Source organism: Gobius niger (assembly GCF_951799975.1).
Source record: "Gobius niger genome assembly, chromosome: 10".
Taxonomy (NCBI): domain Eukaryota; kingdom Metazoa; phylum Chordata; class Actinopteri; order Gobiiformes; family Gobiidae; genus Gobius; species Gobius niger.
Genome location: NC_136861.1, coordinates 26,015,430 through 26,083,057, shown reverse-complemented (window position 1 = coordinate 26,083,057; position 67,628 = coordinate 26,015,430). Strand labels below are relative to the sequence as shown.

At 42.7% G+C, this 67,628-nt stretch overlaps 4 protein-coding genes and 1 long non-coding RNA gene across 6 annotated transcripts; 3 read left to right on the top strand and 2 right to left on the bottom strand.

Moving 5' to 3' along the window:
- The first annotated feature begins 12,430 nt into the window (after positions 1 to 12,430).
- LOC306969351 lies at positions 12,431 to 16,977 on the top strand. Of its 2 annotated transcripts, XR_013793312.1 has the most exons (5): positions 12,431 to 12,803; positions 13,848 to 14,306; positions 14,398 to 14,500; positions 15,118 to 15,321; positions 16,581 to 16,977. It is a non-coding gene; the product is annotated as an uncharacterized lncRNA (long non-coding RNA). The 2 variants fall into 2 exon arrangements; XR_013793311.1 differs by lacking the exon at positions 13,848 to 14,306.
- A 2,672-nt stretch (positions 16,978 to 19,649) lies between these two features.
- LOC306968731 (mucolipin-1-like) lies at positions 19,650 to 25,903 on the bottom strand. The gene is made up of 13 exons (XM_079564214.1): positions 25,698 to 25,903; positions 24,855 to 25,087; positions 24,153 to 24,314; positions 23,812 to 23,968; positions 23,276 to 23,357; positions 23,080 to 23,176; positions 22,657 to 22,756; positions 22,480 to 22,586; positions 21,680 to 21,829; positions 21,499 to 21,600; positions 21,307 to 21,429; positions 20,184 to 20,390; positions 19,650 to 19,891 (listed from the first exon to the last, which is right to left on the bottom strand). Exons 1-13 carry the CDS (start codon positions 25,744 to 25,746, stop codon positions 19,757 to 19,759), a joined length of 1,704 nt encoding a protein of 567 aa, XP_079420340.1. The 5' UTR covers positions 25,747 to 25,903; the 3' UTR covers positions 19,650 to 19,756.
- An 899-nt stretch (positions 25,904 to 26,802) lies between these two features.
- On the bottom strand, positions 26,803 to 29,059 carry trappc5 (trafficking protein particle complex subunit 5). The gene is made up of 3 exons (XM_079563884.1): positions 28,971 to 29,059; positions 28,117 to 28,392; positions 26,803 to 27,239 (listed from the first exon to the last, which is right to left on the bottom strand). The coding sequence occupies exons 2-3, from the start codon at positions 28,384 to 28,386 to the stop codon at positions 26,943 to 26,945; spliced, it is 567 nt and encodes a 188-aa protein (XP_079420010.1). The 5' UTR covers positions 28,387 to 28,392; positions 28,971 to 29,059; the 3' UTR covers positions 26,803 to 26,942.
- Positions 29,060 to 30,178: 1,119 nt separating this feature from the next.
- Positions 30,179 to 34,816, top strand: pglyrp6 (peptidoglycan recognition protein 6). Its single transcript, XM_079563883.1, has 5 exons — positions 30,179 to 30,578; positions 31,531 to 32,340; positions 33,482 to 33,692; positions 34,353 to 34,647; positions 34,779 to 34,816. The coding sequence occupies exons 1-5, from the start codon at positions 30,515 to 30,517 to the stop codon at positions 34,791 to 34,793; spliced, it is 1,395 nt and encodes a 464-aa protein (XP_079420009.1). The 5' UTR covers positions 30,179 to 30,514; the 3' UTR covers positions 34,794 to 34,816.
- Positions 34,817 to 35,927: 1,111 nt separating this feature from the next.
- wizb (WIZ zinc finger b) lies at positions 35,928 to 58,521 on the top strand (the record flags this gene model as incomplete). The annotated part of the gene is made up of 17 exons (XM_079565247.1): positions 35,928 to 36,259; positions 37,894 to 38,082; positions 38,268 to 38,427; positions 40,497 to 40,572; positions 41,032 to 41,162; positions 41,634 to 42,911; positions 43,316 to 43,750; positions 44,837 to 45,196; positions 47,589 to 47,699; positions 48,935 to 49,483; positions 50,800 to 51,225; positions 51,432 to 51,935; positions 52,025 to 52,582; positions 52,797 to 53,017; positions 54,458 to 54,707; positions 55,467 to 55,644; positions 58,128 to 58,521. Exons 2-17 carry the CDS (start codon positions 37,966 to 37,968, stop codon positions 58,519 to 58,521), a joined length of 5,748 nt encoding a protein of 1,915 aa, XP_079421373.1. The 5' UTR covers positions 35,928 to 36,259; positions 37,894 to 37,965.
- Between the last annotated feature and the right edge of the window lie 9,107 nt (positions 58,522 to 67,628).

The window sequence follows — 67,628 nt, the reverse complement described above, 5'->3', positions numbered from 1 at the left end:
TCATTTCCATTGTGGGTCACGGAACCAAAAAGTGGGTCGCGGGACCATTTTAACTTGTTGACCGTTTTTGATAGTCATACCGTCAACGCAGAGCTCAAGAAAACTCCGATCTGTGTGCGCTTTTATATTATGCAATAACTTGAACATGCAAGAGTGAAACAAAAGACAACTCCAGTCCAGGTAAGAGAAGCTCCCCAAAAATATTCAGCAAACTTTTCTGTCTCTTAAAAAGCCTGCAGAGTTTGTTAAGTGGGTCAGGCAAATACACCCAAATCCAAGGAAACCAAAACAAAGCCAAGAGCATCTGCATATACAATAGACTTGCGCACAAGAGCACGCGGGGCTATATAAAAGGCCTTTGAAACACGAGCCGTTTTTGCGTCGATATTAGACAACTGTATCACATCCTGCTCCCTCAGCTGTTTTTCAAATGAGAAAAAAAGTTTGCCGGGAAGGGGCGGTGGAGCAGCAGGAAGTAGGCTCGTCAAAGTTTACAAACAGCGAGAGGAGCTACTGTGTTAAAGCGGCGTGTCCACTCGGGCTGACCCAAAGGAAGAGGGTTGGCCTGTGCGGAGCATGGGAACAGCACGACCACTGACGGGGGGAAAAAAAAACACAGTCTTAAAAATGAGCTCATGCGTTGGTCAGAAACCCGCATTACACCGGTCATCTGAGTTTCCACTGAGCTCAACTCGCGACTCCCTGCGCCCATTTAGGAACAGGCCGTGCATCATCCTCACCCCGGGAGCTTCTCGGAAACAGTTCCAGTTAGCGTTTTGTCTGATTCAGTCTTCCTTTACTCATCTTCTAAATGGAGTCTTAGTGTTTTCTCTGTGTATAGTTCCATTCCTCTGTCCTCTGTTTTGCTTTGCGCAGATGGCCGGAGCAGCTGAACTAGGGCCAGAGGGAGGAAGAGAGAGAGAGAGAGGAAAACAGAATCGAAAACAGCGCATTGAAGACAGGGATAAACAGCGAGAGCAACAGGCTATTACCCAAAAAACATCTCAGAGGATCAGTTAAAGATGGTGGTAACTTTGTTTTTATGCTGAAGGAGGTCTGAGTAGGGTTTGGAGTCACTGAGGATTCAAACAAGAATTATGGTGCAAATTAGATGTTATAAGTTTGGTTCATTATAACTTATCAAAGCTCAGAAAGCTACAAACAATGTGCTTGACTTTTGCTTTTATAGAAACAGACTTGGCCATCGGTACTGCCATTACGTTGCCATATTTGACACATTATTTCTTTCCATAGAATAGTTTACACTACATGACGTCACTGCTGCTGCTACTACTCATGACAAATACGCTAAATGCACCAAGGCAGACCCGCTCCAAACTTTTTAAAGCTACTTGACCAAGCAGTGAACCTGAAAGTATACTCTGCTTCCAATCACTGGGCCCGCTGACTTTATTAATCAGCCTCTTCTTCCCGAACAGAGCTGAAGCAGAGGCCAGACTGCCCATTTGAGAGCACATAGCTAATGCTGCTGCTGAGCATGTGAGGAAGCGGTGATAAATCCTCCCAGGGCCACAGCCAGAGGAGCATTTCTCTCTCCAGACAGCTGTGAGATTGCGCTTCTCTCCCTGGCTCTGCCGCTCACTCGGGCGGTCGCATGCGTCATTAGGAGGACCATCAGTCAGCAGGCAGACGGGGCATACTGCTGCTGGTTATCTTCTGAGCTAACGGTGCAGAAGCTTTTTATACATTTACGTTTACGAGCAAAATGCTGAACTTCATTCAGAGACTTTATTCTTCAAGATTAAATAAAGTAGAGAGAATAACGGTTTTCAATATTGTATTTTCCATTAAACCTAAACACAGCGGAAAATCAAGACTTTCGACTTGAACTTTTATAGCACTCCAGTGTTTTTGCTACCGAGACCGATACTGGGTTTTCAGTATCTGCCGATATCCGATATTTGCCAATACCAAGAGACTTTCTTAAAAGTGACTTTCTCTGAGTGAAAAATGTAATTGACTCTTCTCCATTATAAGATCATTAAAGTCAATTTATTATTTATAATTTCAGATATCTATTGATAAACTAATGGATTAATATTTAACAAGGATCACCAGACTTTTCTACACTAGTTATCCTTGGTTATATGACAGGCTTTAGGTTACATTAATATAAAAAAAACTCACATGAAGCGATGTGATCATTACAAATATGTTAGATCAGTTATTTCTTAAACTAAAATACAATCACTTGGCTTCAGCAGTGGTTATTTTATTGTATTAGGCTTCTTTAGGTATTTCTATCATAGTTTCTGACCCAGCCTTGATTAGTTTTTGTTAGCTTTAGCATGCTATTGCTAGCGCGGCATTTTGCACGGTGATCAAAAATACATTTGTGGAGGATAAAACTAAATCAGCAGTTGAATTCTCCAGGTTCTTAGCCTTGAAATGATATATAGCATGTCCATAATTACTTATGGACATGCGGTAAAAGTTGTGTTGTTAAGGCGTTGAGGCCAAAACTGGTATCGTTCAGTATAGGATATTTGTAGCCGATACCCGATGTCATCATTTTTCCAGTATTGGCTCGGTGCATCCCTAGTTTTAGGTTTTGTCAGATGGAAAACCTCATTGATTTTGCGGTAAATTGTGGCTTGTGTGTTGCCTATTGTGTCACTATAAGGTCAAATGCACACAATTAACTTCATTTTCTCACATTAAAAGTTGCATATGCACCTTTAAAGTACCAACAAAATAAATGTTTTTCATAAGTAATATAAATGGTGCAGGGACTTGGAGGTGTAATACATCTAAACAAAACCTAAAGATATCATGCCTCATTACAAATGTGTACAAACACCAAGCTCCATTACATGCAACAATGACAATGGTTTCAGTATCAAACCTCCAGCTCTCCTCTTCAGTCGTTCAATTACACACTTGACCCCAGAGCAGCGCAGTGGTCTAGCCCTCGCCGAGGCAAACGCGGCGGATTAAACGTTTTGTTGGTTCATTGGCACCTTAACTAAAGCTGCTGAATAGGTGTTACGCGGCTCATAGGGCTCGCAATAGGATTACACTACTTTACACTACATCATATTACTTCACTTCCCTCCTGCCCCACAGCTGTCAGCTGCGCTCACATGAATCCTGCAAACATGACGTGAATCAAAAAAAGTGAAATGATTAGCGCTGGAAGCTAGCGTCTAACACCCAGAGAAAATCCAGAACGCTTTTAGGAAATCCTCTCGACATCGGTGGGGCTGACCAGCTGGCTTCAATGCATTTGAGGTCACTGTTGACCCTCACAAAATGCCTTCACGACCAAGACATATTTCACAGTGTTAAAAGTGTGAAATTCTCTCGATTTGTTGCGATTTGGATGGGTTTATTTGGAAGGCGAATATGGTAATGATGTCATCCGATGTCCAAAAATGTAGCCAAGTCACATGCTGGCAGATTACAGAAAGAATCAACCCACTTCGAATTCTCCTCAAGCCTCAATGGTGAGCTAAACAGAAGCTCGGACCACAGGAAACCCACACGTACGTCTAGATACAAAGAGAGAGTTAAGCAGTGTTTACATTCTTTCAAAGAATATTTGTCCACTGCGTCATATGCATGGGCTGATCAAAGCTGCTGTGTGTCTGTGCACTCAAATACCCTTTGCCAATTATTTATGCGACAGCGTAACTTTTCGAGACCAATTTTAAAAACTAGGTATATGGGATTTGTCATCAATCAATCAATTTCACCTTCACACCAGCAAACAACGCAAACTGTCATGCAACACAACCGAATCATTTAGATGTTGAGTCACATGTTGTTCTTTCATGGCTGCTCTATAATTCACAAAGCAACAGCATATTCAACAAGAAATACTCTTTATAATTGAAAATATTTGCAAAAAGGTTTGGCCTTAGGATAAGAGACAACATGCAGAATTACATTGCATGACATGTTAATATGGAGGCCAAAAATCTGATCATAATCTGATTTCTGGAGTTCTCAGATTACTGCCGTGGCATGTACACAGCATAATCTGATACATATTATCTGATCATATAATCTGATTTCGTTCTGATCTTTCGCATGTGCATAAACTAACCAGGAAAATACAGCAAAGAGGCCAAACAAATGTTAAGACTTTTTTTTTGATGAAAAAAAAAAAAAAAAAAAAATACAAATGTTATACATGAAATAAATCTCTAATTTGTTTTTGGAAAGAGTGTGATTTCAATAGTCAAGGGATTCAGGGACTACACTTAATATTACTCCTTCATCAGTGTAGTGAGTTCAAGTCCCAGCTATTTTATTCTCTGATTTCCTAAGAGAATGAAAACACATCAGATCGGATTATTGGGTTATCTGATTTCTCCAGTCATCTGATGTTTCTGACCATGTAAACGTAACAACTGCTAGATCGATGTTTTATTCAAAAACACTGCCAATAGTCTCATAAATCCTGCTTTAACAAGAGCTCTCTCTGGCTGTTACTGCCACACTTAGGCTGTAAGGTAATGATGGCCAACTCGGCAAGGTGAGCTCCTCCTTCCAGGCATCATCCCTCCTAATTCCCGCAGTGGGATGTAAACAAAACGTGTACTGCCTGCGAGCAACTGAGGCGCACCAAAGTTAGTTGAATACAATTAACAACTGGAAGGCCTCAAGCCGCACGCGCAAATCTGAGCTTTCTGTCTAGACACAAATGCTGCCATCTTGAATAATCAGGTCATCAGCATATTTAACACAAACAGGCACAATGACCCCTTTTTGTATAATGTACTACATTGTTGTCCACAGATGAGGCTGTCATTTCAAACAAAAGAAAAACACAGTATTAGGAGTTAGAGAAATGCCTTCTTTGAGTTGGTGGCGTTTGGTGTTTTGGGTTGAATCTTAAAATCATTAATTTGTCATCGAGCTTAATGTTCCTAATATTGGTTCTTCTTGTGGGCAGATGTCTCGTATTAGCAGTCCCACTTTGAAAGAAGACAATATTTCCTCCATCAACACACCAACTCATCCCAGAGCCTCAATTGTGCATCACTGTGGCACAACTGTCCGCTCCACACATACGCTTTATGTGAGGCCTCTTCTGTCCTCGGGCCCTACTCTAAATAGTCGTCAAAGGGAGGGATTGTGGGGGAAGGAAGCGTCGGGCATGGCGGGGGGGCAGGGCGGAGGGGTTTAGGCGGCAGAAGAAGATATGCGAGAGAAAGTGAGCTTTTGAGGCTCAAGTAACCCTCCGTCAAGGCTGCCATTAACCCGGAGAAGCTTGAAGGAATTACCGCAGACATTGCTAATGCTGCCGTAAGAGGATAGAGGGTTTGAGCGAGGACGTGTGGGAAGGAGCGGGATGACGCATGGGCCGGGGTCCGCATGTGAAGGCGCTTTTAACGAGCATTGGGTGACCCCTGACCCTGTAATTAGTCTGCTTTTATCTTCACCAAAAGGCAAACACAACATGTCGCGGTGTGGGTTGACTGGCACCGCTCACAGATTAGAAAAGTTCATAAGTACACTATGATCAAGAAGGAGGAGCAATTTGAAATGGGCATGGGAGCACACTGAGATTTGTGACAGGGCTGTTGCAACTACTACAGCGACTTGTCAACAATTAATATGATCTACAACAAGTGCAATAACCGATTAACTGTTTTCTAATTGGGCTTGCAAACTTTTGAGAAATATAAGATAAGATAAGATGGTACTTTATTGATCTCACAGATGGAGAAATTGCATAAATATATATATAATAGTGGCAGCAGCAGCCCAGGGTGCATATAATACAAAGCCTATCATGTTTGGATCGTCAGGAGCAATATTTTACTCCGGTGTTGTATGTGTCATGATTCGGTATGTTGCTGCTGTTGGTCAAATGCAACAGCCCAATGTTATCCTGTGGGCAATGTGCTAGAGAGGATCTTTGCAGAAACGATTTGCACCTTAGGCATGTGTTATTATTATTTTTGTGATGAGGAAGTGATGTAACTATTGTAAGGTTACTGACACACAGGTTTCTGATATCATTCAAGCACTCACCTCGTCACAATATGGCTGGGTTTCATGTGACACAACCAACCTTTCCATTAATGATATAATGCATGTATTCATTTTCAAAACTGTTCATCAACGTATATAAAAAAAAAATCCCCACTGTTATAATAGTTTTAGCAGAGAGCAGGCCTTTGGGACATGAATTGATACCAAAGTTATGGTTTCCTCCCATCTGCGAAAGGGACATCCCAGTATGATCCAATCCGAAAATGGAAAGAGACAGAGGAGCGCTGGGGTGATGAACAAACTCTCCATAAAGTCCCGTGGGGCAGCTCCACTGCTGCTGTGAGCTACTCTCTGCTAATCACAGAGTACATCCCCCAGACACCTCTAACCTCTGAGCTGCACACAAATAAACTGCAAACAAAGAATCCTGCTCCCTGTGGACTGTGGGAGGGCCCGGGAGAGCGAGGAGCCAAGGGAAAGGCAGGAGAGTGAAGAGGCTTCCAAAAAGACAAGATGTGAGTTCATAGTACAAACTCATCAGTTGAAACAAGACATAACAAATGAAGCCTAAAGCAGCCAAAAATAGAATCACAAAATTAACCTCTCATCTTCTCACCTGTCATTGTACTTAAAGAAACAGTTAGTGAGTTATCCTACCTGCTGATCGTGAATAAACTCTGTAACTGTCCAAGGTAGAGCCATTCCAGTCGATTGATTTCCAATGGGTGCGTGTCCATTGTGATGCTCAGTAAGAGTGTGGGGACAAAGGCCTCACACGGAGGAAGGAACTTTATCTTTGTGCTTCCTTCAGTCGACTTAGCTCACATAAGACCAGCAGCAGCAGATTGAGAGGCAGACACCTGGCCCTCTAAGCTACAATACAATGAGCAAGACTAACACTGCTCCTTATTTACCAAGGAAAACAATCAGAAAAAACCCTTCCTGCTGCACAATTACAGATAAATCTGTTGTCTGTAGCGCTATAACAACACACATTCATTTTAAGTAATGCCAAATGAATTCCTTTGCCCCAGTTTGGAGCAGTGCTTCCACGCTCATTCCCCCCCCTGCCCTTTCTTTCTCACATGCCATCGGCACTCAACACATATAGTAAACAATGCGGCTTTCCCATGGTGCATCTTGTCTCAGCAAAACATGGCCCCCTGGGGATGAGCAGATTAACACATGACAGAGCCGGTTAACACTGGACAAAGATATAAACTTGTACTGTCTATGAGGCCTGTGTCTCAAATGTTGCCCCCAAAACGGAACCAAGATCAACTCTACTACTAAAGCCACAGCATGTACTACGGTAATGATCCACCAATGCCAATATCAATCAAAACACCAACACAAGTTTTCTACTCATAAAATGTATTAACTCTATAGGCCCTGTAAGTCTTCATTTTTTATCCAATGAAAAGAGGAAGTGAGTAAAACAGTTAGTTGTGTGGTCGAAACCCACTTCTAACGGTCTTTTTACATTTCTAACATCCCACTTCTTTGCAGGGATTAGTTTATATTTCACAACTTTCATGGAGCTTTACCTTACTTCACCGTAGTCTAGCCTTTCGAGTTTGCAATCAATAAAGATGCACATTTAGATTTCTCACAGACATTAAATGGTGAGGTTCAAACTCAATCACTCGTTGATCCACTTTGCATTATCAAGTCTTTGATGATAGGAGCTGCTTCCTATCATCTGCGCAACAGAGCAAATGATCATGGTCCCTGTAGACACTGCCAAATAAGTGGTCCTCTTAGAAGCCTGGACCTGTTGCCCCCCTCCGCAGCACACTCAGCCCCCCCTCCGCAATGGGACGTCCAGCAGAGCTACTGCACCGGGGCTCATTGATCGTGAGGGGGAAAGTGTGGAGTCAGGAGAGCGCCCCACAGATGGGCAGTAGGAAGTGCATTAGCGAGCAGGCGTCCCTCTGATGCTGTTAGCTCTGTCCCCTGGAGACAACACAGAGCTGGGGACAGGCCTTTATGAGAGAGGGGTGGAGGGAGGGGGCAGGAAGTCAGTTTGACAAAAACTTCTACAAATTTCCCCCTAGCCTTGTGCATTTGTAAATAATAAAATCCACAAAATATTGCAGTAGGTTGTTGATATAGACACGCTTGACGAATGATGATGTGTCCGAAACAAATTGAATGAGCCTGAGAGATTCAAAACTCCAACAACAGAACTTCACGTCCCCCGAAAAACTATTACACCTCAGTAATTACCCATGGGTATACAAAAACGGTTTCCTGTAATGAACTAAAAATGTTGACCTAGCTATAAGGGGAGCAGAAACTAGGCCTGATTTGTCACTGTAAGAAATTCTGGAGCGGCTCCATAATGGGCCGCCCGCCTGTGAAGCGGCTCCTCTGCGCTGGGGGTAAATCAGATGAGGCGCCGGGACCAGCTGGTGGCTTGGATCAATGACACAAGACGACGGAGAGCAGACGAGAGAGATGCATGGGCAGGGCAGTACCTCGGCATCTGGACAGGGGCACCGCACACCCCTGAGCGGCCGAGGCACTCTGTGGATTTCAACCGGGACACGGTGTACAAGTGGAACGAGTGTCTGTAAGAGGATTATGGCCTTCTGTTTGAAGTGGAGCAAGGCACGTTCCAGATGGAATGTGATCCACGGAAAGACAGGCAGGTCCACAACCCGGCGACAGCTAATGACAGCGCTCGGGGTCAGAGGACCTCGTGCGCATCCATCCAAAGACTGTTGTTAACTCTTTTTCACACTGGGGACTTCCTACCGTCCTATGGCTGTCCTGAGAGGCTTGTTCACGAAAAATCACAGAGCGAAGAAAGCATCCTATTGTGATCTTTCTGATAAGTGTTATAATTAGATTTTAGAAGCTAAATACTACAGTCTTTGTGATTTGGCAACTGCAACTAGGACTTTACAATATGAGGGAAAAATGCAATAACCATAACGACTTTAATAACTGTCTTGAATATTGTGTTTGACATGGATTTTGCATCCACTAAAATCACAAAAACAATAACTTCCCTCTGTCCCGCAGTCGTCCCTCCCGATTCCCGAGAGGCTCATGTTTGTTAAAAGACAAGACAAAGAAACTGGAGAATGTGACACACCAAATATTGTGTGTCGTCTAGAGCTTACACTCTGGCACCGTGTCCATAATCAGTCACTCACGCTTCCATATCGTTTGACAAGACCATGCCAACACATTACTGTTAATGTGCCACTCCGCTATGCACACGCTGTTAAGTTAAAGGAACAGGATGATTGAATTAAAATGCATTTGTCCGAGTATGCGTGCATAATGGGGCAAAAAAGACTGATCCAAGCGTAGAGAAGATAGAGTCATTGATTTATAGGTTACAGAAGATCGAGGTCTACAAAGATAAATGAACTGATTGGCCTAAAGCAAACAATCAAAGATGAACTATTGGGCAACTATGTGATTAAAAGCATGAAGGTGCATCTAACTCGGCTTCACACATCTAAGCCACTGCCAACAACCTACTCAAGCGCGACGAATCATTTTTAATCAATCAACAGGCAGCACAACAAACGCTCAGTGGCATTTAAGATTTGACTCGAGGCCTAGCAACAGGGAAGCATTTTCTACCATCCTGCCTCCCACTGGTGGAATTCAAACAGCCAAATTACAAATTGCTGCAGCTGCCGGCCGATCCGGGCTCAGAACCTTGTGGCCAACTGCGTGGACGGACAACTGTGGCAACACCGAGTTAGCAGCTATCTGCCCCGGCCACAGACAGCAGAGTTTATCTGTACTTGACGCTTTGTTATGCTGATTCACTGTAGCTGTCTGCGGTCGAAACAAAAGTAATCATTCCTCCAGCAGGGACGGAAGTAAGGCCAAACATGCAGATATTCCATGAACCACAGACTGCGCTGTTCACTGGGGCTAGATTAAGTTTTTTTCTGTACCAATACTTACTTTAACGTTATATGGTTTACAGCATCCAGTACCTGAATAGTACTTTTTGCGACCTATGCTGTTGCTTGTCTGCTTTACCTGCTGCAACTACTTGATATCCTACTAAAACTATGCTACTAATATGCCAGTCTCATTATGAGCCTGGTAACAAAATACTTGACACACTTTCTAAACGATATTCTTTCCCCTTTTACCAGAGCAAACAGAGTGTTTTGCAAGGGACCAAGAAAAACACTCGAGTGAAATATCCTACAACTACTACCCTCCTATAGGGGGGTTGTTGTAGTTTTAATTTCTGATAAAAATAAAGTTGGGGTCACGAGTTCAAGTAGAGAAAACTCCAATGACCCGAGGCGGTGGCTTGTCCTTGTCACAGTGGAGATGTTGGGAATCGGGGTATTCAAAATGAGTCATGCACCCACCCTGAAAAGCCGCCCTCAGGCTAGGAGCAGGCTGACACACACGTCTATTAATGCAACAATCGTCTCTCACAAGGAGTGGGTCGAGAGGCCGGCTGTCGACAAAATACAACATCAATATTTAAATCACAGCGGATACAAGCTTATTGGCCATTTATGGGAAGCAAGAGGTGACTCTGATAAAAAGATAGAAATGACCAAACAAAAGATTTGCTGCGTCTAAAGCCTGGAGATATTCTGTGACTTTGTAATGCAAATGCAAAGTAGCTCTTTTATTGTAGACCACCATAACATTCAAGATAATGAACACAGACATTTGAATATATAGGTTGTTTAAAGAGGATTACCCAGATGTGCTTGTCTGGTCTCATAAGAGATATTATTTGAGCAAATTAAAAGGGGAACAAAATCATGACATATGACTGAGAAAGGGTTAGAGGCGCAGAAAAAACTGTTGCATTGGAAAGAGCTGCGTTTTTGGACTGGGAGGCTCAGCCTGACTCAAACACGCACAATGGGTTTGTATTTTAGATCCAAATCCAAAACACTTCTACAGATTCAAATACACTGTATCTTGCCTCTCCTTCTGCCAAAGTACCAAACAGTTTATATCCAACCAAAGATATACATCTCCCCCATAATTACAATAATCTGCTTTGTTTATTCATGCCTCGTTTGGGACAAATCTGCTGCACTCACAAACGCCCTTGGCACTGATCCACATGCTCCAAACTAATAATCCTTTTAGAGCTATCTTAAATAACTTAATAAAAACAGAGTTTGATGCCGGCTAAATTTAATTTCACATGATTGCATTAGACCACGCTGTCTGTCTGTCCTCCATTTGGCCGCCTCATTTAGTCCAGCAGTGATTCAGTGAGTCAGCCATTCTCTCATCTCTACGAGGGGGGCAGCTGCCGATGTCTGTGCCCACCTCTGAGTCCACAGACCTGGAGCGTCTCCAACATAAGTGCGTCGGAGCCTTAAAAGAGCTCATATCGGTCGCCATGGGATGCCATTTAGTCAGGGTGACATCAATACCTCATGGTCCATCACCACAGTTTATCGACCAATACTTCCCCACGGTGGCCACAAAGCCATGGACGATCACTACAACTGCCTACCACACCTCAGGGGAGGAAAACCGAGTTGAGAGTTCATGGATTAAGATTTTCAGCGCTTGCATATTTGCAGTTTATTAAACGCTCTTGGCGAGGCTTTAGGAGCTGGCAGTGAGCTCTCCTCTCCATTGTTCTGCAAAGGGGAGTGTAATCTGTCTTGTTGCTCTACTCACCAGAAAGAAGCAACTCGGGCCCCCTCTGCCTTTGCCCTCACTCCACAATAGCTGATCACTTTTAGGGGGGTGACATTAATCACATCTGATCACAGCCCAGCCCGAGTCTATGAGAAACACTTTTGCCAAAATCCCACAAACGTCTATGTGAAATTTAACATGCAATCAATACAACTGTCTGAGTGAATCTACAATCCAAACGCATAAGACATAAGCCAAATTATAAGCTTCGAATCACAAACGTGCCTCATTTCCCCGTGAGGCAAATGAGGCATTTCCCAGAATTTTGATGGAACAATGGGGATCCACGAATGAGGGTCAGACAGAGGAAGAAACAACACGTTTTGCAATTAAAACATAAGAAAACAAGCAACTGGACCTCATATGCTTTACCCCAGTTTAAAAGCATTCAATATTTTCACCGTTTTAGCTTGACTTAGTGGGTTTACACAGCGCTTTAAGACACCGTAGAGCCGACACCGCCCCGTCAAACCCATCTGCCAGAAGGAGCCGAATTAAGAGCGACGACGCGAGAAAACGGGTGCGCACAACCGCCTCGCAAGAAGATGCTTTACTGTGTCATTACTACATAGATAAGCCTGTTGTGCCGGTAATAGATTCACAGATGGACGGCCCTGGTGGGTATTTGTTGCTGCTTATTAACCTAGTAACACATTACGTCAATAATTTACGAGACACGAGGGGTACGAGCGAGCTGTTATTTACGGTAATTAGCTCCACAAACGGACATTAGCATTAGCTAGCTCCTGCCGAAAGCGTGTCTTACCAATCAAGAGCTAGCAACAAAAAAAATCCTCCAGCAACGCCCAGTGTTAGCCACTTCACCCCGGCTGGGTTCAGGAGGAAAAAGAGGTGCGACTGAAGATGGGAACTCGGTGAACCCCGGTAGGAAATTCACGGTGGAGGATCAGACCGAACCGAGCCGCGAGACACGAGACCTGTCCGCCCTGAGAGCGATGCAGACGCAGCTCCTGGAGAAGAATGGAGGAGAATGAGAGAGGCTCACTCCCGCAAAGACACGCTGTGACCGGCGAGAGGAGAGGAGGAGGAGGAGGAGGAGGAGGAGGAGGAGGAGGAGGAGGAGGAGGAGGAGGGATGGACCAGAGCAAAGGAACACAGGAGGAGAGGAGGAGAGGGCTGCTGCCGCCTTCAGGAGCAGCACAAATGTACGGACATCCAACCACCTTTATGACTCACGTCTTATTACTTCTATATTTTTGATCATTTGTTCGAGTTGTATAAAGGGAACACAATGCGTCGCTTATTGGCCTACAAGCTATAAGCAAAAATAAATCAGATGCACATTAACCAAAAAAATAACCAACTAAGTGGATACATTAACCAATACAAGTGTGTAGCCTAAAAACATTGAAATCTGCTCTGATTCTCAGTATTAGTTGCATACAGTAGTCAAGTCTAAACCTACTGAAATTAGCCTATTCTGCACTAGTTATAACCTATACTTCTTAGGCCTCGCTACTTCTCCTCTTATATGAAAATTGTGCAACCTTGAATCGGTGAATAGCAGGACCTTGGGGACCCTATTCTACAATTGGAGATATTTGAAGAGCTTGAACCATAATAGTGGCCTTGGTTTCTTGCACTTCAATGGCCATCATGGGCCTGTGCATACCAATGGTAAATGGTCTCAACTTATATGGCGCTTTTCCACCTTCATTAGGCACTCAAAGCGCTTTACAGCAGGGATCCAGTCACCCATTCATACTCTCATTCATACACCGATGTACGCAGACACTGGGAGCAATGTGGGTGAAGTGTCTTGCCCTGTGGGTGAAGTGTCTTACTAAGGTAGACCTAATTTACCTGATCATATTGTTCATGTTAGCTCTCAGTCCTACAGGGGTTTTCTATTTCCATCATCATCCAAGGTTCTCAATCAATCATTAGTACAGGGTTGTTTTAGCGTTAAATGCATGCCTACAGACTTTTTTTTATTTTTCAGCAGGCGGAATATACTGATATTGAACCCGGTACAGGCGACAGCAAACATTTGCCTATGCGCAGAGGTTAAAAAAAAGGATCTGAGGCACTCTGACTTAGTTAAGTCCTTTATTGAATGGGCATGCCAAAGCGTTTTGACCTAGAGATGGTCTTTCTCAGGGCATATCAATTTGCCTATTGTTCTTCTAATATTATTATGACACATGATCCTGCCTCAAACTAATGTTTCTTAATATTTCCAAACATAGGCTCCTTAAACGCACCATTGGGCACTACAGCGCGCCATGCTGGAATTGAAAGACCTCAATAGCGAATGGCAGCAGAACTCTGGTTTGTGTGAGAGCAGCCAATCAGCTCCCAGGCTCAGGGATTATTCAAATCAGGGATGATGTCATCTATTGCAAGTCACCACACTGTTGCCCCGTCCCTCTCAGTTGTCTGTCTCCCTCCCTCTAGGCCCCTACACCCCTTTCACTCCTCTTCAAACCTCCTTTTTCATCCTTTCTCCATGCCCCACTGCACATGCACACATACACACCCAGCAACACACACACACACACACACACACAGCTACACACACACTCGCCCCATGCATCAAGTGGCCGTCATTGTTCACTGTTGCTGCTGCATCCGTAAGGGTTTATAGTCTGTTAACACGTTTGAGACCTGTTGCAAGTCACACTGAATAGACCAATAAAAGCATTGCAGTGAGTGTGAATTCCAATTGCTTATCCACAAATAATGTAAATGGAATGCGGTTGTGTTATCTTTGTCTGAAAGTCGCATTTTTGTATTCAGGAGTGGAGGCAGCTTGACATATGCACCTGCTGCGGAGTTCATTCTGAGGCAGCGGGAATGAAAAGAGCAAAAACTGAGGCCGAAAGGAGGGGCTCGGAGTGAGGTAATCCCCAAAATGGCTCCCACTACAACAATTACATGTGTGTTTAAAACATAGAGGGGCATTGTTTCATGAAATTCTATTATCAGACTGTACATAACCAAGGCACAACAGTGTAGTACAGCATAAGGGTTGAGTCCAGTTTAATGATACAGTACGAGCATTTGCTTAGCTTTATAGATCATTTCGTATTATTATGCACATACTTTGTAGTACAAAGTTTACTGAGATAGAGATTATAGCACAGTATAAAAAATCTTGAAGAATGATGATTGTTGTCAGATTATTTCAATATTTTTGAACCAGAAAAATCATATCAAATACAGATTTTGTCAATATGCAATTTCCATTCATTGTACACTTCTATGGCAGAGAAGTTATTTTTTGAGGCGCAATAAGTTTAAAAGGTTAGTACGTCTGATGGTCGGGCTCAAAATGGCACCAACTGGTCAAACTCAAATGTCTGTTTTCTCGCTGTTGAATGAGACATAGAGGGGCATTGTTGCACGGCTTTTGTTTGAGTGTGTACTGTTCAGTCTGGGTGGGCATGCCGCCGGGCTGTCTGTACCTCAGTTTGTCTGTCTGTCTCTGTGTCTGGTGCGGCGCTGTTCATCTCCCAGCGGCCGCCTGCCCCGTCTCCGTCAGCCAGCCTTTTGTGCGCTGCTCTGTTTCTGGATGGCCTTCTTTTGTGGAGCGCTCGTCTCTTTCCAAGTACCACAGTGAGGTCTGATTTGGCTCTGCGGTGCCGATTTGGACACAGGCTGAGCAGACAAGATACACAGCAACCAAGCACCAGGCTATAGCCTCCTCATAAATGATGAACGGTAAGTATCATTGACTGCCAATTTCAGATTTTTGATTTGTTTTTATGCTCTTTTATCAGCTTCTTTACCAGTTCAGTTTTAGAATAAACACAAATATATTGGATGGAATATTAAACATCTAGAATTTTTATATTCTTCTTTAAACTTTTTTATTTATGTTTTTCTGGGGGCCTGCCATACACAATATTATTTGCGCACACAGGATGTAACAATAGGAAGAGTCTTGTATTGCACCATTGGTTTAAAAAAATAAAAGTGTAAATGTGAGCGGAGCTAATGTTGAGCCTTGAGTAACACCAGTAATTCTTAAAGAATAAACTTTTCAACTTAACATATATTGCCTCAGAAATATATTCACTAATCTTTTGCTTGTTCTGTTTAGGTGTCAACAGTGGTCTGTGTTTCCCACCCCTATTAAATTGTGCAGTATAAACATAACTGAAGGTCAAGTCAACATGTGCATGCCTAATTAGGATGTTTAGAGACTTAATCCGCTGGAATAAATGGGCGGCCTGCACAGAGGCATTAATGTGATTATATTGGCAGCTTGCAGGTGGAAGGCCTGAGATTAGAGCAGGGAGATGTGGGCGGAGACTCCGGGGGTGTGATGCCTGCTGGACATATTGGCATGGTCCAGCAGCTCCAACAAAGAGAGGAAGGTGTTTTTGTATGCGGAGCAGCAGACAGGAAGAGGCAGCGGCGTGTACCCCGTTGGGCTGCTCCATGTTGGTTATTTCATTGTCTTTTACCTTGACCCTAAGTTCAGTTAAGTAGCACCTGTCAAGAATGGCTAGAAATTGTAGGTCCATATAGTAACAACATTCAAATACTGACGTGCTGTTGAAAAGTAAACAACTGGTCAGCATCCTCAACCGAGTGTACCACATAAAAGGAAATAAAGTCATAATAAAATAGTCCCGTTTAAATAAAGATGAGTAATCATTAACTATGATTGCAAACATTGACAGTAGTAATTGTTGTGATATCAAGTTATTTTGGGGTTGAGTTTTTGAGAGGTCAATAAAGATAGCTGAAAAGATCCAAACATTAAAACTTCCAAAACAAATACTCCCTCTTTCACTACTAAGAAAGTGTTTGTGTGAATTCAACAGTTTGTGGCCCATAAAACAAAACAGTTATTAAAAACAAATCACAGCAGAGCTTACTGTTTTTGTTGTCTGAGAACAGATCTTAATTTTAAATCAATAACAAAAAAAGAATCTTGGGTCCTTATTGCATTTTTAATTTCTCTTTGATAGAAAATTCAGTTCAAGCCTCATGTGATCGCAGCTGGCACCAGAGAGACACACCCTGTGCACCAGACTCCAGTCGCCATCTTTGAAAAGGACCCTTTAACGATTGCACCTCCATCAGCACCTGCAGCACTTGACTTAGTACAAGCATCATCATCGTGCTACAAGTGCAGTGTGCAAGTGCGTATTTACAGGTTAGCCCCATAGCCGGTAGCACTGGAGCTTCAAACACTCCCTGCAGAGAGCAGCGTGCCAGCACAGCATATCATTAACATGCTGCATGCTACTGCACTCGCTGACAGACAACACGTGAGCAAGGACAGGCTACACACAGGAAACCTCATTCCATTTATAATGCATTCACTTATATTTCATACAGGCAGCACAGCAGCCTTCTTTAATCCAGCAACTCATGAATAGTTTTTTTAGTATGATGATCACAATAGCAATCACATAATCCTATATGGTATTAAGTTGTGATTCTAATGTTTTAACAAAAACATACTGTCATTACCATATAGGATTGTTTCTCTTATTCTACTCATTTATGTGGATAAATTGGTAACATATTTCTCAGTGAATGTCAGACATTAATTAAAGATTGACTATCCATGAAACACACGTATTTTTGCCTAGTGGTCAATTAAAGTCAAAATGATGCCTTGTGGAAAGCCATCTTTTAAAAAATGTTCACTTATTTGCTATTATCAAAATGTTTATTTAATGCTTTCTTTGTTTGAAAGGTTTTGCAAAGGGAGACCACCTTTTAGAATGCTGAACTAGTTACACTTCAATGAGGCCATCAATGCAGGTTTTGCCTTTACACTGTGGTTTGTTTGAAAAAAAACAGCACTACCAGGCCAGTCCCTGTCTCTGCAGCCTCTATAGCATCCTTAGTTAAATAATGTATGTTTATGTTAACAGTATTGGACAGCGATACCACTCTGCTGCAGCTGTAAAAGCCATGAGGATAGCATCAGCCCTAATGTGTCTTTCTCTTTCTACCTGCTCTTTCATTTCGGTGCATTTACAGCTTTAGTCACGGATATCATCTCTTTAGAGTCATCGACAGTAAGAGATAACTAATGATGTTTTGAAGGTCAAGGTTCTGAACTGAGCCACTCCCAGTGCTTTAGTGTCTCACTTCTCTCTTTTTCTTTAAAGTGCATGCTTCAGTCCTGTCTCCTGACTGCTATCGATCTCCAGTGAATGAAGGCCTTGTGGGGCTCTGGCTTCAGAAAGAGTGCTCCCTCTAGTGGAGTGACCTTCCACAACAGGGCACCTCAATGTCAAACCGATGTCAGCTATTATATTATATTTCTTAGTTTTACTAATATAACAATACTTTGTTGTGCCGTTATGCATAATGAAATGATCTAGGAAATATTGAAATTTGACAGACAGAACCTTATTGATATTTCTCAACAGTAAAATAAGTATTGGGCCAAATAGATTATAAAAGAACAGTGAAGCAAATAGTGTTCAGTGTTTTTACTGTTTGAGAACATACACAGTATTGTTGCAATCAAAGCAACATGACTGAATTTATAAAAAGTTACATACAATTTACATATTTTAAAAAATAAAACCATAAACATAAAAACATGCAAAAAATAAAAGATAATGCCAATAATTTAAAAATGTGCGTATACAGCCACTGTTGCGCTTTACAGCTCCCTTTATATAATCAGTTCAAGCACTTTTTAAGTAAATATTGCACTGTCAGTAACATAGATTAAAGAGAAAAAAGCAGCAGCTAAACAAAGAGATCACAGAGGATAATGAAAATGTGTACCTATTTAAGAGCAAATACAGAGACCAAGCTTACAGTAGCAGATGCTGCATGAGGAGGGGCTCCCATTTCTGGCAGATCTAGATCATATAGAAAGATGTACAGAATATCTAGGGGTCTTTGCAGCTCTGTACAATAATGAACCTTGTACTATTTTGACTGCCTTGGATGCAAAGTGATTATTTTACTCCAATAAAAACAAAAATCACACTAAATTGAATAGAATTGCTGTTTTCACATGGAAAGAAAAACATGCTTGTCCAGTCCCATTTGTGACAGTAATCACATGGTACTGTAAACTACACTCAAATTTAAACTTTAAAACTTTGAATGATGTTAAAGTGAGCTGCCTAAAATGTCTGGCAAAGCATTAGCGTGCAGCCAGCTGGCTCCTTACCACCTTCATAAATATTAATGCTATCTGATTGGCTGCAGGGCTTCCTTCCTTCATCCCTTCTGTGATGTCCTTGAAGCCAAAGCTGAAAGTAACAGTTGCACAAAAACAGCAATGATGCCTTTTCAACCTTTGCCTCTTGTCAACCTACACATGAACTATTAACATGATAGAGGCAGCACTTCATATTCACAAATTGTGCGTTGAGCGACATTCCCTTGCCCTCATAGATCAATGAATACTGCTTTTGTCAAGAGGAGTGCATTATTTATACAGTACAAGACACGAGATTGAGCTCATGCACTCAGAGCTCATAAAAATGCAGAATTCAGACATGGCCAATAGAGGACAATGTGCTTCAAGGTCGAACAGTTCACTCTCGAGGAATCGTTTTGGTCCCGGCTGGGGACTGGGGAACATGAGCGGGAGTGAAATGATTTGGAGGAAAACCGAGTGAGGGATACACTTGCCAGCCGCGATGCTGTGTTAAACTGTACCTGCTACACTGTGCTTATGTAAACAAGGCCATAGGTTTACAGCAAATATGACAACTATTCACTATTTTGGCATGAAACTTATTTTTTGTTTTGCTTCTTCTAAAAGCCAAAAACAAATAGAGAATAACTAAAAATCAGGCGGCCCGTGGGTTTTTTGCACAACCACAAATTAAAAAAAGAAAGAAAAAACATATAAAATCTTGTTCTTTTACTGACACCTGGGGCCCGCAGGTAGCATTATAGGTTCTTATACAACATCTGACTCTATGAGAAATGACTGAGAGTTATATAAGTACAGCAGCGGCTTCTAAAATACTTACGCCTACTGCCACACTAACTCAGTGGCGCGTCATTTGCTGCTTTAGCCTATCTGAAGTTTATTCTGGAACACCCTCCTGACCTAAATGTACCTACTGCCTTGTGATTATCCGATAGGAATATTGTTTTAAGAGGTTTTAAAGCAGGTGTATCTAACATCGCAGCCAGTGGTTGTCGTTTTTCACCACTCACAGCAGCAGAGGAAAGAGCAGGACGTTCCCTCTGGCCCTCTGAACTTCCCAGAGCTGGGCGTGTCCGTGCACTCAGCGATAAAAGCATGGAGGTCTGTGATGCGCACCTGCTCCTGGGTTTGAGCCTGGATAGGACAATAATGCGGATTACTTTTCAGTGATATTGTATGACATCAGTAATGCACAATGCAAGTGAAGTGAATAGCTCAGATTACATAGTATCTTGTTATGGCATATTTTGCCACTTGATGTCAGACAGCAGAGCGTCCTCAAATGATGTGACGCTGTGGGAAATAATGGCTCGGACAGACTTCTAACTACTGTAAACCACATCAGCTTATATAGCTATAGTTTTTACATCTTAATGCCTCTGCTGGTGACTGCCTTCTTGCAAAATGTACCTGATCATTCCCTTACCATGATAGTGTCGTAAGCTCCGGTGATGAGCGCGATGAAGAGGGACAGCACCATGTAGATGAAGAGAGAGATGAAGGTGTACAGGTAAATCTGGCTGAAGATCCACACCAGAGGACTGCTGTGCTCCATTTCCGCAAACGTCACAAACATGTCGTCTCCATTTATCAAAGAGAATAGGCACTCAGACACCATCGAAAGAGAACGGAACTGAGAACCAGAGAGCAGCAGAACTTAGTCACATTCAGTCAGCAGACATACAGATTTATAGGGCCCGATCTTGTGTCTCAACACGCAGACGATAGCGTGACATTTTGCGCTCAGTAGGAGCGCACTTTGTGATCTTGCCACTCCAGACTTAGTGCATTTAAGAGATACACATTTTCTTCCAACAAAACGACACCGCGGCCGGTAGAGGGGTTGTGGGGGAGTGGGGGGTGAACATGTGCATTTGTTTTGTTTGGCGTTCACGCCAAGCACGGCCGATCCGCGCCACAGTGGACGCTGTAGCTCTTACTCCCTCTAGACATTAACATTGTTTAGCTCACGATGGGGTGTTTTTAGTTTTTAGTTTGACCTGTGAGAACCTAAGGCTTAAGAAAGAACACAAGGCAGCGCAATGTAAATGAGGGAATGAATGTCAGCGGTACTCCCATCAGTGCAGTCACCTCCTCTTGTGACGCCCCCTCACAAGTGGCAGAGGCGAATGGCGCATATAGCTCCGCCACTTGGAAAATAATTTTCCAAAAGCCTGCGCCCCTCCATGCGCCACCACAAGATCTGGCCCACTTTCTAACTATGACTTATGCAGTTCTCCAGCTAGCGAGAGGTGAGTCATCAAAGACAAGGCTCAAGAGTGTTCTGACTAACCAGCTCCAACCTTTTCCATTATTGCTATGTAAAGGGAAGGGATCACCTAATGATCCTTTTCGGGTGGCAGATTTTTTGTTAAAATTCAGAGTAAGACACAGATTATATTATAAGACAGACAATTATATTAGCTATAGCATGCTTTATAATGCTAGATACAATGATGATTGTACGCTAACCATGTTTTGGAAATGCTGCTTTCATTCTTTTTAAGGGGAAGTCAAAGGAAGACATTGATCTTTGAGAAGAATATTACCTTAGTGTGATAAGGTCCCAACACAATCCATCCACAGAAACAGTATCCCAAATAGATAGCAGCTGCACAGCAGCAGAAGCGGATCACGTTTGGAAAAGCAGCTCTCAGTGTGACAATCAAAATCTGTCAGATACAATCATTAGCACCTTTTTATATTTATAAAAAGATGTATATAAAGTATCTTCAACATACATTGTATTTCTGGAAGAAGCTGAGGTAACGAATGACTCCAACCCACACCAGCAGAGTGGATGTTCCCAACAGGATTCCACAAAGATCATAAGACGATATATTCTGCAACATTATAGACAAAAACGTGTTGTTTAAACATTGTATTGGTAGAAACAAACAGCATATTGATGCATTTCAATACCTTGGACTCAATCCCAATTTTAATAAAGCTGCCAATTATGGTGAACAGATCACTGATTACAAGAAGAATGTACCACCCATTTATAAACTCAAATCTGTCTGACCAGCTGACGTGACGGTTGAATCTGTGTTTGAAGAACTGCACATATTCCTGTGTGAACAAAGGCAAAAGGAAAACACATTGGTTTAAAGGGCAATATAATAATAGACCAAAATGCCACGTCAAGTGTTTATGCAAAAAAGTTGTGTCTAGTTAACTGTGAGTCTTTAAAGTAGGCCACAGTTGCAGGGCACTTCTTGGTTTATGTGGAGCACCAACACAATGAGTCACTCACAGTCATTTCCTTAGGGACCGGGGCAAACAGACTGACACTGGATCCAAAACAAGGCCAGTGATTTTATGATTAAACACCCCTGGGCAAAGAGGATGAAGTCAACCAACAAAGGAAAAACACAAATTTTGGGCTGCAGTGGCTCAACTGCCCAACTCATTTTCTGTCTATATACTGACAGTGTCGCAATTAGTCAAGTCAAAAACGACCTTGTCTGCAAGCTGAATCCATCTTGAACTGCTCCTACCTTCACAGTTTGGGCCAAATAGACATATTACAATTGTTCACATTTTTTATGTTTTTATATTGTGTATCAACTTGGACATGGCCTGCATTTTATGTGTTCTAATGAGTATTTAACCAAAAGTTATTTTCAAGTTTAAGGATTGGCAAAAAAAATCTCAGGGGAAATAGTTTGCTTTAACGAAGGTGGAAGATGTAAGAAACCAAGTTGTGTATTGAGAATTACATGCTGCAAAAGGATTCCTCTCATTATGGAGCGTCCACACAGGAGCAGAGAAAGCAAGCAGACTATCGCCACCAGGACATCGAAGAACTCCCGCGCGTAGTTCTCAGCTGGTAGAGGAAAAAGTCGATAGATCATCTCTGGAAATGCAGTGATGATAAATACTCTCCTTCTACTCACCGTGACCAGAGACATTAGGGTCTTTACACTCTTTAATGGAGGCTTCGTTCTGCAAACTGATTTTGACTTTTCCACTGTGAGCGCGGTTGTCCATGACGATCTGAGGGAAAGCAAAACTAAACTGTTTAATGTCACTTCATTGACTTGTAACTAAAAGCTTAGTGTGAATTTGAATAATAAAATGTGTTTTTTACAATGCATCACACGCACATAATGGCAATAGCTGAAATATGAAGAAATAGGCAGATCATTCATTCAGAGTTCATCTATTTCAGTAACAGATTAGTCATAAACCTAAATTGATCTAGTCAATGCAGCCCTAAATGCAGATGAATAATGGGTTAGTAAAAGCTGTTTCTAATGCTATTCAACAATAAACAAAGTGAATCTGTAGTAAATGCTTAGTTAAATACTATACTATACCGTAATAGCAAAGGTGTAGCAGTCTGGGATTTCATTGTTCAAAATGGTCTGTATGTTTATAGCCTTCAGCTGGAAGTCAATGGTGACGTTGATCAGCCTACAACAACAACAATCAAATACGGTATAATGTAATAAATACAATATGGAGCAATTACAACTAAATATCGTATCACCAACTGCAAAAGTAAAAACTGACTTGTGAAATTTCAGAGTAAAATTCTTGTAATCACTGTTTCCAGGAGCGGGAGTCAAATCAAGAGGATTCACCCCAGTGCAATCTGCAAAAGATTTAAAAAAAAAAGGATATTAAGGGAAGTTTTTTTCTCCGGGAAGTTCTGAAATTTGTTTCCCAGTGTGAAATAACTGAAGCCGCATTTGCAAACTTCCTCAAAGCTTTATAATCTATCTAAAGTTAGCAAGTAAAGTTAGTGATTTATCACATTTGTCGATAACAGGTGTGCAAATAAGTAAGTTCTCTTGGCAGACGATTCATGTTTTGTAAATAGAATGAATGGAGATAAAATGAGGCAAATGTGGTCACTGGAAAAAGTTGGTAGCTTTATATATCACGGCAAGTTCGTTATCTCAAGAACGTTGTTAAAAATAGTTGGGCTGACCAAAAACAAAAAGAAAGTTGTTCCACTTGAATGTTTGATATTTGACAATGGCACTGAGTCTTCTAAAATAACACAGAGTAGGAAAAAAAACATAAAAAGACATAATAAGTCTTACTGGTGACAACGTGGGGGTCAATGTCGAATGTGTCGTTGACTGGGTCTATGGAGCCTCTCTTGTAGAATCTCTGACAAAGGGATAGTGCACTGTCATTGTAGCCTACACCAGGCACATAAGCATATCGTCCCAGGGAGATCTGAGGCAGAGCCAAGTACTGAAGGAGAAACAAAAAATATGTTATGTTTGAGGGAACTGCAGGGAACTTTCTTACTCCTATTCTATTGCTAATTGAACCACTAGTTATCCCTTTACCAGCACTTTACAGCATCCATTGTATTTTATCTTAACAAATTATTTTATGACATAAGCATTTAATGTCATGAACCAGTGACGTTTACCTGTTCTATGGCAAAGTGAATGCAGCTGTAGAGCTCGTCCTGTGTGTGAACAGCCTGGGGGGTGTTGTCCTGATAATCCTTAAGAAAAAGGTGCTTAAATGCTGCAGTATTTTCCTCTTGAAATGTCACCACCATCTGGTTACTCAGGCCGAAAAGCACCAGCTACAGACGAGAGACACACAAGAGTCAGTTAAAAACAATCGTTGAGACACCCAATAAAGTTCATGATATTGTAGGTCATTTTCTGTAGTTTTGGAAAGGCCGATTTAACCTCCAATAGTGATCAATAGTTATTCTTGGACCAGTGGAACATCTGCTAATAAAAATACTAATTATTTAGGTCACTACATTTTAATTTTTCAAGAATAAAGTAAAGTTACTCTTACTTGAGCAAATATTTTAGCTACTCTAACCAGCTCTGCAAACATAAAGATATTTACGATTGATTGATTTGATTGATTGAAGCTAATCAATCAGGGCAACTCATAGACTGAATAAATAGCTAGTCTATGGGTTGCAACCAGAGCAACATAAACTCTGCATGTGACTCAGGGGAATAGTCATAACTAACTATTAATAAACGTTTAAAGTTATGTAAATTATTTGCTTGAGCTCTAGCCCCACTGCAGTTCCGGCATGGTGATTTTATATTACAACCAATTCATAAGCATTAGAAGACATTAGGGTCATGGCATAGATCACCTGCACAGTCACAGTGAGGATTTTGAGCAGCTGTAGACCCAGTTTGAACGGCTTCCGTCCCTTGGCATGGTATTTGTCACATGGGCTCATGAAAAAGTATTTCAGTTTCCTCCTCAGAGCTTCCTCCTCTGCTTCCTCCTGCTGCTGCTGGAAGCCACAGTCCCCCAGCGCTCCACCATCACTAAGGTCCTGGGAGCCATACCCAGGGACAGATGCCAGCAGCTGGTCCTTCTCTGTCAAGCAGAAAGATCAAGGTTTAGTTTACAGGGGAAAGAAATGAAGATTTTTCAAAGCTGCAAATGTATGCTGTATCAAACTAAGGAAACATTAACATGAAGGACTTCCCTCAAAATAACCGACTTTCGAATCATAAACTTCCTCCTTTGCCAAGACAAAAAAAAAGGGGGGGGGGGGGGGGGGGGGGGGAACTAAGTAGGAAAGACTAGGCCACATTACAGTGTTGAGCCATTCAAATTAATTGGGAGCATCATTGCTCTACTACATTGTCCTTCACCTTTCATCATGAAACACTTTTGGACCTGTCACAACTCACACCATGTGACTGTTTCACAAATACTTGAAGGACCTATCGCTCAACATAATGTATTAAATGTATTTATTTGAGGCAGCGTTTCTTTCTGATCATATTAGGTATAACATGGTAACAATATTATTAATAAGGCTGGAACAAAAGTCAAATAATTTGATCTATGTTGCAGACTGAACACAGTGACAGTGCTATCACTCAGTAACAATAAAGTGACCGGTGCACGGTCCATGAGAACGTTTTTAATACTAATAGATAGATGGTAAGAGCAGTGAATGAAGGGTTGATGGGCAAACCTGTGGCGGTGTCCTCCTCCTGGATGTTGCTATAACTGGCCGACGCCATAATGATGGTCACACAGTCACCATTTTACGAGATTTAAAGACTCACAAAAATCCATCGTCAAACTGTGACGGTTTAAAGCCAAGATAAAATATGACTAGCGCTGATGGTGTCTTTGGTAATGAACCACAGGCGACAAAAGGTAAACACAACGCAGCTTCCGGTGAGCCACATGACCGTGTCACGTGATTGACGTCAACGGCAAAATCTTGAAATGATAGAAACATGTCACGAGCAAACTGTACATAAAAGAGACTGAGCAAGTTAGCTACTGCATGCTTCATGCAGATTAATTTCATATTGAATAAAGAGGGAAGCTTAAAAACGCTGGCTCCGTGATTGGCCTGAGCCTGGACTCAGTGGACATTATATTATGGACACCAAATTACGAACTGCTCTCTGTTTAGGATAATCCACTAGCTAGTAGTTTAGTGGACTTGATGATGATGCTGAGGTGCTCTATTGACCGGTTCAGGAGCTCATATATGCGGCTGTGCATTTCTACAATGGAAACTTAATTTGAGATTGTCCATATTCTTTGCATGTTGCAGATATGTTGCAACAAGGGTCTTTAGCAGAGTCCATTACTATTATTATTGTGCTTTTAGGTTTGCTTTTGTTATGAAGCAAATGTGCACATCTATCTATCTATGTATCTATCTTAAATGAACGGCGAAAGTTCAGTTTATTAGCCAAAGTCTCACATGGATTATAGAATAGAAATATTGTACAGGCACAAGAAAATTACTGTTGAAGCATGTAGAGGTAATTAACCAATTGGATAACTTTAATCCAGAGTTCTACATTTCATCACACACTGTACATTGAGGACAACAAAAACAAAACAAATGTTTTACTGCAAGACATGTTACGAATCTCTACTCTACTAATAAAAGATAAATTCACGGATTGAAGAGAATAAACTGCAAATGTGTGTGTATTCTATTGGTGGTATGAAGATGTCCTGACATTATTGATCTTATGAAAGACACAGCCAAAGGACAAGGTGAACTTTGTGGGTTATCCAACATCCTTTACAAACATTAGAAGCTTGTTGGTCAATGGGCTGCGTTGGAACGTTGTCATTGTTAATAACTTAGCAATATGCTCACAAAATCCTCTGGGACTTTCTTATAAAACTAACCACCTTTGAAATAAATAAAGCTGGAAAGGAGTTCTTCAGAATTGACCACGCTTTATTATCTGCCGTCCAGAGCCTTGTCTCTGGCGATGACTGACTCGTTGAACTTGATCATGAGCGTAGTCCCTTTGTGCCAGTGAGCAGTGACTTTGGCCGGGAAGCCACTGTGTGTAAGAATAGCCTCCAGGATGCCTGCGGTGAAGGAGGCGCAGTTTAAGCTGCTGTTCTCTTTGGGGACAGATATGTAAGCATTAATGAGAGGATCCTTCTCTATGATGTAATATGTTTTGTCGTCGTCGTTGGCTTGCTCCAGCTTGTCTGCTTCTTTTCCAAAGAGAGATTTCCACACGTTCACCTGAAGGAAAACAGACTTTAGTGAAGTGAATGTGTTGTAAACCGCCGTGACAAAAAATGGTCTACTTTTTGAGGGGGATGGTTCTAGTTAATCTAAAAAAAAAAAGGAAAAAAATACATAAAATATAACATTGACATAAACAGTTCACACAATTCTTACAGCTATTGAGGTCTGAGGTCACATCCCATTCTGCTTTACCACACAAGGGCAAACTAAACAATATTTCAAAACATCATAATAATACTGTGAAACTTACTAAACCAAACTGGCACCGATATGATTACGTCTTTTTTAAAAACTTATCCATGCCTTTATTTCCTCAAGGCTGGACTACTGTAATGGACTTTTTATTGGGCTCCCTGCCAATGACATCCAGAGACTCCAGTATATACAGAGCAGTGCAGCTAGACTACTTGTGCGAGCCAGGAAGTATGAGCACATCACACCCGTTCTGTTTTCACTGCACTGGCTCCCGGTTTCTGCCCGGATCGACTACAAAATCCTGCTGCTCACCCATAAATCCATTACTGGTCATGCTCCACAATACCTGCAAGAACTCATATCACGGAAACCCTCCAACCGCACCCTCAGGTCATCCAGTAGCCTCCACCTCCATGCTCCTTCAACTAAACGCCGAACCATGGGGGGCAGAGCCTTTTGTTCTGCTGCACCAAGGCTTTGGAACTGCCTCCCCGCGGAGTTGAGGGAAACGAGAAACCTGGACTTTTTAAAGCTAAATTGAAAACTTTCCTTTTTAAGAAAGCTTATAATTGTTGATGATTTTAATGTGTGTGTTGTCTTGTAGCACTCTGAGATTCTCCGAATGAAAAGTGCGTTACAAATAAAATGTATTATTATTATCATTTTGCAGGCCCACCTTGATGAACAGCAGCATGTTGAGCAGTTTGGTCTCCCTCTTGCCATTCTTCTCTCTCAGCACCAGGACATCGAGCAGACTGGCCCCTACACTTTGGCCCATCTCCGAGAGCCGGGACTGCAGCTCAGTGACAGAGTACACGCGGCTCTGACAGTACTGCACCATCTCAGAGAACAGCAGGGCAAACGCACTCACGCTCACTTCTGTCTTCGGACGGGTCAGTGGCCGCTCGAGGATGGTGGATTTACCTTTCGTGAAGCGGTTGTCCATGTTAATCTGGAGGACACAACAGTAACAGTTAAGGAAGCATTATGATGATCCACCCTGTCAAAATCAAGTGTGTTGATTTAATTTGTGGTGGCAGGAAGTGGCAAGTGTGATGTACCCATTCTGGACAATAATGGTCATTTTGCAGGGATCATAGCCATTCATTCAGTGAATACATACAATACTTTTAGAAATAATCCTAGTCACTGAAGGTCAAAAGTTAGAGATATAGAGCTTTTAAAATGGAGAATTTGTACTAATATATATGTATTTATTTTTAATAGTGATTTTGACCCGCACCCCCCGACAGTAACCATGCAGGTGGATTGCTTCTCAAGAGATGATACAAAGCACAAAAAGATATACTGTAAGCATGATTTCCCAAATATTCCTTAGCTCATAATTGTCTAATACATTGTCGTGTGCATTTCAGCCTGGCAGTAGCTAGGTTTGCAGCATGAGCATTACTGTTAGCATAGTGACGACAGACTAAAACCGTTACAACAGTACTTGAGTGTGATCCTTATTATTATACATCCAATTAAAAGTTTCGCTTGATAATGTATTGTTATAATATTTTAACGAACCTTTGTAAAGTGGCTGTCTGTCTTCCACTTCCTGTTTTTCTCCTTCTACTTTCTTCTTCTGGGTGGTGACTCTTTAGCTTTTGCGCCCTCTGCTGGTCGAGGGTTTAGAGCAGCAGTGAATGGCAATAATATGAACGAATGAGTTAAAGGATCGCTACCTGATTTTACTTCTAGAAATAGAATGAAAGTTATTTTATCCTCCTTCAGTGTATTGTTAACACTAATGCTTGAAGGGAAAACAGCGTGCATCAAATTATAAAACATTTGTATCAATTTTATAAACTTTCAGGCTATTTTAGCAGTATTTATGTGGACGTGATCCTGAAAAGTGAACCTGCAAGTTGTGAAATTTGCCTATAAACTAGTCCCTGCAAAGAATTTGGATGCTACAAATACATTAGGAAAGTTATGAATGAGTTTGGACCACCAATAACATTTTAATTTAGTGACTTCCCCTTTCATTGTTTGCAATAAAAAAAAAATCAGGTATAGGGCCTTTAAATGTTTTTGGAATCACTCACTCCTCAAACTGTTTTTATTAAAAAATAAATAAAATAGGGCTATCTTACTGTAGCTTAGTACTGAAGCTGCTGCAGACGTACAAAGAAGCCACTGCAAAATGACTCCAAACTAGCACTTTAGTCTGAATAAAATAAATTAGACAGCTGCAGTAAATAGTGCAGACACCTGATGCTCCAAATGTTGTAAAGTAAGTATCCATTATACATTTTTCTTAAACTTTGTTCCAGCTGAAAGTATTTGCCATCACCATTGTTGTCTTCAGTGAAGCAACACACATAGGTTCTTTTGCTTTGTGTGTCTCTCCTTTAACTGTGGGAACTACTCGTGTTTCTTCCTCTTTCCAGCTCAAAAATATATGCCCAACATTCGCTGTGTACATTCCAGTCGAGACCTTACTTATGCATTTTTACAAAAGAAAACACGTGCGCTTCCTGTTTTGGATGTCACGTGACTTCTCATTCGAAATTAACAATAGCTTGATTTATTTCCCTTTGCCTCACTGCTCTTTGCACATTTTCTGAGAATTGATTCACTTATTAATTATAAGCAAACAAACAGACAAAAAAAAAAGATAAATTCATAATCTATTTTGGATGTGACTTCAGTTGAGAGATGATTTTGTTCGTCATCACATTTGAGTACTTTGTGCCTTTGTGCAACTTTTAATGAGTCATTGGAGTTGGGGTTTCCAAGTGGCATGGGAATGGACATTAGGACATGAGGACATGCATATTGCCAAACAGAGGGTTGCCATCAATTTGCACAGTGCCCATTGGTTTAATGATTCCCGTAATAATCAGTTTATACATTTGCATCAACGGACGTTAAGATGGTACAAAAAGCACTGCCCCGATAGCAGGTGTCACTTTCCCAGATTGCTTGTTTGCTGCTTGCTCACGAGCTGATAATCCCTGTGTTATGCAAGCAGGCGGTGAGTTTGCACGTGAAGGGTATATATTCCAGTCGCACAGCAGACAGGAGGCAGACTGACACTGAGGTTATCCTAGGAGACAAGCTGCAGGATGGTGCACAACTGGACATGCGTCTTGGTACTTCTAGGAGTCCTGTTTGGTTTGGGCATAGAAGGTAATAATATAATTCTATTCACTGGAGTGCATCGGATAAACAATGATGATACTGCAGTGTCTTGTAATTGGGTATTATGTATTAACTGAATGATATTACATTGTGGTAATTTAATATTTTAAAATGCCATAACCCATCTTGTAAAAACATAACAGGTTTCTTATTGAAACATGATACAGCTGCAATCTGTTTAAACCCAGTTGCTGAGAAATGCATTATACTTCTGTATATTCATGATACGCATTTCGCTTTATGAGTAAATGAACAAAAGAATGGCTTGTAGTTTGGCAGGGCAGTGTCTCTGCATTCTGGTCTTACATTTCTCTATAGCTCATTTCAAAAGTCACTTGTCTGCATAGCCTCACTCTCTCTGTTAATACGAAAATCCAAATCAAGTCTTCTTGGGGATATTCATATTCAGTATTTTTATTAAAATTCACCCCAGGGTTGGTTTGAATCTATTTGAAAAAGGTTTCATCTTCTCTGTTAAAGGTTTCTGTAGCCCTACTTATGAGCAATCACAGATATATCTTTACCTTGTTTGTAAGGAATTGTGATTTATTCTTTAATGCAGCAGCTTGAACCAGTTCTTGCTACTGGTCTTAAAAAGTACATGCAACACGGCAGTTAAGCATTGACCCTGCTTTCAGTAGGAACGGTTGCAATCTTGTGCAAGCTAAATCGCATATTATGATATAGAGTACAAAGAGTATTGGAGTATTAAAAAATATTATGCTCATAGTATCCCTGGTGACATGTTTCAACCCCAGTGGCCACTTCAGTCACCCTAATGTGTTGGTTGTGACAAGAAGGGTATTTGGTGTAAAAGGGAGGGGGAAAAAACAATTCAATACGTAACTGTTACTAACTCAGTTGTAACCACTAAAAACGTCAAATAATGGTACATTATTAAATTAATACATTGTTAATGAGATTTCTTTTGTGCCCTCAGCTTCTTGTTGGCACATGAATGACTTCATCAATGCCTTAAAGGAACTTGAAGGCAGATATCCTCGTATGAAGCCAGTACAATTACTGGGAGCCCTGCGTAAAGCCTCTGGCCTCACTGACCCCTTCATCCAGCACTACCTTGGAAAACCTAGGTCTGTCTCTCCTGTCCAACCCACAGTGTCCAAATACCTTATCTCTGCTCTCCACTACCACATCACAGATGACAATCAAGAAGCTGGCGTGGTTCTGACTGCAGATGGCACAACTGTGGCACTCCGGCCTCTTCTGCTGGGCATAGAGGCTGGCTTTCTCCGTCGACTTAGGTGGGACATTCAAAGTCGCCCTCTGAGCGTTCCTGTAACAAAACAGTCACCCCAGATTGAAGATCTAGGCCCTGATGGCTGCTGGGACAACCTCACCCACCCCCAAACGTTCACTCTCGCACACAAACCAAGCTTACTCACCACCGCCCAGGTCAACGGGGGAATGGACGGAGTAATCTTAGCCCGGGAAGCCTTCAGACCTCGGCCCCTGAAGCTGAGCATGTTGCTGACAGCGTACTACGGCCACCGGTTGGATCAAAGAGGACTGGACGCAGCGCCACGTATCATCAGTCAGCGCCGGAGAGAGAACTTCAAACAGCTGATGGAGACTTCAGAGAGCAGTCTGGGTGTGCTAAAGATGGAGGCAGTGGATGGAGTTGAAATGCACAGAAGAAAGAAGGGAAAGAGGGATTTAAAGCTGAGGGAGAAAAGGCAACTGATGGCAGTGATTAACGACAGAGTCAAGAAGTTCATGCAAAAGTACACAGGTAAGATTTTGTCAAGTGACAGATTTGCATTACTGTCAACTCTAACACATGCAACGTACCTGCAGAGGACTGAAAGCACAAACAACCCTCGGTGCAAACAGAAAGTTCACACTACACAGAGAGCAGTATCTGAAAATATATTTGTTTTTCTTAAAGACAATCAAAGCCATTCCCAATGCCCAGATCATGTGCAAAGATTTGGGATCAGTAAGTCCGCAACTTGATCCTTTCCAGGTACTGTTGAGCAAGACACTTTTCTCATCAGTGCAAACAGCAGCCTATGTAAAGTATGGGTGACTGTGCGATGCATGTACAGTATGACAGCCAGGTTTGTGCCACAGAGCAATATATTCATAAATTCTTATTAGATTGTTTGTTATCAAATGTGAAGGTGGGTTTTCTTTTCCAAATAATTCTAGGGCTCCATCTAGTGGTAAAAAAATGTAAGCATTATATCATTTTACAGAATAGGCTTACAACAAAGAGAAAATGTAGGTATGTAGCAGTTATGATTTTGGGAAACAGTTGTAATAAAATATACTTTTATACTTATAATTTTCTTACGCCACGGACCGTGTTTTTTGTGTCCTTAATAAAGTCTTGATAATAATAGATAATAGCAATTGTGGCAGATTATTAAAAATATATATAAATATTACTGTGTAGTGAATAGGGATTGATAAAAATAGCTTCTATTTGACTAAGGTTTGTTTTAAAAGGAAAACAAACAAAGGAACAGAGAGCTTGTCTGTGCAGCCCCACCCAGTCAGCAAATAACGTGAGGCCTCAGGGTATAATTTTTGCTTTCGTTTTACAGGAACTAATAAGAATACTAAACAAACACATACACATTGGATATTTATCATACCGGAGGATATTGTGTTTTATTAAACACGCAAATGCACTTAAGAGCACTATTGTTACATGTGGGTTTGTTTCCACGTTCGCCGTGTATCTAGGCTCCGTTGGGTAATCTGAATTTCCCACAAACTTCCCTACAATAAAAGTCGAAACATTTTTCTTGAATCTTTGTGTTTTGTAATGTAAACGTGTTGAGTGTCATGAGGTTCCCTGCGGTTTCCCCACCATGCCTTTTTAATATCTCTGACTGCTCATGCGTCATTTGCCCTGTGTATTCCAGACTGCCCCCCCATCGTACCACGCTGCATGTGGGGCGCGGAGCCGTACCGAGGCACCCCCACTAACCTGACTCTGCCCCTGAGCTTCCTGTACATCCACCACACCGCCACACCCAGCCAGCCCTGTGTTACCTTCCAGCAGTGCTCTGCAGACATGAGAGCTATGCAGCGCTTCCACCAGGAGGACCGCGGCTGGGACGACATCGGATACAGGTAGCAGGCCGTGGAGAATTACTAGTGTAGATTTGATGGTGTGGTTGGATGAATATACAGTAGTATGATTATAATGGACCTTGACACACTATCAGATTTCACCATGTGAACAAAAAGCAAACTCTCTTGCTCTTACCTGAGCTTAGACGAGTTGATGCGCACCTGTCTGGTCTTTGTGCGAGCGCTCAGTCACGCAAAAAGACAAAAGATGTTGTTAGCATTTAGCCTCTCCTATAGAAGCGACCAAGCTCTTCCACGTTTTCCCTAATTAAATACGGTTACGTGAGTAGTTACACGATCCAAGTATAGTGACACAAAATTAAACATGTCGATTTTCTAAGCGGACAAAAAAGGGGTACTATATTGTACGGCGCAGTAAAGTGAAGCTATTACTGCGCGGACGTCGAAGCTTGGTCACTTCTAACTTCATCCTCGTTTGGCCCCATAGAGGAGCGGAGCAGAGGCTAAATGCTAACAACATCTTTTTGCGTGACTGAGCACACGCATAAAGAACAGACAGGTACACATAAACTTGTCTAAGCTCAGGTAAGAACATATCTCATAGAAAAAGAGTGGCCTGTTCCTTTAAACAAAAAACTATGTAGATCAGATCTTTCTTCATTGAGAATAATATTGAAGAACATGCACCTGTCTCCACAGTTTCGTTGCCGGTTCCGATGGTTACATCTATGAGGGCCGCGGCTGGCACTGGCAGGGAGCGCACACTCTAGGTCACAACACCAAAGGCTTTGGTGTCTCCATTATAGGCGATTACTCACACGTCCTGCCCTCCTCACACTCCATGGCGCTGGTGCGTGATAAGCTGACCTCCTGTGCTGTGCAGGGGGGTCGACTTGTGGATCATTTCATTCTGCAGGGTCACAGAACGGTGGTGAACACGGCCTGTCCCGGAGACGCCTTCTACAGCGAGATAAAGACATGGGAGCGCTTTGGGGTATGTGCTTTAATGTGTTCTACAGCCTTGAAAAGATGTTCTTTGTGGTTTAATTTGGTTGCATAAGCATGTTAAAACACTGTTTAGTCTGTGCATGTTTTACTCACCGTTATTGTTCTCTTCATTTCCAGGAGGTGGCAAACTGACCTATCTACAAAAGAAGAAAGCTTAAATAAAAATATGTAACAACGGATTTGTTTGCGAGTGCTCCTTATTACTAGGTTTATAAAGGTTTATCACTGTTGACTGGCTGGTCAAGTGTTTCATTTATAAATCAGTAGTGGGGCTGCATGTGATGGAACAGGCCAAAACTGTCATTGTAACATTATCATTGCAGTATATAATTTCTCTAACTATCTCCATCTGCTGGGTCCTGTTCAATGTTCCCCCAAATATCCATAGAAAAGTCAAATGACGCACTAGCAGGCCCGGATCCACGGGGGTACAAAAGGGTGCATTGCAACCTCCTTTTGAAATGTCTGCACCCTCAGTTATTGATGGCATCACAATGTATTTTAATGGTGAGAAACTCTATTTGCACCCTTTTGAAACTCGAATGCACCCTCAGTCAGTCAGGAGAGAATAATCCAATTGGGATTTGACACCCGAGATGGACTTGTTTTTATATATTTTGCCATATTTCTTAAGGTTTCTAAATCATTCAGTTTTATCCAGGATCTTTCCACACCTGCCTACATTACTTTGTATACCCAAAATAAAGCCTTTGCTTAAAAAAACAACCTTCAAATTAATGATGCAAGTTTGTTTCAACGTTTTACAACTTTTCAGTGCCATGGAATAAAATGGTTTTATCATTCATTTGCTATTTCATGCCTGCCACCAGGGGGAGCCAGCTGGATGCTAAATGAATAAACAGTAATAAAATCTGATATTTATTTGTGTGTGTGTTTTTTTTTTTTTATTAGGAGTAATGTCAAAAGTGTATTTACTTCTGATAATTAGATAATTTGGAGGTCACCACACTGTTGTTTTGTAAAAAATATCCCATTAATATACGTTACAATGTTACGCCAGGCCCTATAATTACACTTAACTGTTAAAGATATTTGCACTAGGTTTTTTTGTTTTGTTTTTTGTTTTGAAAGATCCTGCCCCAATGCCTCATACCCATTATGGCAAAAGTCCCTCACTTACATTTTTGTGTATGACTATTTATAGCACAGTTATGACTACAAACTTTGTCTGCCGCGTGCATGGTGTTGCAAACCCAAACAGCGCGTGCGAATGTGGTAAAAGTTGAACTCCCTGAACTTGCCCTCTCTGCTCTGCGTTACTCGAACCTCTCCCACCGGCCGCCCTCCTCCTCCGCATCGACGTTACGCACGCAGCCGTGGCGTGCCTCCGAGCCAAATAACATGGAGTCCACCGCCTGGCATCTCGGAGGGAGCCATGCAGGACACCGGAGCCCCGCTTAGCCGAGCCCCCCTCCGTCTCTTCGGCTGCACGCGGCGCAGCGCGGGCTCTTTACCCGCGGCGGCTCTGGGGGAAGCGCTTAGGCTCAGTCTTCAGCGATGACGAACCGAGATTAAAACAACACGCCTCTCTCTCTCTCAAAAAAAAAAATTGGTGTCCGCAACGCAGGCCAATTCCAGTGAGTACCAAAAAACTGCAGTTTCAGGGCGTTTGTGGGGGGGATAAGCGGATGCGTTGTTGGAGAAAGTCACTTGACAAGGGCAAGATCGATACGTGTGTTTCTCGCGGCGCAGCGTCAGTGGACAGTGCAGCAGCCGGCGGTGTGGACGGAGTGATGTACCCGGGAGTAGGGCTGCCTTCAGAGGGGCAGCAGCAGGCTGGGAGGAGACGGGCCGGGGCCTGGAGGAACGGAAAGGCCACTTGTTTTTATATAAGCGTTTGAGGACCAGACATTTTGAGAAAATAGGTCAGCGCTGGGATGTTGTCATGGGCTGGGGGCAGATGTGCTGGATGTCAGGAATGGACTTGTGGCGAGTTCGGCCTGGGAATAGAATAGAGGACACTCCAGAAAGTTTAGAATCAGGTGGATGTCTGTGTGTTGGTTTAGTGCAGGTAACAAAAGTGTTAAGCCCTTCATGCTGCAACTAGCATTCCAGCATGGGTTGCCTAGAGCAGTGTTTTTTGTTTTGTTTTTAAGACTTTTCACACAAACATTCACACAACTGATTTTCTAAGTATCTCCAGATCTACACCAGACTCAAAACTAGGTCTAAACCAGATTCAGAATTGGACGGAACTGCGACTGGAGTAGAGCTTAACTAGAACTAACCCAAAGGAGGGCAAAAGCATGAGTGAGATTACCCAGAATGATAATACTGAATCTCACCTCACACACCACTAGAATGGACCCTGAATCAACAACTTCCTCCGATGCAATTACAAATGTTACAAGTTTGATCTTTTGGTAGACAGTAAGACTTACACTGTCCCTTATCTCACCTACGCTACAGCCATCAATTCACTATATACAACACAATAACAAGCAGGGTCTAGTCTACAGCCAATATGTGACTATAGAGGCTAAAACGATCCACCCTCTATATCAGATAGTACTTTACTGGTCATAATTATTCATCTTATTGCTATAACTTGTTTCCTTTTCATCTATTGTTGTCTTGGGGTCAAATCTAGCTGGTTCAGTTTAGTTGTGTTTATTAGTTGATTTGACCGGGACCATGTACTGAATAATCTTAAAGAAAAGATGTTTTATACCAGATTTAGCCAATGCCAATTTGCAGTGCTTGATTTGTAAATGAGTGGTTTCAGGAACACTTTTGGTCTGATGTGATGGATTTGGGGAACAGGCCAAAACATTTGCCAGAACACCCTCATTAAACACCATTATATCACATACATTTTTTGCCGGATCCTCCTAAATATTTCCCGAATCCTGAAAATTGGAGGAATGCGGGATCAAATTAAGCACTGCCCATTTCCATCTGCAGTCCCTGGGCACACACATCAAAACACATATTACAAATAACGGTCGGTAGCACTAGTAACATTACGTACATTAACATTTGCTTAACAATAACCATTTAAAACAATGTAAACAAAGTACTACATGTAAACATCCACATTTCAACGCTGGTGTTGAAGTGACTGTTTCTTAGTTTTTGGAGTGATTATAAAGTAAATAATATGTTACTATGATTAGGCAATATGAATGACAGAGAACTAGGGATTGTTTTATCCTGCAAGTCTTGTGACTCCCTCTGAGGTTGATATCATGCGATGTTCTTGTGATTTCAGAAGTAGCCATCGCAGCACCATGTAGGCGGACTCCTTACCGGTGGGTCACCATACTGCTCTCTGGGGAACACTATGGAGCCTGAGGCCCGGCTGCCCACCCCAGGGATCAGCTATGGGCCCCTAGAACTCCACCCAGTTCAAAACTCTCCTGCCAACACTCCAGACTTCGACTGCGGCTCCACCCTGCAGGTATACAGTCGCTATACAACCACTAATGTAAGAATGCATCACATTACTTTAAATACAATAAATACCTGAGCAAATACGAGTACAAAGGCTCTAAAAAGTATAGAAATGACGATCCTTGACGGTGTTTCACATTACGTTAAGCACCAACATGTCGATAATATTTCGACTGTGTGTATCTGTGCTAGCTCTCATGTTCTCCAACTACACAAGATGGTCCTACTTCAGCCAAATGTGAGCGGACAGAAGAGCCAGAGCCAGGAGGAGGTGCACAGAGGAGAGTCCGGTCCTCAGCCTTCCCCTCCTCACTTAGCTGGGACTCCGACTCAGAGAAGGAGACGCTTGATGGTAAGACCTTTTGGTTCAACATGTGAGCGGAGAAAAAGACCTTAGCAGTTTACATATTATCCTGCACCCACATGGGCTTCTTCCAGTTTCTCCTACCACTAAAAACATGTACAACAGGCCAGGATGAATGGTGTGTGTTTGTGCAAATGTGACACAAGGGATTCAAATGAGCCCATGGTTACAATGGCCTGTTTACCTGCTTGAGTCCTAGGTGTGTTCATTCACATGCACTGCTTCAACCAATTAAACAAAATAGATTAAAATAAGTATGTGTTATTTGCAAGAAAAAGTGCTTGCAAGTTTGCATCATTTCTAGTACAGGAAGACATTTGTGCTGAACTTTGTGAAGTAGAAAAAGGTTTACAAATCATCAGCTGTTCATCTGTGATCATAAAATAAGCTTGTGATGATGTATCAGTATTTATTTCAACGATTTCTGACTATTTTCTTCCTGTAATGCGTTTAGACCAGAAAGCATGTTGTTAATATACAAGTATTACTGAAGAGCTTGTGTAGCAGAATGTAATCATACAGAGATTCTCTAACCTCAGATTCCGACACACAGAGAGGGAAAAAAACAAACTCTTATCATACTTCATCATCACATTTATCACAGCTCCATGTGCATTCACTGCCAGACGTGTTTTCCAAATGAAGTCATTAGTGAAGTGTTTCAGATGTTTTTTTATTTTGCATCCAGTGAAGTCCAAATCGAAAACCAAAAAAAACAACAACAGGCGTCTGTTACGTAATTACATGGTTATAGGTACGGGTGCACAATAAATGCATAGACTAAAAATAGCACACTTTTTGAAGGAATTCTTTTATTTCAGAGCCAGCAGTAGTACCTAGTGTTTCTTTGTAATTGCATTGTATTGTAGTCAACACCTTATAGAGGGAAAAATCACAGAGCTGATAAAAAGCTGGCACTTAATTAAAAGAACTCCTTCAAAGAGTGTGCTATTTTAGGACTCCTTTTTATAAATATTGCCACTTGTCAATTTGTCATCCTTTGTGTTAAAATCTGACTTCAAGTTAAACTGAAAAGTGTTAAAGTGGATCTATTTTTACTGGTGAAAGGATAATTTATTCTGTGAATCAAATATATGAATGTGTACACAAACTGCTTGGAAACGAAACAGCTGTAGATGCAATCGGGGGGAATTATGTACAAGTGTAATGTTGCAGGCAGCATGTGCACACATTCTTTTGGGAGGTATGTCTGACATTCATTCGGTTTGATTGTGGAGTGTGTTATTGTATATAGTGAGTTAAAGGTACACTTTTTATGCTTAAAAAAAACCCTTTGCATAGTTGACCTTTTAGTGGCCCATTGGTTGCATGGGTGGGTAGAATGGCACCTTTACTTTCCATCATGGTTGTCTCTATGACATTCGGATCAGTTGTTTTTATTGTTGCTGGTAGGTTTCATAGATGGCATGTATGTGTAACCATGGAACTGATCCTGGAGCGTCCTAGAGGCCACTTTGATGGAACGGGTCATCTCACGATCAGAAGGTCGGGGGTTTGAATCCCAGCTCCTGCAAATGCACACTGTCGTTGTTTCCTTGGGCAAGACACTTCACCCTCCTTGCCTCCAGTGTCTGCATACACCGGTGTATGAATGAGAGTGTGAATGGGTGAGGGGCCCCTTGCTGTAAAGTGCTTTGAGTGCCTAATGTAGGTGGGAAAGCGCTACATACAGATCCATTTACCATAATTCACCTTAAATATAATAAGCTTTTACTTCCTGAGGCTGTTGTCCTAATATGTGCTACTATACACCTTTTTGAGTCAACACAATCCAAGCAGGTTTTAAAACATCTCATTTTATTATAAACCTGGCTGACCAATCAACCACAAGTCAAGTCAACCACTTCAGTGCATTAAATTCAGTTGAACCCAATGTATTTTGAGTCGGATGAAGTAGCTTTGTATTTTAGGCTACACCATAGATTATTGTTGAATTATGGGTCCCAGTATTTTTGGAGGTTCCAATATTCCTTCCCTGTTCTGTCAGAGCCTTGCAGTGATGCTTTTTGTTTGTTTGTTTGTTTGTTGTTATGCAGAGGAGGAGCTGATCCACCTGTGTAACCCTCATGGTCTGGCTGCTCACAGCCCTGGATCACCCTCTGCCGGACTCAGGTGAGACAGAGCCAGGGGCATCTGAAGGTGCTCTCTGTACATATGTGGCTATACAGTCTACTATTTGTGCATTGTTTAAATGTTCCTACTTTTGTGGGATTGCAGTCTGTATATGCTCACAACATTTTTGCTGGCATGGCTTCAAATATGTTTTTTCCATAGTCACTAACTTTACAGATGCAACATCCCAGGACTGATTTGATTTATATTTCCTGAACATAAGGCAAAATTGTTGGTCTTAGTCTTGATGTGTGTGATCAGTATATACGTAATGGTGTCAAAACACACACACACACACTGGTGTAACTTCTCTTTCTTTGATATTATGCACAAAAATGTTTCTAAAAATAGCTCTTGCATGAATCCAGTGTCCTACATAGTGTCTCTTTGGCCTAATAAAAAGAAATTGCAACATTTTGATTTGCTCACAAAAACGCCGCTGCTTCCAATTGTGCCTAGACTCGAATGTGACGACAGCCAGGAAGCGGAGCAAGTGCGGCCCGTGTCCAGCCAAGAGGAGGGTCGGGAAGGAAAGACTGGCAGCACAGAGACCCAAGAGCCAAATTCTCTTCAGCCCGACCCAAACCAATGTGAGTAACACAAACCACGCACTGTAGTGCAAAGTGCTGGAGAAAAAGTCTTCCAAAAAATACTGAATTTGTATTGTTTTGTGCCAACAACTATTTGCGGTCTTGAATCATGTTACTTTATATTTTTTAGCTCTGAACATGTTGTCTGTAAAATACCTCAAAAATAAAACCATTATGAATATATGTTGGACATGAGTGAAAAATTAAAATACTGCTGAACTGTAATGATTTAGGAATGCAGGTAGTGGTTGTGCTTCGACTTCAAAACTAGCCAATAAGTGTCCAGGATGTTCCCAGATTAAGTGCCAACGTTTGTAGGATAGGCTTCAGTCAGGCACAGAGACACTATCCCAAAACTTTCTGTCCCAAAGCACGGCCAGTTCCACTATCAATGACGTTACCAGCACAAATCTTCACTATAGTCCGCTTCTTTTGATCTGCTCCTTCACGACCCTCTGTTTCTCCTCACAGCGGCTGACAGCGCGCTCTGGAATGTAAGCGAGCGATCCGAGCCGTTTGTCTCCAAATCCCAACCAAAGGAAGGCTGCCAATCGGTGCAGGAGGAGAAGGAGGAGGAGGAGGAGGAGGAGGAGGCTCACAATACGGAGAGCTCCAAAACGCACATGGGAAAAGAATTCAAGGAACCAGACAGAGACGTGTACACCTTCCCTGGAGACTCAGACCCCGAGAGCCCTCCTCCCGCTCCCTGGGCTCAATGCACATTCATCCAGCGCAGCAGGAGGAAGAGGGTGCTGCTCAGACCGTTCTCCGGCCTGGGCTCCGATTCGGGGAAGAACTCTAAAGACGGCGAACCGGAAAAGATTTATGACTTCGACGAGGACGAGTCGCTGGAGGAGCCAAACGAACACGTGGAGGAAAGCAACGCGGAGATGGACAACCAAATCTTTACATGTGTGGAATGTAGCATTTACTTCAAGAAGCAGATCCACCTACAGGAGCACATGGTGGAGCACTCTCAGACCACTTCAGAAGTCAGTGAAAAGGAAAAACTATGTGAAAACAGCGAGTATAAGTGCGCTGAATGCGGTTGGGACTTGACAAGTGAAGCTGAACTTGAGGAACACCAAAAGCAGCATCAAGAATCACGGGACAAAATCTTGAAAGAGATTGAGAAACTTAATTTAAATGATTGTAAGAAGCAAGACAGTGAGGAGGCGGTACAGCTCCATTCGCCTGTGAGAGTCACAAATACAGATTGCACCATTGTGGATTTAGATGGGCCAGATACGAGGATTCAAGCGAGAGGGCAAACTGGATACCGCCGGCATTTTATCTGCCCCGTATGTAACTTTAGCACAAGGACGCCTCAAGCGCTGGCGAATCACATCAAGACCCACAACCGGAAACCCAATTCCACTCAACTAGCCTGTATGTTTTGTGCCTTCCGGACATCAAGCAAAAAAGCGCTGAGGGACCACCTGAAGCTCACGCACCAGGGGCAGGAAGAGAACGGGCAGCGCTCTTTGAAAAGTGTTTTGAATTCGGGATACTCCATGGCTGGCAGGATCCGCAGAGGAGTCGGTGCCTCGTCGGAGGATCGCACAACGCCAGATGGAAGAATGGGGAATATGAGCAGGAGAGAGAATAGTTGGAATAAGGCGGCCAGGCTTAATCCCGGATCGGAGTATGAAAAGCTGTCGGAGAGCGAGGATGAGGTGCAAGTTCTGACCACTGAGAGTGAGCAACAGGGTAAACCCGCTCAGCGCACAAGATCTCTGTCCAACTCAGGTGAGGAGAAATGATACAAGAACATACGTACACTTACACGTGTGGCAGTTTTTATTTGCCTTTTGAATATTGAGTTTTTTGACCTGGGGGCTCGATTTTATTACTTTTTTTTAAGACAATTTCAATGTAACTCGACAGGCCAATTATTTTTGATGACATCTTTTTAGATCATGGATAATAGGCTACTGAAGAGTTCTGCAAATCTTTAACCAGTTTTGAGTACATCCCGTCTACTAAAATTTCATGAATACACAAAAATCTTGAAAAAACAGCATGAATAAGTAAATGAAACAAAACAAAAAAAAGACTTGTTTTTTTAAAGTTACCTTCTCTCTTCATCCATTTGTTACTTAGGTTGTTCTCTATGATACTCATTGCTCTGAACATGTTTTCATTGTGTTCAGATGACTCTCTTGCACAGTGCAGCAGCACAAGGACGCTTCCCCTGAGACGAAGTTCGAGGCATGAAGACAGGAATGACGCGCCCCTTGATGGAAGGGTGTTCAGTCTGAGGAGGAGCAGTCGGGTCAGTGCTGCTCCTGTGGTAGTGTCCAGTGATGATGACGAGGCTGGGGAGGAGGGTGCGCGGCGGCTGCTGTCAGAGGTGGTTCCAGATGAAGACGTAGAGGAGATTGATGAGGACACCGGTGCGGTGAAGAGTGTGGAGAGGAAGTGCCCTTACTGCCCCGATCGATTCCATAACGGCATCGGGCTGGCCAATCACGTGAGGGGACACCTGAACCGAGTGGGCGTCAGCTACAACGTTCGCCACTTCATATCCCCCGAGGAGGTCAACGCTATAGAGAGGAGGTTCTCCTATCAAAAGAAGAAGAAAAAAGGTGACACATGCATTGCTGTATGTTACATGTATGAAACTAAACCTGGGCTTCATTAAGCTGGTACTTGACCCTGTAAATCACCTGACAAAACTAATCAATGATAACATTTTTGCTACTTGTTGTATGAGACGTCTTCCTTGAGGGACAGGCACAAAATACCTCAGAGAGACATGCAGAGGCATCTACAAACAGACAACAGGCCACAACAGGCCACATCTGCTGGCTCCTCCAGATGTGGATGAGCAGCGGCTGTACTCCAAGCTCCTCCTGAGATACTTTGAATTAGGGTTGCACAATTGATTACAATTATTACAAAACGGAAAATGTAATGGTTTTAATTTGCGTAGTTGCAGTTATTTAACCATAATGTCCCCAGAAAACAACAAAAAATCTCTCCATAAAAATGCATCAACTTGAATTTGAGGCACCAATCTGAAGACGTGAAGCCATTCCTTTCCCTGTAAGAACTATTATTACTAAAACACAACATTTTGTGGTAAAAGATCCTGGTTTAATGAAGCCACCTTTATAAATCCTTTTCGTAGTCCTTCCGGGGGTAATTCTAATAATAAGTGTTAATGGGATGATTGGCCTTTCACCTCCCCCTGGTGTCTCTGGCCAGAAAACCACAGTTGCAACTTTCCTGCCTACGGGTCGGAGTCACCAAGAAGCTACCAGGTTAACGTTCAAAGCTAACTGCTTTGAAAGGATCTCCATTGTGTGATTGGATGCACAATATCCCTCTCTCCCTTTGTCTTTTCTGTCAGTTTAATGTTTACTCTCAAGGACAATTAATGAGTAAAAAAAACGCAACAAGCTACAACACCTGCAGTGGCGCTTATGGCCTCTGGGGGCATGAGTTACTTAGTACCGCTTTAAAAAGTCTTCTGGTTCCTTAACTCCAACAGGGCCAAACAAATTTCTATCCATGAAGATAATTGAATGATATAGCCTTACACTTGCCAGAGGGCATTTTCTATGCATAAACCAATGGATGTGGATAACTAATAATCATATTTACAAATGTAGCATTACTCTTCTCAAACCTCCAACATAGACATTACCTATAATATGCGCTATCCACAGTTGCCAACTTCGACCCGGGCACCTTCAGCGTGATGCGCTGTGAGTTCTGCAACGCTGGCTTTGACACACGGGCCGGTCTGTCCAGTCACGCGCGGGCACATCTCCGAGACCTGGGCATCACCAACTGGGACATCACCATCTCCCCCATCCACGTGCTGAGGGAGGTGTTCTCCAGTCGGCCCGACCTGGTCATCCCCACTGCCCCGCCTCGCAGCCTGTGTGAAGAGGACGATGAGGAAGAGGAGGATAGCGAGGAAGAGGATGACATTATTGAGGTCAAGCTGGAGGAAGACTTAAAGACTGAGATGCCAGAGTCGGCCGTGCCCTGGAAATATGAGGACCAGATTAAGGAGTGTAAAGGTAAGAACATATGTATTTTTTAAAATATTATTAGATAGTGCTCCATTTGCAAAAACATTTTGTTACAGCATTTCAGGCTTTATACGCTACGAATAATGGAAAGATAAACAGGTGTTAATAATCAACAGGTTTAAAGGCTTCAGGCCTAATTTCTGAGAAAGAAGGGAGTTAAACAGTTGAAATGAAGCAATACACAATTGGCAATAAATAGCTCTGATCACTGTTGTAGTGAAGCATGAGCATCACCTCATGACATCATTGTGTGGGGGGTCAAAGTATTTTGAGCTCCAACATGAATGAAATGAAACAACTCCCAGTAGCCTTCCTACATTGTTTTGAGACAACATCATAACATGACTAAAACTAAAAAATAAGTCATCTTAATGCTGTCCTGTTACATTGTTTATTGTGTATAATTTATTATGCAATGACGATTGACACTTATTTACTATTATTCTGTTACATCAAGGAACTGAACAAAATGAAAGATGAGTTTTGGGGATATAGAGTTTATATTTTTATGTTTGTTTACATCAGTGTGTGGCTGTGTCACTCTGTCACCAGGGTCACTGGTGCAACATCAAATGAAACAAAGCAAATATTTAAGTCTGTCCCATTGTCCTGTGGAGTGTTGTTGAAAAGTAATTGGTTGGTAAATCAGTGATTGGTGCAACCTTGGTGAAACCTTCAGAGAAGGACAGAGCCCTGTGTTGTTAAACATAATGCATGAAGATTGTCTTTAATAGCTGGATATAGATGACTGACATGAATTTTAAAGTTTCACATTCTGAAACGTTTAAAATGTTGTGTAAAATATAATCTGATAGAGTGTTACCTTTAGGACCAGGTCATGACCTGAGCTTGACTCCTGAGTCAGAATTGGGGAACCCCATTGCGCGTGGTGAGGGAAATGTGGCATTAAGTGAACTATTGTATGGCTTGTGTGACGCTACTGTGTAGCATAGCATGTTACTTTTGCTCATTGTAAGTTATAATTCATGCTGATTGATAGAGAAAAGTGGTTAAGTGGCAGCATGTGGAGATGTCAAGCTAGTCTCTTGTGCCCACCGTGTGCCACTCACTGATCTCTAATGCCAACCTCCGCCTTCCTCGATTGGTCACGCCTTAAGCTTAGCGGTGCATATGGGGGCAAAATGGCTGCTTCCACCTCCCCGCAGACCCAAACAATAGCGGAAAAGCAGTCGACTGGCTTCCACGGCAGTCGGGAGTCCGATGCACTGCGGGCTGCCGAGCGGTGAGTTCAGCTCGAGCCGTCTTCCCCTCACGAGAAGCGCGCTCGCTCTTGTCTCACCCCCTGCGCGCAGCGCCGCATCTCACTAGACAACAGCCATTAAAACTCTTTATCACACGGGAGCACATAAAGAAAATGATTGTAGAGCAGGTAGCCCACAGTGCGCCCCTGTCACGCGTGTCAGCAGCCCCCATAGACTTGCCTTTTGATTGTTTTGTGCTCGGTAATAAGTGCCGCTCCTATTGGCTCGCACATTACTGTATTTTCTTCCTGTCTGAGCTTTTCATTGAGTGCGTCTGGGATGACGTCCAGTATTTCAATGCTGCAGGATCTCTAAAATTACCTACACTTGCCCAATCCTCGCCATTTTACTTTGATTTTTGATAGAGGACGTGCTGTGCCTTTCAGTGTATGTATCCATGCATGTTTTTCTTCCCAACTCGTACGCGCATCGCTCCGTAGACACAGTTAACCTCTTTATACTGTAGTGGGTGATGTTTGGAGAACTTAGCAAAGGTGAAGTACAGTGAAAGTAACACTTTTGCTCGGGGTTAAGCAGCGGTGTTCCCAAAGTCAAGTAGGCGTCTTGGAATTTGTAAATGCTTGTCTAATGATGCTGTGCCATTGTGTGCGTTTTGATACGAGACCGTTGTAACGCTGCGCTCTGAGGTGTCACATCGCCGCTCTTTTACAGTCAGGAGATGAAGTGACAAGCGCAGAGCCGCCCACCAGACAAAAAGCATTGTCTGTCTCCGCGTCTCTTTTGATTTAGCCATTTGTCGCAGAAAATGGCACTTTTGTCCCAGGAATGCGGGGAAGAAAGACTGCCATGTTTGTTTTATACAATACTGCTATTAATGATCTACTTTAACCATATTTTATGCTTTGAATAGTTTTATGTTTATTTGTTTTCTATAAAGGGGTAATTATAAACCACACAATGATTTATTTTTTTATCTTGATTTGATCTTTAGTCTAAAATGTAATTCAAGACACTTTATATTTACATTGTTTTTCAAAAGGAGGATACTAGAGAATATCTTTCGTCAGATATTAAACTGCGTTCCTCAGCATTTCGTCAGTGTGGGTCTGAGTGAAGTGAGATGAAGTTGGTTGTGCGTCTTTGTGTGTGAACATTAGATGAGGAGGAGGAAGTGGCTGTTGAAGAGGATGGTGATGCGCTGCAGCTGGGTGCTCTGAGCTCGGTCCAGGAGTCACACAGGTCGCCCCAGGAGGATGCCCGCGCCAAGGGTGAGTGAGCCGCGGGTCGACGGGGGACGGGATTAGTGCGGGAGAAGCCTTATCGCAGCTGTCACGGGGAAAATAGCGCTGAACCTCGGGTGTTGGTGCCGAGGCGTTCTGATACTAGATCAGAGAGAGCTCTCCCCGGGGACGCCCTGAAAGCAAGACAAATGTACTTAGGGACTAAGCGGGGCGGTTCTATGTGCGGCCATTGTAAGAAGCGGACAGGGGGGTAAGTGAGGGCAGTGGTCCCATGGTGTCTGCTACCTCTTGGAACCAAAGAGCCAATTCCTTCCATTTTTATTTTTTCTCTGTAAAGAGACGGAAACATTTTGACCGTGATTGAGATGACTGAAACAGTACTAAGCCAGGATGAAAGACAAGCCAACACTTCATCAGAGGTTGCAGTGGCCTGGGACATTTTTTTTCAACCAGGGGTGAGCAAAAACTAAGCAGAGGGTTCTTAGAATTATTCGGCGAACGAAGATGATTAAAGCTGTACTAAGGAACTTGTTTACCTTAATAGATCCTTTCCGTAGTCCCTCTGGGGGTAATACAAGTGTTAAGTGGGATGATTGGGGGGTCTTTCATCTCCCCCGGTGTCTCTGGCCAGAAAACCACACTTGCAGCTTCGCTGCCTACGAGTCGGAGTCACAAATAGACACTAATGGAATCACGAAGAAGAAGCTAACAGGCTAATGTGCAAAGCTAGCTGCGGGCTAGCTCCACTTTATCAGTGTTTACAGCCAAACTTGAGTGAAAAAAATTATCTCCATTGTGTAATTGGATGTACAATATCCCTCTCTCCCTTTGTCTTTTCTGTCAGTGTAGTATTTACTCTCACAGACAATTCATGAGTAAAAAAAAATGCAACATGCTACAACACCTGCAGTGGTGCTTATGGCCTCTAGGGCCATGAGTTAGTTACTGCTTTAAGATTTCTTTGCATAATTAGTTTAACGATGATCTGACTTTACAATAAACAGGCAAGTTTGATGAGCACTTTTTAAATTATCAGTAGCACAGGAGGTAGTGGGTGAATGATATAAAACAAACAAAAAAAAGCTCCTCGGCCCGAAGACACAAAGCTGTACCTGGGTCTGTTGAGAGAGACACCTGCTGTGGAGTTAAACTCAATAATTAATTTTCATTTTGCACAACAGCTCTTCATCTGATGTTGTTGAGAGGTAGTGTTGTTGCTGTTGTAATCCACAGCTCAAATGCTTTATGTTGCATTTTTCCAGCTGATTACTTGAAGTGCGAAGTGTGCGGGGCCCAGTTTGAGACCAGACGAGGCCTCTCCAGCCACGCCCGCTCTCACTTGCGCCAGCTGGGCATCCGGGCCTCCGAGAGCAGCGGGGCGCCCATCCACTTCCTGTACCAAATCGCCAAGGAGCGCAACCTTGACAGCCAAATACGCCGTCTACACGAGCCCACTCCGGCCAAGTGCTGCTCCCCGTCTACCCCACAACGTGATGAAGTGATAGAAGTCATGGATGTAGACAAACAGCCTGTCCCGCTCTCCATCCTTGCGAAAGCAGCCAAAGCAGCATTGCCTTCCACCTCTTGCTCCACCCCCTCCCCTGGTGAATCTCCTGTCCTGGTGCCCTCCAGCTCTCCCTCTTCAGTAGTGAGGAAAGCCCCCATCTCCTCTCTGCTGCCAGTGTCTTCCCCTCTGCGCTCTCTGGAGCACAAGGCTGGGGGAATGAAGAGCCTGACCTCCAGCCTGTCCACTTTCACAGCAAGCAAACCAATGTGGGCCCCGCAGGATCACGATGCTCCGCTCAACCTCAGTAAGTTATAAATAAAGTTTACTACTTTTATTATGACTTATTACTAAAGCATAACTGTGACTGTGGTTGTAAAAGAGTCAGTAGAAGTATTTCCAGCTTTTTACATCCGCTTACATTGAGCTTCTGCTGATACCAAACAATACTGCAAACTTTTTTATTTGATTAACAAAGACCACTGAACTTTTCTACACTAAATATCTTTGACCTACATGACAAAGGTTAGAGGTTACATTCATTTTGACAACTTGTCACATAAATCATTACACACATATTATATTAGTAGTTTCATAGAATAAAACACAAATACTTTAGTGACCTGGTCATAGCTTTTGTCTTAGTCTTGATCAGTTGATGCTAAATTTAGCAATGCTGCAGCTAACCGCTGTACTTTGAGTCAAAGGAAAGTTTGCATGTGAAGTGAGTGTAAAACTAATTCAGCAACTGAATTTTACAAATGCATGTGTATGCCTATGTTCACTTAAATGTTGACAAAAGTTGTGTTTTGAAACCAATGAGAGCAAAAATATTGGATTCAAAATCCAATTCTGTATTTTTTCCTGGATTGGCACCAATATCTGCTACTATTATCGAGATCAATGTCATTGCTGATCTAGCTTTAGTATGGTAGGAAGACAGGTGATGAGGCAGTTGTGATTGAGAAGTACAAAAATGTTTGATTTGATGATCTTTAAACACAAAGAAATAAATGTTATAAATAATTGTAATGGCAGATTGTTTCTATTTTCACAACTGACACGTTTGATGTTAAATATGGCTTAAGACACTAAGACTATTCAAATTTCACTCCAAGCTTATTTAGAAGTGTGAAATCATTTGGAAAGGGCTGGAGAGCTGTACTTCCCGAGCTACAAGTTGGAGAGCCCCGCATGATCATCATTTTTCAATTTAATCTGTAAATGTTAGTTTTTTATTGCCAAATGATGTCAAAGCTAGTATTGTCCTCAATAGTGAACTCAGAATTAATTTTAAAAATGTAGTGCGTCGAGCTCAAAAATAATGTTTGTGCCGGAGACAGACGTCCCCCCAGTCCAAAACGACGTCCTCTACAAGTGAATTAAAAATAATTGCTAACAAGTATTTCTTTCAAATGAAAAGTATTTGGAATGTTTCCTGCACATCTCATCCATCCTTTGCCAATCTTTTTTGGGGGGGCTGGGGAATTTGCTTATACTATTATTGATGACTTGACCCTCTGACCAGACAAAGCACCATGAACCCTCTATAATCTGGGGAGCCGACCCCCAGGTCGCGCACCACCGGTATAACTATGTAACTATTTATTTTTTATGCCACAGCTCTTGAGGCTGATCCGAGCAAAGACATAGTGTGCCAGCTGTGCGGCGCTTGGTTCGAGACACGAAAAGGCTTGTCCAGTCACGCCCGGGCCCACCTGCGCCATTTTGGAGTGGAGTACTCGGAATCCAAGGGCTCGCCAATAGACGTCCTCTCTCAGCTCATAGAAAGTGATGAGTTTAAGCACAAGGCCAGAGAGCTGCAGCTGGACGGCCCCCCGGAAACGAGGTGCCTCAGCAGCACACTCTCTTCCCCCAAACAACACCTGTTCTCCCTCCCAGTGTCTTCTTCACCGCTGCTGTACAAGGTGACCACCTCCAAAACTACCTCCGCCTCCACTTTGCTCGGTCCACCTGCCAAACGGCACAAGCCCTCCACCATGCAGATCTTCCGGCTGAGCAGTGGGGAAATTATGAGCCTTCCTCTCAGTAAGCACGGTTACATTTTCATATTTTCATCACTATAAATGACTATCACTAGTAGTAAAGTAAAATGATATATTGTTCAAATAAAAGTCAAGGAAAAGTGTATTGATGCGTACAGACAAAATTCCTCTTGTGAGCCACTCATCCCATGAAAATACCATCTATAATTATCCTAATATTTTTTATGTGATCATTACTGTTCCTTCCAGGCGAACCTCTGAAGGAGATCGGCTGTGAGTTCTGTGGTGAATACTTCGAGAACCGCAAAGGCCTGTCCAGTCACGCCCGCTCCCACCTCAGGCAGATGGGCATCACGCAGTGGTCCGTCAACGGCTCGCCCATTGACACCTTGAGGGAGATCATTGCCAGGCGTGGTCTTCCCTCCGCCTTGCCTCTAAAGCCACTAAGGAACCCCGCACCACCCTCTCCGGCGCCTCCTCGCTCCCCTCTGTCCACCTCTTCCTCGCCTCCCGCCGCCCTGCTCAGCCGCCTGCCCTTTGCCTTCGCCCGGCGCCCGAGTCCGCCTCAGATGGTACTGTCCAAGTTGAACTCTGCTCCTCAGTCCTCTCTGAGTGGCCTCCTGAAGCCCAAAGTAGAGCCAGTGCAGCTGGAGCTGACCCAGCCCGGGACAGCGGCTCCATCTAGGGGCTTCTCATCTGGAGGCCTCAGCCCCAACATGACCGGCTCCAACAGTGTGCATCCCCTCAACCTGGGTAAATAAATATCTACAACCAGGCTTTATTACATCCATAATTTATACTTCATGAATAAAAATCCCCATGTTGTTTATGCATCTCCGCAGCGATTTCTCATGACATGGAGCCAAGTCGGGACATCCGCTGTGAGTTCTGTGGCGAATACTTCGAGAACCGCAAAGGCCTGTCCAGTCACGCCCGCTCCCACCTCAGGCAGATGGGCATCACGCAGTGGTCCGTCAACGGCTCGCCCATTGACACCTTGAGGGAAGTGATGCGTAAGAGAGGGGTTTCCTCGGCCGCCACGTTAGAGCCTGAGATTAAGAAAGAGTCCGGCGTGGAGAGCTGTAGTCCTTCCTGGGAGCGTGTAAGGGGTACTGCGGAAGGTGTATCCTCACATCAGTCTTCAAGTGTACGGAAGTCTCCTCTCACTCTGCTCCAGTCCGGGCTGATAGTTCATAAACCGGGGTTCGGCTCCCTGACCACATCTGCTGTCCCATCTGGAGGCAGGTTTTTCGGGATGTCCCCTCTGGGAAAACGTCCGCTGTCAGAGGACGGCTCCTCAGTGCACACAGCCTACTCACCACCCGGTCATCTCAAGAACTATTCACCCCTGCCACATGACTTATCCTTCAAGAGCAAGTCCCCTCCGGTCAAGCACAGGCGTATGTTTGGCTTATTCTTTCAAAACGTTACTGTCATTGTATAAGACTTGTTTTTTAAAATATTCATTGGGCACGATCCTTGCCGTCATGAACAGGAAATGGACTCTTATTCATCCTGAGTAAACTTATGAATTATGGAAACTGTAATGTGTCTGGAAAGGTGTAAAATGAATGTCTGTGCATTGATCCTTTTCTAAACATTTTTCCTCATCAGCTGATCCCAGTTGTGAGCTGTGTGGATTTTACTTTGAGAACCGTAAGGCTCTGGCCAGTCACGCCCGAGCTCACCTCAGGCAATTTGGGGTGACGGAATGGTCCGTGAATGGCTCCCCGATTGAGACGCTCAGTGCTTGGATTCGCAGCAGGCCACAGAAGGTGCTGGATATGCACCGCAGCTACATGCAGGGCAACTCTCTCTCCTCCTCCCTCAAGAAGGTAAGAAGTGTTTATGCGTTTTCCTCCCTTATCCCAGAAAATAATTCAAAGTTTCCATTTTAAAATAGAAATGCTGAAGATCATATTAACGGATTTCTAAATGCGTGCTGCAGAAGAACACTCATTTGTGCTCGAAGTCCAGGCAACATGCAACAACGTGCAAAGCTCAGAAGAGGTTTTGTCGCATTTTCCTGTAGTTGATTCCACACACCATTTATTAAATAGATAGTTGTTACACAAGAAGTTCTCATTTTGTGGATTCGTGTTTGTCTGTCACATGCATTGAGAAGCTCCTGAGACTCAGACAGGTCCAACATGCTCTAGTCTTGAGGAGGTTATGCCTTTGCAGCATGTCGGTTTGAAGTATTGCCCTGTTCTCTAGTACTTTCCGGCCTCTTTGACTGATCATTGGCCCCTTTAGGCTGTACATGCTTGTAACCTGCTGCAGTCAGAAGAAGACATCTTGCAGGGAGATCTGAGCAGCCCCGGCTGGATGCTCGACAGACATTAGCGTCTTGGAAAGCTTCAGACATGTTGTCTAACAGCTTTGAGCCTTACTGTAGATCCTGTGTCTTTACACCCAGCAAAAATCACTGCGGGGACAGATGCCAGAACAACTCAGCTATCGACTTGATAGTTGCCATAGTAACCAGGGTGCCTGGCAGCTTATGTTTCATCTTCAGATAAATTATGGCATGCTGTTGATAGAAGAAAATGTCTGTTTTTTTCTCCCCTTCTTTCTTCCCTCCTGAATTAGTTTCTGGTGCATTTGCGTCACTCTTAACACCTTTTCTCTGAGCTGATATGTGACACAAATACAGAGCAGATTGCATTTCCAATGTCCTTGTCATTCAAGTTGTAAAGATTTATTCATCCCAGAGCACCAATCCTACCTTACCTAATTGAACTCTGTACCTGTGGACGGTCTAATTATAGAACAGATTGTCAATTTAATTAACTCTATTAAAATGTTTCCATCTAATTTTGAATAAATCAAACCTTGCATGCAAATGGAATAACTAAAGTAGAGTTATGTTCTTGGATTGTAGCTTTGAAATAGTTAAATCTAGTGTCCTGAAATAAATAAGTCGTTTAGATAGTAATACTGTATATTATAATGCAGGTTTTGTTCATGTCACATCCTTTTGTTGTACATGTTGTGAGCTTTAATCTCAAACGATTGTACACACAGTTTGCGTTGAAGTCACACAGGTTCAGTCCCAAAAATCTACGGTGCCGTTATAAGAGTGTCACGTTTTACTGACTAGTTACAATGCCATGTGTTAATCTGGCTGTGTGTATTGTATTGTGTAATGTAGAGCTTATGTTTCGTCTTGCTGGATGCGGCTGATCATATTACTGCTCTTTCACCAGAAGTGCCGGTCGCCACTCTCTTTGTCAGCGGATTCTTCTCATGTCTTCTCCGCCCTGTCTCCGAAGGCACCCTCCTACTCCTCCTCTGCCTCCCAGTCGTCTTCATCTTTGGCAGTTAGCCTCGTCCCACCTGTAAACCGCCAAGTCCCCCACTGCCCCTCGAAAACCTCCGGGGATGAATCCAGTACCATCCTGGACGCCACTCCCTCCAAGCCAAGCCACTGTAGCCCAAGCCTCCAGCCCCCACGGCTCTCTGGCAGCCTCACCCTTCAAGCACAGGTTGCACGAAGCGAGCTCAACGTCCGCCTGCCCAGAGGTATGTCCGGCAAGGGCTACTGTTTCAACAGCATGCTGTATTTTCAAGTATCCAGACCGGGACATTTTAAAGCAGTACTAAGTAACTTGTTTACCTTAATAAATCCTTTCCGTAGTCCCTCTGGGGATAATACAAGTGTTAATGGGATGACTGGGGGGTCTTGGCCAGAAAACCACAATTACAACTTCGCTGCCTACGGTTCGGAGGGCCCAATACACACTAGTAGAATCATGAAGAAGAAGCTAGCAGGCTAACGGGCAAAGCTAACTGCGGGCTAGCGCCACTTAAACAGTATTTACAGCCAAAAAATGATCTCCATTGTGTACAATATCCCTCTCCCTTTGTCTTTTCAATCAGCGTAGTATTTACTCTATTTACTTATTTATGACTTCTAGGGGCATGAGTTACTTAGTACTGCTTTAAGAAGTGAAAACTTCTCAATCCTAAAACCTAGAATCTTTCATGTCAGTCTCACTGGAAAAGAAGAAATGTCTTGGCCAGCGCTGGTCACTCCGAGCTGTCATATTATGCATTGATATCTATAAATATCACACAAAAAGGAAAATGCCGTTCTGTTCTAAATGTCACCTACAGCACAAAGCACATTGAAGCACCTTAATTTAGAGTATAATCATCATCAATCTCTAATTTGCCTTTTATCCATCCTGCACTAAGTCAAATGTAAAAGGCTCTCTGTAAATTGAAACAGCCCATTCCGAAAATCAACCCAATGTATTGTCCACCCATTTCTCTCCTCAGGGTTTGAGCGGCGTCCCCTAAAGCACCCCTCCTGCCCCGATGGAGCCGAGCGGGACAGCTGCTCGCCCCGTCCCCCCCGCACGGGCACAGGCACTGGCACTGTCCCCGCCCTGGTGCCCAAGCCCCCGTCCTACCCTCTCGTCAAACTGGAGGGCAACTTCTACACCCTCAAGTGCCGGTGAGTTTTGTGTCTCCACCAACGGCGCACTCGTGTTGCACTTTTTCGAACTTCTAACCTCGCTATAATGATGTTTACACCGCTATAGTCTCTCCTTTTGAATAGATGAAAACACTCTTAAAAACAGTGCTCCTGCAGGTCTGTAAAGCCCATACACCAACACACATAGACTTGTTGTTTTGATCATTTCAGTGACTTTACTTTGAAGCACCTCTCTATTGCTAATTGCCATGCAGCTGCGACATGCTACACTCTCCGCTTTTGCCAGTAAAAGGTGATAGACAGAATCAAACTCTTCAGCAACGTGACCAGTGCTTCCCTTTGCAAACGCTTGATTTTAAGTTATAAATTGTCAAATGCGATCTAAAAGTATTTAAAAAAGAAAACAAAAAAAAAGAAAATGGCATAATGTGCGTTGAGAGTAGCGGGGTGTTTTGTATTTTCAGCAACATGAATGAGGTTTGTTTCACTGCAGCAGAAAACAGACAGCTCCCTTGGGTGGTACCTGCTCTGAGTGGATCAGCATTTTATTTCTTTATGTGAGACCACGGTTTCTGCTTAAACGTGCAATTTGCAACTTCCAGGACAAAATGACATTTAACTACCTAGGTGTAAATGAGGCATAAATTAAATGGAAGAGAAGCCAGCTCGAGCTTTTTCTGGCTGCTTGGACGAATGATAAAGTACGGCTGATTTAAAACAACCCTCGTCACAGTGTGTTACATTTCTGCATGAGTGTGTGATTGCTTGTATGAGTGGATAGGAACAAAGCCTTTTGAGTGCTTATTGAAGTGCAACGAAGACAGCCATGTTCCCTTTCTTTTGGGTTCTGCTTTCAGAGACACTTATTTCTTTTCAATATAGAAATAATTGCGTTAAAGTAAAAGAGAGTAATACAGACAGGGATTTGGGGGCCTTTCCCAAAAATCCATGTAAATAAATTGCTTTCATCATAGTCATTGGTCTTATGCTCAATACTTTTATCAACACAATTCTGCATTTTGGTTTAGGCCCACGAGCAAGCTCAAACTGTAAAATCATTTTATTTGGTTTACTACACTCCTAAAAATGAATATCCAGATTAATCTAAATGTCTCAAATTGAGTGGTTTTGACTAGTTATGGTTCAGTTGGGCATTTGACCTAGATTATTTCACTTGTTCTGAGATGTCTCTGACTTGATTTAATACAATTTGTGTCTATTCAGTTTAATTTATTTGCCAATTAGGTAAGAAAATTGCACTTGTCCCATTGGCAATTTCACTTTCTTATTTCGAGCGAGATTACCGTATTTCTTCCGGACTATAAATCGCTCTGGAGTATAAATCGCACCAGCCAAAAATATCTAATGCAGAAGCCTCGGCAACTACCTGGGCTTGGAGGCGCAACTGCTCTGTTGACAAGCCTCTCCCGGCATCACGTTGTTCAAGCACCCATTTGCGAACTCGTTCGGCCAGCTAGGTTTTAGCTCGCGATTAGCTTTATATTGTTTTCTTCATTGCAGTAAGAGTAACCTCAGCTTTTCGCCAGTCCCGCACAAGTTTCTCACTCACTCGAAACTAAATCTTCAGTGGTGCAGGAGTAGCAGATACTGCTACAGAGGCCTAGAGCGCCCTCTAGCGGCCGTCAGTCTGAAAATAACAAACATGCAAAATCATATATGTTGATATACAAGTCGCACCGCCAGCCAATCTATGAAAAACAAAGCGTGACATATAGTCCGGAACATATGGAACAGCAGAACCAGTGAGAAATGTCCTCAAACTAGCAAAGTAAACTGGATCCGATGTGGAAAAAAGTCTAAATGAGTGAATCTACTCACAACAAGATTCATATTCTCAATTCAAGTCGTTTAAACCCATGCTTGATATTTAGTTTTTGTAGTGTACACTTGTTGAGAACCACTCTTTTGAAAGACTAAGCCATCCCAGCACAATAATACCACCGAAATATTAACGCCACAGAACATCCAGCTCGTCACTAAAGGCAGCCAAAGGGAGGGATTAAATAGGTTAGGTCCTCATCCAAATCCATTCATTGATTACCCTCTGCAACAATAGCCTTTTCTGTGTTTAGCTGTTCAATGGGAGCATGCTTTGTACTGCTGGCAACAGCATAATCCAAAATATTTCACAGTGTGCCTTTAAAGCAGAACTAAGTAACTCATGCCCCTAGAGGCCATAAGCGCCACTGCAGGTGTCGCAGCATGTTGCTTTTTTTACTCACTATTTGTCCGTGAGAGTAAATACTACGCTGACAGAAAAGACAAAGGGAGAGAGGGATATTGTACATCCAATTGCATAATGGTGACATTTTTTCCTTTAATGATAATAAAAAAGGAGAAATTATGAACAGCATAATTTATGGTTCCAGAGTCAAGTTAATGATGAACAGAGGCCAGATCATTCATAAAAAGCATGACATTAGTATTATAGTGTTTATGTAGCAAAACCATTGCGCTTTAACACTGTGTTCCTACTGCAGGTTCTGTGAGGTGGAGTTCCACGGGCCCCTCTCGGTGCAGGAGGACTGGATCCGTCACCTCCAGCAGCACATTTTCAAGATGAACTACAAGCCCCCCGCTGCCCCCCGAGCTGCTGCCGCTTTACCCCACAAAGACAGTCCCCCCTCCGCCCCTGCCCACGCCTCTGCCTCTACCTCTACCTCTGCAACCCGCACCACCGCACCTGCCCTGACCTCCCGCCACTCCACTGCGCTCCCCGCGCTCCCCACACTCCCCACACTCCCCAAACTCCCCACACTCCCCACACTCCCCACACTCCCCAAACTCCCGGCAAAGTGTGCCCCCGCCAACACTGCCACTGAGCTGGACCACATCTCCACAGAGCAGTCCACGGTCGGGCCGACTCCGGTGTAGCCCATCTTCCAAAAAACCCGTGCACCTTTTTTTGACTTCCTCGTATTGTCTCGGCCTTTTATCGGTCCAGTCATTCCTCTGTGTGTCGGCCAAGTGTCGAGGAGGAGTGTTTCCCCCCTCTCTGAGCCCCAAGCACCTTTGAAGCAGCTTTTTCAGACTGTTACTTAGCCCCGTTGCCATGGGAACCCGGCGCCCTGGCTTATCCATGCACTGGGGATGCGTGAAAACTACCCAAGGTTATGAGGAGAGATGAAACAACGTTTTATTGTTTGTCTTGTTCATATTGAATGTCCATTGACTCCAGTCTTCATTGTTTCATTGGTTCAGTCAGGGGTATTGTTTTTACTTCCTTTACGTTTCTACTACAGTTCAAGTACACCTTCTGCCCTTCTATTATTATTCTAGGAGACTTTGTCCAGAAGCTAGCACTGGCCGAAGCCTTGAAAAGGAGTAAGATTTAAAAACCATAATCCTGCTAGTCTTGTGCTTTAGACTTTAAACGTGGTATAATATGGTGGAGACAAAAATAGCACTTTTATTTAATGTTAATGACACTGAGCACTTGCAGAATGAATCTTTATGAGGGTATGATTTACTTTGGGCTCTGGCTACACAGGCACAGTATTTTGGTTTATCTTATCTGGGCTGGTTTTAGTTTATTGGCCAAAGTAGGACGATCATCATCTCATGTTTGAAACCATGTATCGGCCTACAGAGCATTACAGAACAGCTTTAGCCACAATCATTTGATGGGTTTATCTGGTAACTAGATTAGCTCATGTTACTTTAGTTACCAAATAACTAAATTGGACATTTAGTCATTAACAAATTAGCAAATTATAGCTATTTCTAAATTATGGCAAAAAACTGAAATTCATCATCATCGTCATAACACATAAACTATCTGAATGGAGCAAAAAGAGGAAGCACATTGATAAAGGGAATCACCCTTTAACAACTTTGTCCCAAAATCTATATTTTTTTCTTGAATGTAGCTCAAAGCACCTCTTGAAACCTTACGCACACCTTCATAAACAATCATATTGACATGACCTTTGTGCAGTTACTGTGACAGTGACTGTATTGTGCTGTTTTGTGCCTAATGAGACCTTCCTGTCTTGACTAGGCTTCAGGCTCTCCTTTATTGAAAGAGGCCAGACACTCTTCAAGGGGGTTCACGCATTTTAATCCATTGTACCCTGTCTTTTTAATAGAATCCAAATTATTATTTATTTTTTACACATTTGAATGTCGTCTTGAATGAATTTTTTAAAAACGGTGTTAAATGTCTGTATGCCACTCAACCCAACGCATTTCCCGTTGTCAAAGATGGAGGTTCAAACCTATGGCTCGCTGGACTCCTTTCTGTACGTACCAGAACTTGCATCCGTTGTAGAGTTAGGATGTGCCAAAGAAGTCTGTTTACTCCCTCGTTTTTTGCCTCTGTACAAGCTGTTTACAACGGACCTAGCAGCGTGGGGATTTCTTTCCACTACGGTTGAGATCAGACTGCTGGACTTCACGCTACAAATCTATAGAGTCTCCCCCCCCCCCCCCATCCCTCCCCGTGACTTCAAGCTCTTGTACACCCAGCCGCGTGAACTTAATCCGGGCCGGGGTGAGCGAACCGCGCCAGTCTCCGGAGCCCTCCTTCCCTTCCCAATCCGTTTTTCTTGTACATTGCTTCAGGCGCTCCATATCAACCTCAAACTGACTGAAGCAATAGCTCGACAGGTCTGTTCCCGGTGTTTCCAAACAGGACTGTTCCACCCTTATCCTTTTATGGAGTATATACTATATAACTACATGTACCTAAGTAACTGTTGATGCTGGTAGGCTGTCAGCGGTTCTATTAGCAAAAGGTAGTTCAAATAAGTGATCTTAATTCCTATATTGTGATTTATGTATTTTTTATTGCTCTGTGCATTTCAGTAATCCCGCAAGGTAGAATATTTTTTAATTTGTATCCATTAGTCTCCGAGCTGAACCGGTGCTGGTGAGAGATTGGATCGGTGCAGAGCATTTTATTGTTGTCCTGATATCAAAGGACTCTAATAACCAGGCCTTAAGAGCGGGACAACTTCATACAATGATTGTCAGTCCCTCTCTACTTTAACTAACAGAGCCCATTGCAGGTCTGTGGCTGCTCCAGAGGCCAGTGCATTAGAGATCCCTGTCGAAAAGCCTCAGCCGGTGTAACTGGCTCGTGTACGCATGTGTGAGTGTCTGTGATTAGACGACAGAGAATAAGTAAAAAGATGGGCTGTACTCAAAAAGGTTGATCAAATCCAGAACAAAAAAAATAAATGTGATTTCAAGCAAACGCTGCCTCCTGGTCTTGTATGACAATTGGGTGAACACTAGAGGGAGCCTCAATACAAGTGTGCTTTGTAGAGCATGGCGAGAGCTTCAAGGGGGAACTTTAGGGTTAAAAGAGGATTCAACATTTTATAGGAAGCAACAGTTTTCATCCCAAACCAAGATGGTTAAGTTCTCAACTGATATTTATGTGTAAACTAATATAAGGCCTTTGTTGCTATAGTCCACAAAATAATTAATATTTGTCCTAATACCAGTATACAAGAAAATATTTAACTAAAAAATACTTTTAGTATGCATCAAGCCACTGAAATAAAAATAACAATAAAAAAAAAATGTCTCAGTGGCCGTGAACTTAAAGTGGGCATAATGCATTTCTCTTTCTATTTAAATTGTCTTTCTATTACATTGTTGGTTTAAAGGGTAATACACAACAGGAAAAGTGACAAACAAGATGCTAATATAACACCGTCTCTTCCTTGCACTTTGTTATTGGAGCTGCACATTCACACAGTGACTTCCTTGTTCCCGTTCACTTTTATCAGATTCAAAAGTTTGGGGCTTCTTTCATCACCGTCTGAAGCAGATCCTTCCTCTCAGACTTTGCGATGGCATGAAGGATGTTGGCAAGAAGAAAAGAAAACAAAGCTTTGTTATCTTTGAAGTTGGATATTTAAAGAGACACTATGCAAGTTGGTCATTTTATACCCACTACTGCCACCTCAGGTCCTACCTGTAGCTGCAGGTTCTATATTAAGCTCGTGCATGACGGCATTTCGGACCCGAATAAACAACTTTTTGAGAGACAGTGCAGGATTTTAGAGGCAGTTGTGGTGAACAGGTCTGGCCTCATTCTACATATTACGACATTACTGGGACATGTATGGGGATGATACTTAGTTTTAACATTTTTAAACTCTGTATAGTCCCTTTAAAGGAATAGGCCACCGTTTTTACATACAAAGATATGTTCTTACCTCACTTTAGACGTGTTAATATATCCCCGTCTGGTCTTTGTCCGTGCGCTCTGCCAGGCAAACGGAGCACATACGCAGCCTCTCCCACATGTCCTATAGCTCCAAAAAAGCTCACGATAGAAGCTACCAAGCTCTTCCACGTGTTCCCTATTTAAATAAAGTTACGTGAAGTGTTTTCATGCGAAGTATATTTACCCAGAAATGTAGCATGTCGATTTTATAAGCAAATAAAAAGGGGGACTATATTGTGAGGCGTAATGATACGAGGAGTAAAACGTCCGCGCAGTAACTCCTAAAGGTTATTGACGGAAGTGAGCGGGGGAAGTCTTTAGGAGTTACTACGCGGACGCTGTGCTCCTCGTATCATTACGCCTCACAATATAGTCCCCCTTTTTATTTGCTTATAAAATCGACATGCTACATTTCTGGGTAAATATACTTCGCATGAAAACACTTCACGTAACTTTATTTAAATAGGGAACACATGGAAGAGCTTGGTAGCTTCTAGCGTGAGCTTTTTCGGAGCTATGTGACATGTGGGAGAGGTTGCGTATGTGCTCCGTTTGCGTGACAGAGCGCGCGGACAAAGACCAGACGGGGATATATTAACTCGACTAAAGTGAGCTAAGAACATATCTTAGTATGTAAAAACGGTGGCCTATTCCTTTAAGTCTATCACTTTAGGAGTAACAGTGGTTCATTTTTGGCATTATCAATTTAAACTCACAACTGTTAATTTTAAGTGTTGATGGCAAGCAAATATCAGCCTTTTTCGAATAGTTTGCCAGGAGAACGAAGACTGTAGCACTGATGTCACTTAGTTTAATGGCAGTCTGCAACCTGCATGCATGTCCAGTGTTTTTCCCACAACATGAAACCATAGGAGGTCGGCAAAGTCAAGCAAGAAAGGTCATTCGTGCTGTTTAGGTTGTTGGACTAAAAGAAGAACTCCCCAAGCTGAAGTTGCTGCAGCTGCAAGTTTCCTGGACCTCCTGGTGATGCAAAAACAACTCCTGCCACAAGCACTTTATTGTTTCAAACCAATGGGCGCTTGTTGTGGCACAGTGGGAAAGTGCAAGTCGAAGAAACTACACTTTTCTTTTTTAAATCTGACCTCAAAGCTCTAAGCTACAGTCGATATCATTGCCACGTGTCCTGCTTCCCCTTGTGAACAAAGTTGCTTAATTGCATCTGATTGACTAGTGTAACTTAAAGACAATGAAGACATTTTTTGGCATTTCACGCACCCCTCTTTATCAGTGAATCTGTGAAGAGGCAACATCCACCAGGCTTATTCTTCAGCCTGTGTTTAACGTCTATGAAGTTTTTATCAGTTCATTCTTAACGCTGGTCATTGGTTCATGAGCGCTGCCGCTGTAGATAACACCGACTGAACGGAAACGCTGTAATTCATAACTGTAGATCTGGGAATGCATAAACAAGACGCTCTGATGGTTTATCTGCAGATACAAGGCCTGTGAGGTCCAAACTGTGGGATGTGAAATGAATCAAAGTTGCTGTCGGTTATTTTCCAACAGATCACAACATTCCTTGCACTGGCACCAATATGAGTCCAATACATTCAAGAGAGAAACACATTTAGCTAAAGAAACGTTTACCAAGAGGACTGTGGTGAGATCTGAGATGGAAAAACTCACAAATATCAGTCTTGTTAACAGTTTTTTTTTAAGGAACAGGCGCTAATGCAGGTCATCAATGTTTTGAACCATTTAAGAAATCTTGGCACATTTGCTTTGGCTTATACATTAAACAAACATCAAACATTTTCCCACAGGAAGTTAGAAAGGCTGGGAAGAAAAATGTATAGATACGATCCAGGTGGATGTCATTTGCAGTCAAAACAGATGAGAATTCCTCGGGATACAAAGAAGTGCACACGCAGGAAAACCCAGTGGATTCTCGGGGTGGTCCTCACAGCTGTAAAAGCACTTTCTGTTCCATCATTGTCCTCCACTTTCATCTGTCAAACTAACCCTTGTGGCTTCGTGGGTGAGGCCATAACACACTTAGCACCTTGACGGATTTCAAACACACATATGGCGGAAAAAACTAGCGGATTTCTGCTGAAAACATCTCGGAAACCTTCTTTGGGAATTTCTTTGGGACTAGTTTGGGGGCTGTCATTGTTGTGAAGCTATAGAGTTTCCGTCCCATTCAGGAGTGGTGGATGGGTTCCTGGGATTTGTTTGTGAGGCTCTTAAAACAATGGGTCCTCTATGGGATATTGATGCCGCACCTCAGTGGTCCAATCCACTTGATCTAATCTCCAAAATAACATGAGCGCTTCCTGTTTGCTTTCGCAGTCCTCTGAAGGTTTGACCCACATAGTCAGAAATATCAAACACTGGAGGTGCCCTGAAGTGTGTTGACTTTTGTAGCATTGCCTTGTCCCCCCCCCCAAAGCTTTGGGCAAATATAGCCAGATGACCAGATAATTTACTGGATGGATGGATATGTGACTCCTTTAAAAGCTAGGGTCAAAATGCATCCAGTCTTTACCGATGATGAAGTGTGGTTGAGTTCATTAGTGGAATGGCCTCACAAGTTTTAGCACTCGGCCTTTGCAGCTCGTACGTCACCGATACAGACGGGTGACTCACTGATGCGAAATGCGGATCATCGTTCAAAAACTAAGAATACTTTAACTCTGGCACGGTTCAAACTGGAATAAGCAAGACTAAAAGCTGCAGAAACAAACATGTTCAAAATAATGTGAACTAGTATGAATGGAATGGAATCGCCCATATATGGTCCTGTTTGAAGCAGTTGAGGGGGAAAACAAAGGGGAGAAAAATCTAAACTTTATGTAATTACTCCAAAACTACTTCAACAAAAGCTGAATTATGAATATAGTTTTCTACCCAATAAATATACAGAGACATGTAGAGGAGCAAAGTAGTTCAACAGTCCATAATTACAAAAATAACGGAGAATGTTTCCATAATGCTTCATGTTAGCATCACGCTACTTACCAACGCTAGCTATGACTGCCTTTTTTTTAGCAGTTTGCTGTGGAAAAACATCCATGTGGACCCGATTTAGACTTGACTTTATTGGTGCAAGATAAAAAAGTTTATATTCTGACTGAAAACGCTGTAAAATTATGAAAAATTGTGCTTCACAAAACGTTCCTTCTACTTCTAACTTCTAGAAAAACATATATACAAAAGCACCATCAATAGCTCAGCAGTTCATTAGTTCAACTTTCTTTCTGCCTTACTATTAACAGACAAAATAAATGTGTGTATTTAATTATATTCTTGTAATGTTGCAAGTACCTGCTGAACTAATCAATGAGACGAGCTGTGTGCTTTTATTTTGGTGTGTTCTGGATCGAAACAGGAAGTCATTTCTTGGTCGGCATTATGATTTGAAGTTATGCACAGTCAATTAAGAAAATTCGAAACCAGGCTGTAAAAACTCCCAGAAAGAAATAGTGTTAGCTCTGTGATAAACTGCAAACACTGTTTATTTTTCCTTTTTCAGGGAGCATATTGGCTTACAGAGTGATTTCCATAATTGCCTCACATCACTCTATACCAGGGGTGTCCAAGTGTTTCAGGGAGGGGCCGACTGGGTGATGCAGAAGTTCCCGAACCTTAAATAATATATTTCGTAGTAGGTAGGTACTTTTATGAAATTGCTTGATGACTTTAAATAGCCAAGATGCCAGGGGTCCGGGAGAGCGTGCCTGGGCCCCCTGCTGCGGGTTCAGTGGCTGTGTCCGTGAGCAAACAGAGGAAGCACTGTTTGTGTTGTGCACCTCTGGGAGTGGACATGTTTATGCTGGATGTTCGAACTCCTAAACAGAGCAGACTGAGAAAACAGACGCTAAACTTGGTCCATAATCCGGTGCGCGTCGAGCCAAGGTCAGTGCAGGTGCCTCCTTTCTGACCGTCCCAAGAGAGATATGGCGGAAATTAATTTAACAGCCATGCTTAAATTGTATGAGAAAACAGTGACATTTTACAATCTTCCGAGGACAGGATAAACAGGGAAGTTGTGATCAAAATAAACATGCTACTTTCATACACACCCACAGTGTAAAAATACAGCTCTAAAAGAAGTTACTTGAACAGTTCACACAGTGTCGTCCCTTGTTAAAAACACACAAGCTCAACTGTCATGAAAATATCACAATACATGAAACAAATCTAATAATTAAGTCAACACTGTGACTTAACAGAGTGAAGTGTGTCAAATATGTGAAACTGGTCAAAACAGTGCCTGAACCCCCGTAGCAGAGGTTTTTAAAGTCGTCAACTGGAATGTGTTGTTTGGGCGTTTTGGCGCATCCTCAAAGGAGTGATTATGCCAGCCATGAACTCACTCTGTTTCAGTTTTATTCCTAACAAATGTCCTGAGATGGAGTGTAGGTGTCTCTTACATCTCATTTGTCAAACCAAGGCCCTGTTGTTTCAGTGATCCAGATCTGAGGAGACAGAATCTGTCCTTTTCACGTTCAATTTTGGATCATGCTTTTCCACAAATACAGCCTCCTAAACCCCTCTCTCAAGCCACCGATTATCCTTGGTTTATATTCTGACCCCATCAGGTTAGCATCTTAACCCCCACCTTGGCCATACCGCCTTTGCTATGCCCAATCCCGTCAGATCTTGGAAGCTAAGCAGGGAAGGGCCTGGTCGGTACTTGGATGGGAGACCGTTTGGTAACACCAGGAAGCCTGGGGTGAATGTGGTGTGTGAGTGAGTGGTTGGTGGTGGTCGGAGGGGCCGATGGCGCAGACTGGTTGCCTCGCTTCCGTCAGTCTACCCCAGGGCAGCTGTGGCTACAACAGTAGCTTATCACCACCGAGTATGGAGTGAATGAATAATGACGACAATGTAGCGCTTTGAGAAACTTGTTAATACAGGCTTGTAAAGCGCATTACAAGTGTAAGGCATTATTATTATTCACCTTCACAGAGCGCATTTTCTCCAGTTCAGCTTTACCCAAATCTAAAACCTTGACAGCAGCTTACAGCCTTTTGGCCAGAGTAACGTCTCATTTGAAAGCTACAAAATTGATCTAAATTGATTTTTTTCCTTGCATTGTTGCCGTGTTGTCGTCACTTTTAGGACTTTTTTCATTATCACTCTTTTGTCACTTTTTGTCTCATTTTTGTTGGTCTTTTTAAAGGTTTTTTTTGGCACTTCAGGGGTTTACCAAAGCTAACCAACCAAAGGTTATATATATGAACGCCTCCACTGATTCTTTGCGTGCTTTGGACACTGTGTATCATGGAGCTTTGCGCTTTATTACAAACATGACCTCGTTGACTCATCACTGCGTCCTTTACGTCCGGGTGGGCTGGTCATCTTTGTCGTTTCGTAGATTGAAACATTGATATCTTTGTAAATGTATTGTACAGCAGCTCACTGAGCTGAGGAGCAGCCGCAGCTATAGCCTGCACCCTCAGGACCTTCTCCTCCTGTGCAGGGTGCAAACAGAACTGGGTAAAAAGGCCTTTAGATTTGCTGCTCCACACTCTTGGAATGAGCTACAGAAGGAGCTTCAGTTAAAAGAACTTTTGTCACTTCATACTTTTAAATCACTATTGACAAATCAAGAAACAAAGTCTTTTAAATGTATCTGTTTTTTCTGAGTGTATTATCTTGATTTAATTATGCAATGTTTATATGTGATTATGTGTGTAAAATTGTAGCTTGTATGTAAACCTGCTCCCCTGCAGGCCAGGACACTCTTGAAAAAAAGATCTTTGTATGTAAATATTTGTAGCATTTTTGTCAAAATGATCATCGCCTTTTGTCATATTTCTGTCACTTTTTT

What these genes read in the sequence shown, in the direction of transcription:
- LOC306968731 (XM_079564214.1), bottom strand. Translation starts at nt 25,746, where the DNA reads ATGGCGTCGGCCAGTTATAGCAACATCCAGGAGGAGGACACCGCCACA. An exon ending in TTCACTTTGCCATAGAACAG is followed by an intron (nt 23,969 to 24,152) that starts GTAAACGTCACT and finishes TTTCTCCTTCAG; the next exon opens with TACTTGGCTCTGCCTCAGAT. An exon ending in TGGGACCTTATCACACTAAG is followed by an intron (nt 20,391 to 21,306) that starts GTAATATTCTTC and finishes TCTGGTTCTCAG; the next exon opens with TTCCGTTCTCTTTCGATGGT.
- trappc5 (XM_079563884.1), bottom strand. Translation starts at nt 28,386, where the DNA reads ATGGACAACCGCTTCACGAAAGGTAAATCCACCATCCTCGAGCGGCCA. An exon ending in ACATGCTGCTGTTCATCAAG is followed by an intron (nt 27,240 to 28,116) that starts GTGGGCCTGCAA and finishes GTTTTCCTTCAG; the next exon opens with GTGAACGTGTGGAAATCTCT.
- pglyrp6 (XM_079563883.1), top strand. Translation starts at nt 30,515, where the DNA reads ATGGTGCACAACTGGACATGCGTCTTGGTACTTCTAGGAGTCCTGTTT. An exon ending in GTTCATGCAAAAGTACACAG is followed by an intron (nt 32,341 to 33,481) that starts GTAAGATTTTGT and finishes TGTGTATTCCAG; the next exon opens with ACTGCCCCCCCATCGTACCA. An exon ending in TGGGACGACATCGGATACAG is followed by an intron (nt 33,693 to 34,352) that starts GTAGCAGGCCGT and finishes CTGTCTCCACAG; the next exon opens with TTTCGTTGCCGGTTCCGATG.